Source organism: Rhinopithecus roxellana, chromosome 13 (genome assembly GCF_007565055.1).
Source record: "Rhinopithecus roxellana isolate Shanxi Qingling chromosome 13, ASM756505v1, whole genome shotgun sequence".
NCBI classification, from domain to species: domain Eukaryota; kingdom Metazoa; phylum Chordata; class Mammalia; order Primates; family Cercopithecidae; genus Rhinopithecus; species Rhinopithecus roxellana.
The window spans coordinates 48,602,555-48,674,338 of NC_044561.1; the positions used below are offsets into that span (position 1 = coordinate 48,602,555).

The following is a 71,784-nucleotide window of genomic DNA, read 5'->3' on the forward strand; positions in this document are numbered from 1 at the left end:
CTATTACTGAGTAATTTAATTAAATAATCATTCGAACGGTGGGCTCGAATTGTTTACGGATAAAGCTCGACGACCAAAGCCTAGCGACCGCTGTTCTGGAGCCCCTCAGCCTAGGGCCCGTGGCAGTTCTCTCCAAGGGACCATCTCGCCCCTCAGCCAAGTCGCCGCGAAAACGAGTGCCTCTGTCCCGCTCTCGCTCTGCACACAGGAACAGTCTGGTCGCTCAGCCACTTCCTCCTTCCAGCCTCATCTGGTTCCCAGGCCGCTGGGGACTCCCAACGCCACTATCCAAGGCTCTAGGGTCAGCAAGCGCCCTGGGCGGAGAAGGGCAAGGACGAAGAGCGCACGGCCACGACCCGGACCCCACCCACGCCCTCCGACTGCAGACATGGGGAAGACACGCAGGAACTCCAAGGTCGCTGGGTCTGCGCACGTGTGTGCCGCGATCCTGTGAAAGTCAAGGCCTCCCGTGAGGCGGGGTCTTCCTGGAATGCGATGGTGAACTGCGCCAGAGCGGCCACTGACCGGAAAGAGTTTGGAAGAAGACAAGGCAGGAGGCCTACCATTTCTAAGGCGCTCGAGCACAGGCGTGGTGCAACTAGAGGGGGCAATGGGAGCTTGGAGAGGAGATGCTAGCTACGAGGAAAGGCGCGTGCGCGGCGGAATAGGGCGTGCGCGGCGGAATAGGGCGTGCGCGGCGGAATAGGGCGTGCGCGGAGGAATAGCGCGTGCGCGGAGGAATAGCGCGTGCGCGGAGGAATAGCGCGTGCGCGGAGGAATAGCGCGTGCGCGGAGGAATAGCGCGTGCGCGGAGGAATAGCGCGTGCGCGGAGGAATAGCGCGTGCGCGGAGGAATAGCGCGTGCGCGGAGAGGCGGTGCGAGCCAAGGGAAAGGCGCGTGCGCAGAGGGGCGATGAGAGCTAGGAGGGGCAGCGCGTGCGCAGAGGGGCGGTGTGGCTTAGGAGGGGGCAAAGGAAGCTAAGAGGAGTGGCGCTTTCGCGGAGATGTGACTGGTGGGACCTGCGGCGGCTCCCATATGATGGTCACCCTCCTGGGCGCGACGACCCTAGTGCTCGTCACCTTGGCGCCATGGGTGTTGTCCGCAGCCGCAGGTGAGAGGCGGGGAGGAGAGTCTCGGCGCAGGGCCGGGGTAGGGCGCGCAGCTGGGCTACCGGGGCGGCGATGGTGTTGGGGGAGACAGACGCCCAGCCTGGAAAACCTTCGATCCTCTTTGCCACGGCAAAGATTAAACCCGACTTGGGCTCGAAAATCAATCAGGAGAAAGTGGTGTTCTGGGTCCTCTGTCGCCGCTTGCCTGTGACGCGTGTACCGGTCCTTGGGCGCGCCCGGGTCCCCATCCCCGTGAAGTGGCAGTGCCAGAGCCTTGTTCGAGTTTGCTTCTTTCCGGGAAGGTACTGCGGCTCAGCTGGCCTGTTTGATACTAAACAAAACATTTCCCGAAATACATTTCCTCAATCTGGTAAATAGGCGCCCAGTCCCACGGGGGAGTGAGCTAAGTATGACCAGGATTTCTCTGCCCTCAGGATTCATACAGGCCAATAAGAAATGACAATCGGAGTGACTGAGGCATAATTCTCAGTCCTCAAGGTTTACTAATCCTGCTTCAGGGCGCATCCGGGGAAAAACATGAGCCACAGACACATCTGTGACTGGTTTTCCAGAGGTTTTCAGGAGGTGGGGCAGTGAGGCAGTAAGGCAAATAGTTCTGTGACACTTCAGTTAGTGCCCAAGAAATCTGTATTTTAAGATACCATGAGTGTGTTGAACAGAAAAATTTTGAGAGTAAAGGGAGTCAGTTATGCAGATGCCTCTGAGTAGGTGGAGTTTTTGACTTTGTTTTGCACCTGAGAAGATAAGCTTGTAATTGACATTGTCAGTGTGGAAGGCCTGAATTAGTTTTTCAGGTTAACTTTGGAATGCCATTTGTTGAGAGGAGGGGTCCATTCAGTTGGTTGGGGGGCTTAGAATTTTATTTTTGGTTTACATAACTACCTACTTTTTCCCCAAAGAGATAATCATGTTCAAAACTCAATGAAACGTTTTCTCAATGAGATAGTAATGTTGCTCAGTCTTTCAGAAGTCATAAAAATATTCACACTTTTTAAACTAGTAAATGCAATTCTAGGACCCAGGACTAAGAAAACTATCCAAAATATGGGAAGACGTTTTTATTTATACTTTTTTTTTTTTTTTTTTTGAGAAGACAGCCTGTTGCCCAGGCTGGTATACAGAGGTGTGATCTCAGCTCACTGCAACCTCTGCCTCCCGGGTTCAGGTGATTCTCCTGCCTCACTCAGCCTCTTTGAGTAGCTGGAATTACAGGTGCACACCACCACATCTGGCTGTTTTTTGTATTTTTAGTAGAGATGGGGTTTTGCCTTGTTGGCCGGGCTGGTTTCGAACTCCTGACCTCAAACGAACCACTTCAGCCTCCCAAAGTGCTGGGATTACAGGCGTGAACCACCGCACGCGGTCTATTTATACTTTAGACTTTAGTTTTAGGAACTAGACTTAGGTTGTAGACCTAAGTTACAGTTGGCATCCCCTTGTTTATGGGAAACCAGCAAATAATTGACTTAGGAATGATCTGTGGGGGTAGTCCTTCGCAGATGGCTGAGTCTTTTTATCTTTCCTTGGGGATTTGGCTGAAGCATTGTGCTAGTAACAACCATTCATTTGGAAGAGGGTGTTGCAGTCACTTGGCCTCTGGGCTTAACTACTTTCCCTTTTGTGTAAGAAAGTTGGGAGAGGTCCTGAGTTTTTCTTTTTTTTCTTTTTTTTTTTTTTTTTTTTTTTTTTTTTTTTTTTTTTTTTGAGACGGAGTCTCGCTCTGTCGCCCAGGCTGGAGCGCAGTGGCCGGATCTCGGCTCACTGCAAGCTCCGCCTCCCAGGTTTACGCCATTCTCCTGCCTCAGCCTCCCGAGTAGCTGGGACTACAGGCGCCCACCACCTCGCCCGGCTAGTTTTTTGTATGTTTTAGTAGAGACGGGGTTTCACTGTGTTAGCCAGGATGGTCTCGATCTCTTGACCTCGTGATCCGCCCGTCTCGGCCTCCCAAAGTGCTGGGATTACAGGCTTGAGCCACCGCGCCCGGCCTTCTTTTTTTTCTTTTACAAAAATAGTAAAAGAAAAATACAAAGGCAGGGCGTCACCAGGCTAATTTGCTGAAATCCTTCATACTTATCTGGGATGCATGAGGAAATCGCAACTATTATAAAGTTGATAAGAGACTGAGAGGTAATTTTGTAGTGAGGAGGGGTACCCAAAGAGAATCAGGGGTAGCATCCCAGTGCAGGAGTCCAGGTGGTCTGTGAGCCTGCGAGTGAGTTCAAAATACTTACCTGTTGTCTTAGGAAACCATATACCTGTGTGGTACATGATATACTATTTCTCAAACTTTTCCAGAAATATGTAGTATATTTTTCCTAGGATGTGGGTACTAGGGTCCCGGTGCATCCCGTAGTAATTTCTTTGAAGTCTTTTGTTTATGAAAAATTTGCATTAAACTCATGTTTCGTTTGATGTTAAAAGAGCTTTCCCAGAATTTTCATATAAAATTGACATTCCAGGAGGGTATGTGTTAAGAAATTAATTTAAAATTAGGTTAGAGGACAGGTGGCAAGATATAATTTATAGGCATTTAGCATTTCTTAAGCTCTTAACTGTGTGCCAGGCACTAATCTAAGTGTTTTAACAGTATAAACTCATTAAGCTTTCAGAGCCGTGTAGATACTGTTATCCTTATTTAACAGACAAGGAAACTGAGCAACTGAGAGATCAAGTGACTTGCCTGAGGCTGTATAGTCCAGTCCGTGGCTGAGTGGGGAAGTCAACCCTGGGTCTGGCCTAAGAGCCCTGGGGCTTAACCAGACTAGACTGTTTTCCTAAAGGCCAATTTAAATTCCTGATTGTCCACTTGTATGTTAAGGGCCTAATTATCAGTATCTTTCAGTTAACTGTGAGCCCAAAAATATCTGAGACAGGTCTCAAATCAACTTAGAAAATCTATTTTGCCAAGGTTAAGGATGCATCCATGACACAGCCTCAAGAGGTCCTGGCCACATGTGTCCAAGGCTCAGCTTGCTTTTATACATTTTAGGGAGACATAATATATCAATCAGTACATCGAAGATGCACATTTGATTGGTTCGATCTGGAAAGGCAGGACAAAAAGCAAGGCTTCCGGGTCATAGATAGCTTTAAAGATTTTCTGATTGATACTTGCTTGAAAGAGTTATTATCTAAAAACCTGGAATCAATAGAAAGGAAGGTCTGGGATGTCCCAAGGGGTTGTGGAGACCAAAATTTTATCATGCAGATCAAACTTGTCCAACCCACAGCCCACTGGCTGCATGCAGCCTGTGACAGCTTTGAATCCATCCCAACACAAATTTGTAAAACTTTCTTAAAATATGAGGGGTTTTGTTTGTTTTCTTTTCCTTTTTTTTTCTTTTCTTTTTTTCTTTTTTTAGCTCATCAGATAGTGTATTTTATGTTTGGCCCAAGACAATTGTTCTTCCAGTGTGGCCCAAGGAAGCCAAAAGAGTGAACACCCTTGATGCAGATGAGGCCTGCAGATAGCAGGCTTCAGAGAGAATAGATTGTAACTGTTTCTTGTGAAACTTAAGGTCTGTGTTGATGTGAGTGGTGGTTGGCTTTTTCTGAATTCCAGAAGAGAGGAGGGTATAATGAGGCATAGCCAAACCTGCCTTCCCATCTTGGCCTGAAGTAGTTTTTCAGGTTAATTTTGGAATGCCCTTGGTCAAGAGAAGGGATCCATTCTGATGGTTAAGGGACTTAGAATTTTATTTTTGGTTTACACAACTACCTACTTTTTCCCTAAAGAAATAATCGTGTTCAAAACGGAATGTTTAAAACACAAGACCTTAAGTTTACAGCTCAAGCTGATCCTGAAAGTTAACTCAGTGAGATTATAATGTTGCTCATTCTTTCAGAAGTTGTATAAATATACCTTTTAGCCTAGTAAATGCAATTCTAGGACCCTAGATTAAGAAAACTATCAAAAATATGGGAAGACATTTACTTACATATTTGTACAGATACCTGTATTTGGATTTATATCAGACTTAAAAATATAGTACACCATTTTGGTCATCAAGATGAATGTGAAAAGTTGAAAGCAACCAAAATTATAAATACATTTATATATTAGATTAAATGTCCATTTATACATTTACATGTGGGGTAATAATTGTTAATATGCTAATATAAAACACATTAATATACTAGTAAATTAATATATTGTATGTTAATATTCCATAACAATAATTTTATGAAAAAATTATTAAAAGGAGATTGCCAGTACTAACAGAGCAAAATCTGTGAAAACTAAAATCCTGTTTAATAACTTTATTTCCAAGCCCCTGTCCATTTATCAGTCAGTTATTTGTTGGTCTTCCAAGTGCCAACATGCCTTCATGAAGTTACCCATGTAACTTCAGGGTCTCCTTCCTTTAGCAGTAAAGGATTTTTTTTTTCTCCCTGAGGAAATCGCTAGCTGTACCCTATAACATTTTTTATTCTTGTCTCAAGGCCCGAAACTACTAGAATTATAATATTCTGCACAAGATATTGTAAATACTACAGATGCCATCAGATCTTTTGTTAAAGTCTGTAAACCCAGTTGCTACCCTTTGGCTGAATAGAATCTATAAATTCTAACAAATGAATGAGAAGCAAGTTAAGAATTCTAGAGTGGGATAAGGGGATGTGATGTATTCTATTCAGGGATGGAGTTTTAGAGACTCCAGGTATGAAACAGAAAATTGAGGATGGGGAGACCTGATGGGTATCACCTTAAATTAAAAAAAAAAAAAAAAAAAATCAGAAAGTGTTTTCTCAGATGTCTACCCTTTTGACCCCATACTATAAGATCTAACTGGAAAGTGCAAGAAGCTGTCTCAATTAAGAAAGTTCTGGCCGGGCGCGGTGGCTCAAGCCTGTAATCCCAGCACTTTGGGAGGCCGAGACGGGCGGATCACGAGGTCAGGAGATCGAGACCATCCTGGCTAACACGGTGAAACCCCGTCTCTACTAAAAATAAAAAAACTAGCCGGGCGAGGTGGCGGCGCCTGTAGTCCCAGCTACTCGGGAGGCTGAGGCAGGAGAATGGCGTGAACCCGGGAGGCGGAGCTTGCAGTGAGCTGAGATCTGGCCACTGCACTCCAGTCCGGGTGACAGAGCGAGACTCCGTCTCAAAAAAAAAAAAAAAAAAAAAAAAAGAAAGTTCTATACGGGAGCCCCTGTGGTAGAACAAGTCTACAATGAGATAACATGATTGCCCCAAGGCAGAAGTAAAAGAAATATTGTAGGAACCATAAATAAATTTAAAACCTGGTCTTTTAAAAAATATATAGCTTATCAAAGTGAAAGATCAGTCCTTTGTAATATTAAAGGAGTTCCTGTGAGCCCACCATTATGCTGGATACTCTGAAAAAATGCAAATCAACTTTGAAACGATATAGATTCTGCCCTTAAGGAACTTGCAATCTAGTTTGAGATTTGTGTTTAACACAAAGAAGCAGTTTTTACAAATAACTTCTTTTGAGGATTCTGGAAAGATGGCAGGGTAGAAAGCAACAGGAATCTGTCTCCTCACCTAGACAAGAACTGTACTGGCAGAATCTGATGTAACTATTTTGGAACTCTGGAGTCTATTGAAGGCTTGCAACTTCCAAGGGGCAGGGCAGGCTTAGATGGTAAGTTGCAGTTAATTTTGGTCTATTTGAGCTCTTAGTACAGTAGCAGCTACCCATCTTCCACCTCTCAACCCTTGGCAGACAGCTATGCATGTTATTAGAGCAACCTGCACACAACTTACAGGAATCAGGTGAGCAAAAAGAAACCCACCATCCAGATCTGTGGGATCTGTGCTCTGATTACTCATTGCTCCTTCTCATCACAAAAGTGCAAAGAGATGGGCGGTTGTTGTTGTTGCACCTTACTCATTGTTACATCCCCCTCCCCACTCACTCCCCTGCCCCATGGATTTAAAGGGCCAGAAATCTCCCTCTGCTTCATTTTTCTCTTTCACTTTTGGGAGTCAGATACTAAAGACTAGAACATATAAAAATAACTGCACTTATGGGGAAAATTAGAAATTCACTGTACATACCTAGGGAAAGGCTCAGGAGAGACCTTAAGTTTATAGTTCAAGCTGATCCTTGGCACAGGATTAACAACAATTAAACAGCAATTAAACAAAGCAAAACACACAGACACACACACACACACACACACACACAATGTAGTCTGAGAGAGTGATGTTAGCAAGATGGCCAACTAGAAGCCTCTACTGCTCGTTGCCTTATAAGACAGCCAGAGCAACAAATAAACAACTACATTTTAGCAAACTTAACTAAGAGTGCTAGAGTACATCAAAGAAGTAACAGAAATCCTAGTGAGCAGAGAAAAGTGGGATGGCCATATGGAGAATGGGAGGAAATACCAGGATTCCTAGGATCATCTGGGAACCAGGAGGAGCTTCTTCCTATGGCAAGGAGATAAGATCCCAGTAACACCCAGCTACACCATGGGCACCAACAGATTTCACCACTGGGGTTCCTTAGAGTCTGGACAGCAACTAAGCCAAGCTGAGGAAGCTGCCTAGAGTCTGCATAGCTGCGTTCCCTCCAGAGAAGGAGCCAACACTGTGCTCTACCTGCTGTGGCCCTCACAGCTACTATGCCACTCCATCTTGGAACTGGAACTACTTCTGGAGTGTGTCTTGCTTCGGAGACTTGTAGACATGGCTTCCTTTCATCTGAACCACCCCAGGCTGATGGCTTAACATCCCTAAGCTAAACTTTAAGCAGCTATTACACCCTTCCCTGTGGGGCCAAGTAGAGGTAGAACTACTCCACCTACTTCTACCCCACCTCCCTTGGGCTAGAGCTGAAGCAGCATCCTATTTCCTGGGAACACAGTACCTTGGCCACCCAGAGCAGTCATGCACCCCTGTGCCTAACCTGAAGTGGTATACTGCATTCCAGGGAAACAGGGCCTGAACCACCCAGAACAGTCACATTCCCCGGGCCTCAGCTGAAGGAGCACATCGCTCCCTGTAGAATCAGTGTCCTGTCCAAGCCAAGCAGCTGTGCATCCCAGGGCTGAGCTGATGTAGTACGCTATGTCTCAGGGAAACAGAGCAGTGGCTCAGCTGAGACACCCTGTTCTACAGGCCAAACAACTGTAGTACCCCGCTTCCCTGGAGCTGGACTAGTCTAGAGTCTGAGCTGCTGAGTGAGAGTCATCACTGTGCTGTTCCCTAACCCCCATTCCCAGCCCAAATAATAGCTATGCCCCACCATTTTGTAGTACTTGCTGCTGCAGCTACACCTGGTCTCACAGTCTGGGGTACCACTCATCCCCAGCTAGTCCAAGATTTAAAGTCATGACTTCATGGTGCCTCATCCTTTGGGACCTGTGTTGCCACTGAGCCCTATTAGCTCATGTTCCCAAATTAAAACCATATCCTGCTCCCCAGGCCCAAACCTCCAGGGAACCCCTTCTTTATAGTCAGGCCATTGCTATGCCCTGACCTCCAGAGGGGTAGAATCAAAGCTACAACCCATTCTCTGGGCCTGAGCTGCCAGGAAGCACCTCCAGGTCACAAATCCTGGCTCTGTGAGCAACCTACCTCCAACCCCTGCCACAGAGAGCAAACGCACCTCAGGAACCAAGTGTCTCAATAGGTTTGTGAGATCCTGAGCCTAGGACCTTTGCCCAGTAGCCACTCTGAGCACCTTCACCTGGAATCAAGAGCTGCTGCAGCTGCATATATATAGCCCCTGTCAGACCTGATACCAAGAGGTATCCCCTTGGCTAAGTCTCCCCATTGTGGGGAAGACAAGAATAGGAGGATCCTAAAAGCCTTCAACACTGAGGACATTAACAACCTACACTACCACTGCCCCAAACTTCTGCAGCCTAGGCCCTTGAGGCACCCATTTACTAATGACATTGAACACAGGTACAGCAGCTGCATGCAGACCATATCACTGCATCTGTCAGGAAACAGTCACCACACCTTTCAAAACCAGCATACTGAAACCCAACTGCTAATAAAAGACTTTGTCTTTGAAAGCCATTGTTTGTAGAGTTTGGAAGAGGTAATTATCTTATCAATGCAGAGACACAAAAACATGAAAAAGCGAGGAAATACGACACCACCAAAGGAAAGTAAGAACTCTCTAATGGTGGCCCAATGAAAAGAAGATCAACAGATTGCTGGAAAAGGAATTAAAACTAATGATCTTAAGGAAACTCAACAAGATACAAGAAAATACAGGCCGAGCGCAGTGGCTCAAGCCTGTAATCCCAGCACTTTGGGAGGCTGAGACAGGCGGATCACGAGGTCAGGAGATTGAGACCATCCTGGCTAACACGGTGAAATCCCATCTCTATTAAAAAATACGAAAAAACTAGCCAGGCGAGGTGGCGGGTGCCTGTAGTCCCAGCTACTCGGGAGGCTGAGGCAGGAGAATGGTGTAAACCCGGGAGGCGGAGCTTGCAGTGAGCTGAGATCCGGCCACTGCACTCCAGCCTGGGTGACAGAGTGAGACATCTCAAAAAAAAAAAAAAGAAAAAGAAAAAGAAAATACAGATAGTTCAACAAATCAGGAAAACTATTCACAATAGAAAAAATTCAACAAAAAAATCAAAACATGGTGAAGAAGAACCAAACAAATCCTGCAGTTGAACAATTCAATGAATTACATTTTAAAAATACAATAAAGTGCTTCAACAACAGACTTGGTAAAGCAGAAGAAAGAATCTCTGAACTTGAAGATATATCATTTGATACTACTCAGTTATAGAAAAAACAAGTGAAACCCTACGAGACTTATGGGATATCATTAAAGGAACAAATGTTCATACTATGTAAGTTACAGAAAGAGGAGAAAAGGTAAAAGACATATACAAAGTATTTAATGAAATAATAGCTGAAAACTTCCCAAGTCTGGAGAGACAGACATCCAGATCCAGAAAGCTCAATGATTCCCAAATAGATTTAACCCAAAAAGGTTCTCTCCAAAGTACATTATTGTCTATTGTCAAAAGTCAAAGACAAAGAGAATTCTAAAACTAGCGAGAGAAAGGCATCAAGTCATATTTAAGAAAATCCCTATTCAACTAACAGCAGATTTTTTCACAGAAACCTTACAGTACAGGAGAGGATGGGATGATATACTCAAACAGCCAAGAATGCTATTCCCAGCAAAACTATCCTTCAGAAATGAGGGAGAAATAGAGTTTTTCCCAGACAAGCAAAAACTGAGGGAATTCATCACTGCTACCAGCCTTATGAGAAATGCTCCAGGGAGTCCTACATCTGGAAGTGAAAAGAGAGTAGTCAGTATAATTAAAACATGGAAAAGTATAAAACTCACTGATAGAGCAGATACACAAAGGAGAAAGAGAAAAGAATTAAACCTTATCACTAGAGAAAACCATCAAACCAAATGATAATAGGAGAGGAAGAAAGGAGCAAAGGATATTATTAGAACACTATTAACAAAATGACAAAAGTAAGTGCTCAAATATCAATAATAATCTTGAATGTAAATAGATTAAATTCTGTACTTAAAGAGACTGGCTAAATGAATATTTTTTAAATGACTCAATTATATGCTTTCTATAAGAAACCCACTTCACCTATAAAGACACATATAAACTGAAGTTGAAGGGATGGAAAAAGTTATTCCAAGAAAATAGAAACCAAAAGCTGTCAGGAATTGCTATACTTATGTCAGATTAAAAAGACATTTAAGTTAAAAACTGTAAAAACAGATGAAGAAGGTTATTATATAATGATAAAGGGACCAATTCAGCAAGAGGATATAACAATTCTAAACATACATGTACCCAACACCAAAGCACCCAGATATATAAAGTAAATATTACTCTACGTAAAAGGAAAGATAGACTCCAATATGATAGTAGTTGGTGACTTGAGCACCCCACTCTCAGCATTGGACAGATCAGCAAACTCCAAGTACAGTGATCTCAAAGAGACCACACCAAGAAACATAGTCAAACTTTTGAAAGCCAAAGACAGAGAAGTGATTTGTCATACACAAGGGATCTTTGATAACATTATCAGCAGATTTCTTATCTGATACTTTGGAGGCCAGTGTATTCAAAGTGCTAAGAAAAACAAAACAAAACTCAAAACCCTGTATACGACAAAATTGCCCTCCAAAAGCATAAGGAAATTAAGATGTTCCTAGATAGACAAAAGCTGAAGGAGTTCATTACCACTAGACCTCCCCTGCAAGAAATGCTTAAGGAAGTCCTGAAAGGTGAAATGAAAGGGCACTAGACAGAGGGGACAGTGCAGATTCAGGCACGTGCAATGGCTACTGGGAAAGACCCAGCCAGTGGGGCTATTGCCAGCATCCAGTCAGCTGCCGCCTTCCCTGACCCCAGCGTCAAGTGATGCGCAGGGTGATCCAGGTGTGAGGGGCAGCTGGATGTCCAGACTGAGGGCACTGGTGCCATCAGTGGCTATCCTGCCACTCAGTCCATGACCCAGGTGGTGATCCAGGGTGCTTACACCAGTTATGATGCAGTTAACACAGAGGTGACAGCTGCTGAGATACACTATACTTTCCCACCCCTGCAGTGGGAGATGGGGCAGAGGGTACCATATCAGGGAGTACAGCTGCTGTTGGTACTACCCAGGGCTCAGAGGCACTGCTTGGGCAGGTGACTCCTCCTGATACTGGTCAATTATTTGTGACGATGTTACCACAAGGTGTACTGCAGGGAGGAAGCCAGCACTTGATTGCCCCTAGGACTCACCCTTATTTTTCAGGACGTAACACCATTGTAAATCAAGAAGCATCTCTATCTATCTCTGAACATACAATGTGAAATCAAACTGAGGCCATAAAACAGTTGAACCTCATCGTAAGAGTGACTCATCAGTGTCACTTCTAAGGCCAAAAAAAATTCTATTTTTATGCAGAGACCATTCGTTTTTTAATTAAAAGACAACTCTTTTTCAAAAAGGAAAAAAAGTCAACTTTTTTTTCAGCTCTCTCAGATGCAGAAATGTAATTACCAGCATCCCTGTGCTGGGAGCAGTCATTAGATTTTTTTAGATTTTAAAAATATACTTCATTATATTTTACTGTATTCATTCTTTAATCAGGGATGCGAGGGATAGAATAACATTTAGAATATCTATACAGTTTATATATAATGTTCTTATTTCTTGTTGCCTTTATAGGTGGAAAAAATCTAAAATCTCCTCAAAAAGTAGAGGTTGACATCATAGATGACACGTTTATCCTGAGGTGGAACAGGAGTGATGAATCTGTCGGGAATGTGACTTTTTCGTTCGATTATCAAAAGTATGTGACTCTACTTACTGATTTGTCAGAATGACCTGAATAATTTTTACAAGTTTAACACCATAATTTTCAGATTTGGAAAGTATTTAGTTTTTCTATTTTTTAGAAATGTTATGCCTATTTTACATAATATTTTTAACTTTGTTTCTGTAGAGACTTAGTCAAATACATCTTTGGGTGTTGAAGCAAAAAATTGGGGATGGGGGTGGTAGACAGCATCTCTAACCCATAGCCATTCCTTCTTTCTTCTGGGTGTTCCAACTTCTTTCAATATAAGTTGGGATCTGAACTAGGGTGTATCTTGAGGATATGGCATAGTACTCCAAAAGGCCCATCCAAGACCTTGGAATAGGCTACAAGGTTTCCTGTGATCAGGCTTTCCTATTATCTCCATGATATACTATATTTTAATTTTAGATACCCTTTGTTTTTTTTGAGATGGAGTCTTGCTGTGTCACCCAGGCTGGAGTGCAGTGGCACAATCTTGGCTCACTGCAACCTCTACTTCCTGGGTTCAAGCGATCCTCCTGCCTCAGCCTCTCAAGTAGCTGGGACTGCAATCACGTGCCACCATGTCTGGCTAATTTTTTTTATTTTTTAGTAGAGATGGGGTTTCACCATATTGGCCAGGCTGATCTCAAACTTCTTACCTCAGGTGATCTGCCCACCTCAGCCTCCCAAAGTGCTGGGATTACAGGTGTGAGCCACTGCCCTGGCCTAGATACACTTTATAAGTATATTGTTAACTGGGCATGGTGGCGCGTGTCTGTAATCCCACCTACTTGGGAAGCTGAGGCAGAAGAATTGCTTGAACCCAGGAGACAGGTTGCCGTGAGCCAAGTTTGCACCACTGTACTCCAGCCTGGGAGACAGAGCAAGACTGCATCTCAAAGATAAAAAAATAAAAAAATAAAAATCAACATATTGGACCTTGCATTTCTAAAGACTCAGGTTTTCTGGAGTGTTGATGTCTCTTCCTTAGTACTTTCTACTTAATTATTCAAGAGGAGAGGCAGGCAGAAGGAGGAATATAGAAGGAAACACGGATCAGGAAGTACAATACTCTGCCTTCTGGTTATGTGTTGGGGCCCCACCTGCTAACCATGTTCCCCTGTCCAAGAAAAAGCAGGCAGTGAAGAAATAAGGCATTAGGCCCTCCGTAATCAGGATCCCACCACTTCAGCCACAGCTGTGACACTATTGTTCTCGAGTTGTAACTAAAACTGGGATATGTATCTCACAGCTTCAGTAATTGTGTATGCATATGTATACACACACACTGTATATATAATATATACACTATATATACACATACTGTATATATACATATGCACACATTGTGTATACATACACATACACACTATATATATACACACACACATTCATCTATGACTTTTCTCAGAATTGATCATTTAAAATTTTTTATCTCGAGATTTTCATTAAATTGAACTTTGATTTTGGTTACCAGTTTTGTTTTTTCCCTTAGTTTGGAATTTCCTTATGAACAACTATTTTAGGTAGAGAAGGAATTATTTCAGATACCCTTATTTAATGTTACTTGTGTAAAGAAACTGTTTGCAAAATATGCATCCAATAAGAGCTTAATATCCAAGGACTCAATCAACAACAAAACCCAAATCCTTCAAAAGGTAGGCAACAGATAAGAATAGATATTTTTCAAAAGAAAACATACAATGGCCAACAGGTTTATGAAAAAATCGTCAACATCACTAATCATCAGAGAAATGCAAACAAAACCCACCATGAGATATTGTCTCCCCCAGGTCAGAATGGCTGTTACTAAAAAGTTAAAAAAGGCTGGGCATGGTGGCTCACGCCTGTAATCCCGGCACTTTGGGAGGCCGAGGCGGGTAGATCACCTGAGGTCAGGAGTTCGAGACCAGCCTGACCAACATGGCAAAACCCCGTCTGTACTAAAAATATAAAAATTAGCCGGATGTGGTGGTGCTTGCCTGTAATCCCAGCTACTCGGGAGGCTGAGGCAGGAGAATCGCTTGAACCCAGGAGGCAGAGGTTGCAGTGAGCTGAGATCGTGCCTCTACACTCCAGCCTGGATGACAGAGCAAGACTTCATCTCAAAAAAAAAAAAAAAAAAAAAAACCAACAAATATTGAATATATTTCATGCAAAACACTCTTCTGACTGCTTAGAATGCCTCAGTGAACAGGAGAGGCAAAGATGGCATGAAGTTATATTAAGCAACAGATTTCATGAAGTAAATATTACATTAGTTACATATTCATATTTCATATTCTGTTCTGAGCTAATTATTGCATGTGATTTTTTTTTTTTTTTGAGATGGAGTCTTGCTCTGTTGCCCAGGCTGGAGTGCAATGGTGCAATCTTGGCTCACCGCAACCTCCGCCTTCCAATTTCAAGCAATTCTCCTGTTTCAGCCTCCCAAGTACCTGGGATTACAGGCATGCACCCCCACGCCTGGCTGATTTTGTGTTTTTAGTACAGATGGGGTTTCTCCATGTTGATCAGGCTGGTCTCGAACTCCTGATCTCAAGTGATCCACCCGCCTCCACCTCCCAAAGTGCTGGGATGACAGGTGTGAGCCACTGCATCCAGCCAATAATGATTTTTTAAAGAAAATATAAAAGTAGCTTCTGCTGCAACATCTTGATTAGATGTGAAACAATTTTAATGGAGCATGCATCAGCATCTCCTGAAATAGGAAAGACAGATGTGAACAGTGAGGTTGGGTTGAAATTATATTAAGTTTCAAATTTTTGATAAGGTTTTCTGTTTAGAACAAGAGTTTCTGGATTTTTAGAAATAGTTTCTGATGTGGAACCTTTTCAAGAATGTTTAAGATATTTTTAATGCGAGCTCTAATCTCAGGCCTCAGATATGTAAAGTGGAAGTGAAAACTGGCCAAGAATGAAGTATTTCATATGCTAGTGTATATTTTTGGTAATTTCTTTAAAATGTTTCCATTTTGAAAAATAAGGTAGACTTGTATTTGGTTCAGCAGCAAAATTATTTTGGTATTATCTCTGGTTTCTAGTATCTAAATCATCTTTAAAATGGCATCTGTGATATTATTAAAAATAAATAAATCAGCTAATGAATTAGGCTTGACAAAAATGCCTTCCCAGAAGATAGTTTCCCTGCTACTTTTACAGTTGATGGGTTTAACATAGGTAAAAGCTTTGAAATCTGCTAAATTGGCCAGGCATGGTGGCCCCACGCCTGTAATCCCAGCACTTTGGGAGGCTGAAGTGGGCAGGTCACCTGAGATGAAGAGTTTGAGATCAGTCTAGCCAACATGGCAAAACCCCATCTCTACTAAAAAAAAAAAAAAAATACAAAAATTAGCCAGACGTGGTGGCACACGCCTGTAATCACAGCTACTCAAGAGGCTGAGGCAGGAGAATTGCTTGAACCTAGGAAGTGGAGGTTGCAGTGGGCCAAGATTGCTCCACTGCACTCCAGCCTGGGCAGCAGAGTGAGACTCTGTCTCAAAAAAAAAAAAAAAATGAAATCTGCTAAGTTCATTTCTATCCCTCACTTTCCCTGCAAGCTCTTCTTCCCCTTTCTGGGCAACATGCCCTTTTCTGCTTTAGGCACCCCCTGCCCACTTGATTTCTTAATGTTTGCCCCTTTTTCAAAAGGAATAATCTAATATCAATCACTCACTTCAGCTTTTTGATTGGCCAGTTCCACTTCCAAAAATTAATTTGTTTATGTAAACGTTTTAAGCGGGTTCTGATGATGTAATAGAAGAAATTACGGAGACAGGCAAGCAGAAGGGATGGTTTTTGGAGAGGGCTGTGGAAACCCTGAAACCATACTGATTCCGAGGTCTTTCTTAGGGAAGTCTATTCATAGGAGGAGGTCAGAAAGGAATCATCCAATCCAATTCTCCAATTTCTATTTAATTTTATTTTATTAGAGACAGGGTCTTGCTTGGTTGCTGAGGCTGGATTGCAGTGATATGATCATAGCCTACGGCAGCCTGCAGCCTTGAACCCCTGTGCTCAAATGACCCTCTCACCTCAGCCTGCCTAGCCGCTAGGACTATGAGCACATGCCACTATGCCCTTTTTTTTTTTTTTCTCCTCATAGAGACAGGGTGTGCTATGTTGACCAGGCTCCGAACTTTCAATAAGGAAAATAAGATCCAGAAACACAAAACAGTTTACCAAAAGTCACACAGCTATTTTTAACAGAGCCAACATACTAAATCCACTTTTACCTTATGGGTCATTTATTTCTCTGCTTCCTTGAAATCATAAAGCAACCACCCACAAAATTATATAAAGAACTGTATTTTAAAATTCAATTTTATAAGTAATAACTTGGCTTATATGCATTGAAAAAGAGTGGAAGGGTGTACCCTAAAATGTTAATAGGACATTAGCTCAAGTAGAAGAAATAACTCTTAAACTAAAAATAGAAATAACTCTTAAACGAGTTACTAAGAGTTAAGAAGTAACTCTTAAACCAGTAAATAGAAAGTATTTGACACTTATATTTATACATTTGCTCACTCATTCATTTGTGTGTTTTACTTTAAAGACCTGGGATGGATAATTGGATAAAATTGCCTGGATGTCAGAATATTACTAGTACCAAATGCAACTTTTCTTCGCTCAAGCTGAACATTTATGAAGAAATTAAATTGCGTATAAGAGCAGAAAAAGAAAACACTTCTTCATGGTATGAGGTTGACTCATTTACACCATTTCGCAAAGGTAAGAAAAAGTTGCTAGCTGAATTATATTCTTTAGTAAATATTGCCAGAGTAGTTCACTTTCCAAGCCATTCATTTGCATGATGCAAAATCTAACATCTTGTAAAAAGAACAAAAATTCCCTTAAACCTGTATCTTCTTCCTGCTATGGCTCCATTTTTCCTACTTTCCCTGTAGTAGTGGTTCTCAAAGAGTGGTCCTCAAGGCCCTTTCAGGGGGCCATAAAGACAAACCTGTATTTATGAAAAATCTAAGACTTGCCCTTTTTATTTTGGTTCTTTCTTGTATTCACAGTGGAGTTTCCAGAAGAGGCTGTTTGATGTGTGATGTGGTGGTATGGTCCTGATTAATATAGAATTCAATGTGAAATTCATCTGCCTTCTTTATTAATCCCAACATTCAAAAGATTTGGAAAAAAATGTAAAATAGTACCACTCTGAAGTTTTATGTTCCTTGTGGCAAATGTTTGTTACCATAAAATAGGTTTATCATTGTTATTTCTTTTTCCTTTTTTTTTTTTTTTGAGACAGAGTTTTGCTCTTGTTGCCCAGGCTGTAGTGCAATGGCACGATCTTGGCTCACTACAGCCTCTGCCTCCTGGGTTCAAGTGAGGCTCCCGCCTCAGCCTCCCACGTAGCTGGGATTACAAGCATGTGCCACCATGCCTGGCTAATTTTGTATTTTTAGTAGAGACAAGGTTTCTCCATGTTGGTCAGGCTGACCTCGAACTCCCAACCTCAGGCGATCTGCCCACCTCAACCTCCCAAAGTGCTGGGATTGCAGGCGTGAGAAACCACACCCAGTCCATTGTTATTTCTTAATGGATTAATTAGTTAAAATGGATTGAAAACTTTACCAGTTTTAATGTTTAATATGCTAATATAAAAAGATACAGCCCACATAAATAATGGCTGTTTTGGATTCTCGATAATTCCTTTAAGAATGTAAATGAGCTGAGTGTAGTGGCTCACACCTTTAATTCCAATACTTTGGGAGGCTGAGGTGGGAGGATCACTTGAGGCCAGAAGTTAAAGACCAACCTAGGCAACATAGTGAGACCCCATCTCTACAAAAAATATATAAAAATTAACCAGGCATGGTGGTGCACAGCTGTAGTCCCAGCTATTCAGGAAGCTGAAGAGGGAGGATCACTTGAGCCTGGGAGATCAAGGTTGCAGTGAGCTGTGTTTGTGCCACTGCACTCCAGCCTGAGCAACAGAGCTAGACCATATATCAAAAAAAGGTGGGGATCCTGAGACCAAAAGGCTTGAGAACCACTGCCCTTTACCAAGAATGATCTGTATTCCGTTTCTATACTACTTACCTTCCCATTCCCTCTCAGTCCGCTCCATTCAAATGCTGTTCCTCATCACTATTAAAACCACTCTTTTTGGCCGGGTGCGGTGGCTCACGCCTGTAATCCCAGCACTTGGGGAAGCCAAGGCGAGCGGATCACGAGGTCAGGAGATTGAGACCATCCTGGCTAACATGGTGAAACCCTGTCTCTACTAAAAATACAAAAATAAGTAAAAAAAAAAAAAAAAAAAAAAACTAACCTGGCTTGGTGGCGGACGCCTGTAGTCCCAGCTACTTTGGAGGCTGAGGCAGGAGAATGGCGTGAACCCCGGAGGCGGAGCTTGCAGTGAGCTGAGATCGTGCCACTGCATTCCAGCTTGGGCAACAGAGCGAGACTCCATCTCAAAAAAAAAAAAAAAACATTGTTCTCAAGGTCACAGCAGCCTCCACAATGCCAAGCAAATTCCCAGTCCTCTTCTGGCTTCATCCCTCAGTAGCACAGATGTGGTCATCACTCAGTTTTTCCTTTACTGGATCTCTAGGGCACTGCTCTTTCCTGGTTCTCTGCTCACTGATCGCTTCATCTTCCCGACTTTTCAGTGTTAGACTACTGCTGGGCTCAGTCATTGAACCTCTTCTCTTTCTGTATCCCTCCACTGGTGATCGTACAGCTTTCTATGCTATCTGTGTGCTCTTAACTCCCAGAAGTGGCAGGCACATAGTAAGTGCTCAGAATTATTTGTCGAATGAAGGTTTTGGCATTGTATTAATAAAGTTCCAAAGTAACTGTTTTGATTTTTTTTTTTTTTTTTTTTGCAGCTCAAATTGGTCCTCCGGAAGTACATTTAGAAGCTGAAGATAAGGCAATAGTGATACACATCTCTCCTCCTGGAACAAAAGATAGTGTCATGTGGGCTTTGGATGGTTTAAGCTTTACATATAGCTTAGTTATCTGGAAAAACTCTTCAAGTGTAGAAGTAAGCATTATTTTTACGTTTGTTTAATCAATGTGAGAGAAAAATTAGGTGAAGTAATCCTAAAATTTGACTTTATACTTTTTTAAAGAACTAACTTATATTTTTATTATAGGAAAGGATTGAAAATATTTATTCCAGACATAAAATTTATAAACTCTCACCAGAGACTACTTATTGTTTAAAAGTTAAAGCAGCACTACTTACGTCAAGGAAAATTGGTGTCTATAGTCCAGTACATTGTATAAAGACCACAGGTAAGGAAGGTGTTTTGTTTTAGTTTCAATAAGTATATATACAAATTGTCAATTTAACATGATAGGTTAATATATGTTTAAAACATTGTAACATTTACATAAGCAAAATAAATGTTATTTGGGATTTTTGTCTCAAATAGTAATGAAAATTAATTCTACTTAAAAGTTCAGGCTGGGCGTAGTGGCCCACGCCTGTAATCCCAACACTTTGGGAGACTGAGGTAGACAGATCACTTGAAGCCAGAAGTTCGAGAACAGCCTGACCAACATGGGAAAACCCCGTATCTACTAAAAATAAAAAATTAGCTGGGCATGATGGCATCCGCCTGTCGTCGTAGCTACTTGGAGGCTGAGGCACAAGAATCCCTTGAACCTGGGAGGTGGAAGTTGCAGCGAGCCAAAATCGCGCCACTGCACTCCAGTGGGGAGCAAGTCGGACAAAGAATAAGACTCCTTCTTAGAAAAAAAAAAAAAGTTCAAATATTTTGTAATGACAAAACTTTTCATTTGTTCAGAATCCACATAAAGCGGGAGGTAGCTGAACTATGAGTTCTGCAAATGGGAAGAAAAGGGGGGCAAGTAGTTGCTAGTAGACAAGTCATTCTTCCAGCAAGCATACTTCTGTACGTGGGATGTTAAAATAGGAAAGCATCCTGATGTGTTTAGTCAGTAACATCTTTCCAATAATTAAGGTCAAGGACAGGAGCTGGGATTTGTTTAATTGTAAATTTCATTTGCTTTATTTTTTTAATCAAACATTACAGAAGGGTTTAAAGTGAAGTCTTCCTCCCTTCTTATCCCCAATTCCATTCACCAGAGGTAAGCATTGCTTGGCAGTTTGTGTATATCCTTTCACAACTTTTTTCAGGGCTTATGTAAGCATATATACAGATCCACAGTTTCTTGGGTTTTGTTTTTTAAATTACAAAATAAAATCTTACTAGTTGTACTTTACAGCTTGCTTACTTAACCCAGTTTGTTGGGGATATCATTCTATATCAGGCAATACAGATCTGTTACATTCTTCATTTGATCATAGCCATCTATTGCATTCTTTTTTTTTTTCTTTTTTTTGGGGGACAGGGTCTCACTCTGTTGCCCAGACTGGAGTGCAGCGGCTCAGTCTCAGCTCACTGCAACCTCTGCCTCCCAGGTTCACGTGATTCTCCTGCCTCAGCCTCCCAAGTAGCTGGGATTACAGGTGTGTGCCATCATGCCTGGCTAATTTTTGTATTTTTAGTAGAAACGGGGTTTCACTGTGTTGGCCAGGCGGATCTTGAACTCTTGACCTCACGTGATCCATCCACCTCAGCCTCCCAAAGTGCTGGGATTACAGGTGTGAGCCACTGCACCTGGCCTGTCGTCTTTCAAATGACTGTGTAGTATTACACAGTGTGAATACAAACCGTCCTTAACTAGTACCTTATAATGATAAAATGTGAGCCTTTATCTTCTTGCCAGTTATCTCACTTGAGTAAAAATGTATGCTTTTTTTATCTGTTCTTTGGCTTCTAGTTGAAAATGAACTACCTCCACCAGAAAATATAGAAGTCATTGTTCAAAATCAGAACTATGTTCTTAAATGGGATTATACATATGCAAACATGACCTTTCAAGTTCAGTGGCTCCAGTAAGTTCTATTCTATGAATTTCCTTTTGCCCAGTTTGTTTTGATTATGCTTCTTTTCACTCTGCTTCAGTCACCAGGTCCTTGCACACAGAATGACCGACTGGGAGGTGGGTACGATATATTGGAAACATGAGAAATCTCATTTCTAACCCCAGTTCAGCCAGTAACTAACTGGATGGCATTGAGCTAATCGCTTAACCTCCATGGGCCTCAATTTCTTCACTTGTAAAATAGATGGATTCTAATATCTGGGGTTCTTACTAGCTTAAGAAAAAAAAAAAAATGTGGCTAGTTGCGTGTGTTATTTCCGCAATCTGGAACACTTACACTTGACCCTGATGTTTTCCTTCAGAACTCTCTTCTTCCATGAGTCCTTAAAATGATCTCAGTCGACTCACTTGTTCAATTCAAAAAATTAGCCTTCCTCATTTCTTTTTTACTTTAGTGGTTTTGACAAAATTTTGTAGTAGTTACTTCAGTGGGAAAGAAAGTTGGAAAGAACTGTGTTCTATGTGGTTGAGCAGAGGCTAGCTAAACACGGATGATGTCTAGGCACTGCATAAATGAAAGAGAACTAGGCTGGTGCAGTGGCTCATGCCTATAGTCCCAGCTACTCAGTGGGCTGAGGCAGGAGGATTACTTGAGGCCAGGAATTGAGGCTGCAGTGTGCTATGATCACACCTGCAAGTAGCCGCTGCACCGCAGCCTGGGCAACATAGTGAGACCCCCATCTCTAAACATTAAAATTTGTAAAAAAAAGTGATAAAAGAGAACTGCATGTAGTTTATACTGATTGGAAAATTGTAGGAGATGAATAGAGAGAAAAAAAGAAGAGGAAAATTAAGTGGAAGGAAAAATGGGTTATGGGGAGAAAAGAAATGGAAAGAAAGATAGACATTGGTGGCAGAGGAGTAGAGAGCAAAGGCAAGTATAGCTAAGACAGGAAACGAAAAGTCAGAAGAAACTGGAAAGAAGCAGAAAAAATGAGGGAGAAGGGAAGCGTGAGTACTGCTATGATCAATTTCTCTCTATCTTTTAGTGTTCATTTTGAACCAAGGTGACCAGTAGAATGGAAATGCATTTATGTGCATATGTGCCCCACAGTGCATATATAACCTCACAAACCAGTCAGGAGACTGTTCAGTAACCTTTTGTGTATACCTCACTTTCAGAAGTGAGTAAATAATAGGGTCACCAAATAGATAATGAGCGGTGTTTCTGATGGCTGATCTCTAAGCTGCTTTGGGGCACTTAGCATATTGTACAAAGCACTGAAGAAACGGAAAGAGTCAACAGAATCACACATGGTTCTAGAAATCGAAAGCAGTTAGCGGACATTGCAAAGTGTTGTATGGTTTCAGACTAAAGAGTGGTATACAAATTATAAGGGTTGCAGAAATTGAAAATGTAAAGGTGAATAGGGGCTGAAGAGACCAAAGAAGCCATAAGAAAAGAGATGAGGTAGGAACAAGGCCTTGATTGTTAATTCCGATTTTTTTCGAATAGACAAGTATTAGATGTTTTCTGTTTCTGTAACAAATTACCACAGACTTAGCAACTTAAACAGCTATTTATTGTCTCAAAGTTTCTGTGAGTCAGGAGTCCAAGCGTGGCTTAGCTGGGTCTTCTGCCAAGCAGTCAAGGAGTCAATCAGTCATACAAGACTGGGGGGCCGCTCCCAAGCTCACATGTTGTTGGCAGAATTTATTTCTAGAACTCATGGTGGCTCACTTCTTAGAGACCATCAGGAAGGGAGAGTCTGACCTCTAGATCCTTTTTTTGTTTGAGAGGGAGTCTCACCCTGTCGCCTAGACTGGAATGCAGGGGCACGATCTCGGCTCCCTGCAACCTCCCCCTCCCGAGTTCAAGTTATTCTTCTGCCTCAGCCTCCCGAGTAACTGGGACTACAGGTGTGCACCACCACACCCAGCTAATTTTTGTAGTTTTAGTAGAAATGGCGTTTTACCATGTTGGCCAGGCTGGTCTCGAACTCCTGACTTCAGGTGATCCACCCGCCTCAGCCTCCCAAAGTTCTTGGATTACAGGCATGAGGCACTGCGCTCAGCCAGTTTTTTTGTATCTTTAGTAGTGACAGGGTTTCTCCTTGTTGGCCAGGCTGTTCGAAAACTCCTGGCCTCGAGTGATCCGCCCACCTCAGCCTCCCAAAGTGCTGGGATCAGAGGTGTGAGCCACCGCGCCCGGTGAAATCCTCTTTGAAGTGCCAGGATCAGAGGTGTGAGCCACCGCCCCCGGCAAAACCCTCTTTGAAGGGGCTCGTCTGATCAGGTCAGGCCCACCCAGAATAGTCTCTCATTTGATTCAACTGATTTGGGACCTGAATTACATCTGTGAAATGGCTTTTCTTCTGCCACTCAATGTAACCTCATTATGAGAGGAGGACCTCCAACGTATTTACAGGTCCTGCCCATACTCAAGAGGAGGGGATCATACAGGATGTGTGCACCAGGGGGCAGGAATCTTGGGGGCCATCTCAGAATTTTGCCTTCTTCAGTGGGAAGGATGTCCTTCTAGAGTAGCAGAACATGTGGACACCAGGTTGAAATGGGAAGAAAGCTGAATAAGTAGAATGGGACAAGATTAGGGTCAACCTCAGGCTATCCTGTAGGCTTTTGGGGACTTTGTGTTGGGGTGATGGGTAACCTGCGCTCTGGATTTGAGGAAGGTGTGCACAGCAATGTGGTATGTGGGAGAGTGGACTAAGGAGACACTAGAGAGAGACAAGGAAACCAGTCAGGAGGCTATTAGAGTTCTGGGCTTGAACTGAGATGCTTTTGGCTCCTGGTTCCTGGGCAAGTTATTTAACCTCTTTAGTCTCGTACTTATACTTGCTCTCATAACCCTGCAGTGTGTCTCTATTTTAGTACTTATCCATTGGTATGCTGGCGCATGTTTAGCAACTGGCTTTCCAGAATGAAAAAGTCCTATTTTGTAGTGTTTGCTGACTTTCGTAATATAAATATTCCCACCATGGCCACTTTCAAGCCACCAGCCTGATGTCCCTGAACGTGGAGTTGGGAAGATATGCACAGTAGCACACCACTGTCATATAGCTACAATAGATAAAGATAGCCCCAAGAGCTTAGACAATAAAATGTAGTAAAATAGTTAGGACAAGATGAATTTATTTATCACCTCTGTCTTTAAAACAATTTTTATTTGCAAATATTTATAACTTAATTTTTAATAATGGTTTTTGTTGAAAAACCAGTTTGCACTTTGGGAGGCCGAGGTAGGTGGATCACCTGAGGTCAGGAGTTCGAGACCACCCTGGCCAACATGGCGAAACCCCGTCTCTACTAAAAATACAAAAATTAGGCAGACCTGGTGGTGTGCGCCTGTAATCCCAGCTACTCAGGGGGACAGAGGCAGGAGAATTGCTTGAACCCAGGAGGCAGAGGTTGCAGTAAGCCAAGATCCTACCACTCCACTCCAGCCTGGGTGACAGAGCGAGACTCGGTCTCAAAAAAAAAAAAAAACAAAAAACCAGCTTGCAGCATTCCTGGAAATTCTAACTGATAGATGTTCTTGCACATTGACATAAGCCACCTGCAGCAGAGCACAGCATGATCACAGTGTGGAACAATGTTTGGCTTTCTTTTATGTTAGATGCATATCTCTTCCATTGTTTGTGAGTTTCCTGAGGGTGGCTTCTATTTATTTCTGTAACCTTAGCCCCTATCAGTGTCTGGCATATTGTACATCCTTAATAAATATCTATTGAATTCATGTGTGGTTGAGTTTAAAAATTGTTTGTCTTAAAAGTGCCTTTTTAAAAAGGAACCCTGGAAACCATTTGTATAAATGGAAACAAATACGTGAGTGTGAAAATGTCAAAGCGACCCAGTGTGTCTTTCCTCAAAACATTTTCCAAAAAGGAATTTACCTTCTCCGTGTACAAGCATCTGATGGAAAGAACACGTCTTTTTGGTCTGAAGAGATAAAGTTTGATACTGAAATACAAGGTAAAGCAGTAGTTTTTACTGGAGATTGTAATTCTCTTGATTTGGTACAAGTTCTTAAAATTGTTTTTCTAATTGAACATTATTTCTTTACACATTTTTTCTAGCTTCCCTACTCCCGCCAGTCTTTAACGTTAGATCCCTTAGTGATTCATTATGTATCTCCATCGGTGCTCCACAACGGTCTGAAAACAAACCTGTGATCCAGGATTATCCACTGATTTATGAAATTCTTTTTTGGGAAAACACTTCAAAGGCTGAGGTAAAAAGACTGTATAGTATAATTTTGTAACTTAGAGTTATAACGGTGATTTAGGTAAATAAAGCTTGAATTTAAAATTGGGGGAAATTTTTAAACTTTTATGTGGGCTGGGTGTAGTGGCCTGTAATCCCAGCACTTCAGGAGGCCAGGCGAGAGGATCACTTGAGCCCAAGGGTTTGAGACCAGCCTGGGCAAAATAGGGAGACCCTGTCTCAAATAAAAATTTTTAAAAACTTACCTGGCAGGGGAGATACCATGATCACGAAGGGGTTTTCCCAGGGCGAGGCTTATCTATTGTACTCCGGATGTGCTGACCCCTGCGATTTCCCCAAATGTGGGAAACTCGACTGCATAATTTGTGGTAGTGGGGGACTGCGTTCGCGCTTTCTCCTGTAAAAAAAAAAAAAAAAAAAAAAAAAAAAATTAGCCTGGTGTGGTGGCGTGCATCTAATATTCCCAGCTACTTGGGGTGGGAGGATCGCTTGAGCTTCAGAGGTCAAGCTTGCAGTGTGCCATGATCATGCCACTGCACTCCAGCCTGGGTGACAGAGTGACTGACAGCCTGTCTTAAAAAAAAAAAAAGGCCGGGCACAGTGGCTCACGCCTGTAATCCCAGCACTTTGGAGGCTGAGGTGGGTGGATCATGAGGTCAGGGGATCGAGACCATCCTGGCTAACACATGAAATCCCATCTCTTCTAAAAATGCAAAAAATTAGCTGGGTGTGGCAGCAGGCCCCTGTAGTCCCAGCTGCTTGGGAGGCTGAGGCAGAGCTTGCAGTGAGCCGAGATCGTGCCACTGCACTCCAGCCTGGGCAACTGAGCAAGACTCCATCTCAAAAAAAAAAAAAGAGTGATTAACTCAGATATTTACAGAATGAAGAACATGAGCATTTTTCATGTTTTGTACTATAGAGTTATGGGTGAGCTACATCTGGGCCCCAGTTTGCTTTTAAAATGCAGATTCCTGAGCCTGTTGTTGCTGAATCATTATCTCTGGGAATGGAGCTCAGGAATTTGCATTTTTTTAACATGATTCCCATGTATTCATCTAAATCCGGGTTTCTCAGCACTACTGACGTTTGGGCTGGTTAGTTAGTTCCTGGGCGGGGGGGGGGGGCGCTGACCTGTGCAGTGCAAAATGCCTGGCAGCATTCTGGTTTCTGCCTACTAGATGCCAGTAGTGTTCCTTCCTAGTTGTGACAACCAAAAATATCTCCAAATATTGTCAAATGTCCTCTGGTGGCTCCTCCAAGGGGACAAAAATTGATTCTTATGGGACAAAAGAATCTAGATAATACAGTTGTTTTTATTCCTCCAAAACCATTGGAAAGCATTCTTCCAAAGTTCAGCTTTGCCCAACAAAATCTTATTCCTTAGTCTTTAATTTTATGATGGGGGAAGGATTAGAAAAAAATTGCCCAGAAAGTAATGAAAAAAGGGTTGACAAACACTGGTCTAAACCCTAAAATTCAGGTACCACTGACAAAGATAATATACACCATCAGATAATATACAGCATCAGATAATATACGTGTTTCCCAGATCACTTCTCCCTTGTGGAGTGTTAGTCAAGGATCTACCTTTAAAACTCCTGTCCAGGCAGGCTGGTAAATTCTTTCACTTCGCTTCATTTTCTATTGGAAATCTAAGCAAATTCCATTGATTTGGCTGCTTCCCTTTTTCACTGTCTAACAACACTGTAACCATAGCATAATGTAGCCCATTGAGAATTATGGTCAGTTTTCAGATGTCTGTAGATCAGACAAACCTAAATTTCTATCTCACACTACTAAATTGTGTAACATTACTCAAGGTGCTTTATCTCTTGGAGTAATCATAACAACTAAATTTTTCAAAAGGATGTTTATAAGGTTTAAAAGGAAGTAACAGATATGAAAATGCCTAGCACATTGCTGGACAAGTAGTAGAGATTCAATAGATTGTAGTTGCCATCTTATCCTATACTGAATCATATATCAATAATTATTATTATAGAAACTCTTATTGAATAATTATATGTAAGGTACTGTGCTAAGTATTGTACATGAATTGTCTGAATCATTCTTCAAAACAACGCTGCCAAATGATGTGATTGGTTAAATTGCTGTTTGGCAAATACTTGGGATGGTGCCTTCATCCCGGCATCACCAGACTGTAGATGCTGGAGCCCGAGTAGATGTGCTGAGAGCAGAGGCCTTAAGTGTGCTTGCAGGGTTTGGCTTGGCTCTTGCGCTGCTCCTGTTTGCCACAGAGAAAGCACATTCCACATAGTCTCAGGTCCAAGGAGGATTAGAGGCTGTTGGAGCTGACCTAAACCCGATGCGATGCGCGGCCTGCATGGGAGCTCCCCAGCCAGTCTGTAGACTTGCAAGTGAGAAACTACATAATCATGTTGTGAGCCACTGAATGTTAAGGCAGTTTTGTTATATGTTTTGTTTTGTTTTGTTTGGTTTTGTTTGTTTTGAGACAGGTTCTCATTTTGTCACCCAGGCTGGAGTGCACTCATGTGATGTCAGCTCACTGCAGCCTCGACTTCCTGGGCTTAAGCGATCCTCCCACCTCAGCTTCCCAAGTAGCTGGGACTACAGGCACATGCAACCATGCCGAGCTAATTTTTTTGTATTTTTGCTAGAGATGGGATTTTACCATGTTGCCCAGGCTTTGTTTGTTTGTTTGGGAAATAGGGATTTCCTCAGCCTCCCAAGTAACAGAGACTACAGGCTCACACCACCATGCCTGGCTAATTTTTTTGAAATTTCTTGTAGAAACAGAGTCTTGCTATGTTGTCCAGGCTAGTCTTGAACTCCTGGGCTCCAATGATCCTCCTGCTTGGCCTCCCAGAGTGCTGGGATTACAGGTGTAAGCCACCGGCTTGTTAGACATTATTCTGGCAATAGCTGACTAATACAGATAGGAGCAATAACTGTCCCAATTTTACAGGTCAGGGAATCAGGCAGAGAGAAATTAAATAACGATTGCAGGACCACACAGCTGTAAGTGATACCTCTTCATAAGGCAGTTTGAGGCCCAAACCCGTACTCTTAACCATTCTGTCACTAATCAGAGGTAATACAATGGCAATTACTCCAGACTTGGCATGTACTCATAAATCAATTAGAATTCTCTTAGGAATAGATCATATGCTTTTTGGCAGCAGCATTTTTAACTTTCTGATTTGGATATAGTGGTTTGTCTAAAACAAATTTATATTTCTTACACATATACCCTGTAATCCCAGCGCTTTCAGAGGCCGAGGTGGGTGGATCATTTGAGGCCAGGAGTTCAAGACCAGCCTAAACAACATGGTGAAACCCCATCTCTACCAAAAAAAAAAAAAAAAAAAAAAAAAATAGGCGTGGTGGCATCTACACCTGTAATCCCAACTACTCAGTATGGTGAGGCAGGAGAATCACTTGAACCCAGGAGGCGGAGGTTGCAGTGAGCCCACTGCGCTCTCGCCTGGGTGACAGAGCGAGACTGTCTAGAAAAAAAAACAAACACGTACCAACTACGTGGGAGAGGCCAATGTTAGACTGAACATAAAAGAACTGAGAAAGTACATATTCCCCGATTTCATGAGGTGACTAAATTTTATCAATGATTTAATTATATTTTCTAGAGAAAAATTATCGAGAAAAAAACTGATGTTACTATTCCTAATTTGAAACCACTGACTGTATATTGTGTGAAAGCCAGAGCACACAGCATGGATGAAAAGCTGAATAAAAGCAGTGTTTTTAGTGATGTTGTGTGTGAGGAAACAAAATCAGGTCAGAATCTTTTATTGTCTTTTTAAAAAATGTGACTAGGCAGAATAAAAGTAATTCTATACTGAACACTGAAAATTGTAAATTTTCTCTTTACTGCAAAAAATATATAGAAAGAATATTTTCTTCTTGAACTACATAAATCAAAAGTAGACTTTTTAGAAAATATTTGTAATGCTTAACTCTCAAGTCGATGTTGTTGGATGCTTTATATTTCATCCAGTATCCCTATAATTAATTTCCTTAATTTATTGCTCTTTAACATTTAATAAGACTATTAGTTTTAAATTTTTAAAATATCCTTAACATAATTATCATGTAGAAATCACTTAGTTCCATTGTGAATTTTTTTAATGTGGGAACTGGTTTAGTCTCATTTTCTATTTTACAGTTTCTAGTGTTGACCAGTAGAGGCTTAATCACAGAATATCTATTAAATTTTGCTAGTTGTATGACGTATAAGTGCTGAAGGATACTTGCATGTTTGGCCTGTATGTCAATATTGTATTTCTCCCTGAGGATCTCTTACTTCAGTTCCCACGCCAATCTTTAAATGTAAATGTCATTGCCTATGGTTGCTGTGGACTCAGTGCTACCAGAAATATTTTTAAGAGTATTATTTAATAGATTTTATATTTCCTTTCATATGGCTTGTCTTTCACACAGCTGTCAGCACTGTTAGGGCATTTGTATGTCAAAACATATAAATATGTATATCTTTTTAGGAAATACATCTAAAATTTGGCTTATAATTGGAATTTTTACTGTATTACTTGCTCTCCCATTTGTCATTTATGCTGTGAAAGTCCTCTTGAGATGCATCAATTATGTCTTCTTTCCATCACTTAAACCTTCTTCCAATATAGAGGAGGTATGTTACTTTTTTTATATTTTTTTTGTCAACAGCTGGGAAATGAACAGGAAATGTGTTTGATTTCAACAGGATATGTATAGGTTTTCTTGATATCCAGAAAATAATAGAGGCTGATTTGGGTATTTTCTTCAAAGTTTTAGTCAATTAACTTTAAAAACAGTAATTTAATATAATAACATAGCATGGGATAGTAATGATTGTCCTTAATTTCATATTTTTCTGGCAATTCCTAGATTCACTGTGGCATTTGTTTTGCCATTTAAAGCCTGTGATTCTTGGCCAGGCATGGTGGCTCATGCCTGTAATCCCAGCACTTTGGGAGGTTGAGGCGGGTGGGTCACTTGAGGTCAGGAGTTTGAGACCAGCCGGCCAACATGGAGAAACCTTGTCTCTACTAAAAATATAAAATTAGCTGGGCGTATTAGCACACGCTTGTAATCCCAGCTACTCGGGAGGCAGAGGCAGGAGGATCGCTTGAACCCAGGAGGTGGAGATTGCAGTGAGCCGAGGTTGTGCCACTGCACTCCAGCCTGGGCGACAGAGCAAGACTCTGTCTCTAAATAAGTAAATAAATAAAGTCTGTGATGTGATTCTTTTCAGTACAGACAGTCCCCAACTTACGCCGTTGGAATTAGGTCCTGCATTTGTCAGGACATAATTCCATTGTAAGTTGGGAGCATCTGTATATATCCAGAAGACTGAAATATTCTATCAGTGTAGAAAGTATATTATATGGGTGAAATCACACAAAATGAAATAAAACGTGAGACTTTTTTTTTATGACACATCACAGTTTTTTGTTTGGCACTTCTGTGAAGTTAGCATATTAAATGAAAGCACTAAATGGTGAAGGCCTAAGCACAGAATCTGTTCCTGGGAAATGATGCACTCATCTAGGGTGGCTTTTATGAATTTGAGTGAGTCACTAAGGGCAGGTAAGCAAGTACCCTTGGCTGTAAACTACCCCGTAGAGGTGTGACGAACAAAGGAGATAAACCTTAAGAGCCTTACCACTCTAAAAATGCTCAGTAAATATTAACAATTTTACTGTTATACCCCTGAGCACAAGAATGTCATTCTTGTGTACTCTAATATTCATAGCTATTATTTAAAATAGACTTAAAACTAGTTACAATAGCTAATAATCTCTCACTTGTGCTTCTTCTGGATATCTATGGGTTAGATACAAACATTTTTATTATTTCAAAAAAAAATGTCATGATCCCAGAGCCCTCCCACTCCTGTCCTTCCCGTGTTCTTCCCCGCCTACCCCTGACGGCACAGTGTACCTTTCTTAGGTACTTTTCAAAGACTCACCACAAAAGATACTAAGATAAGAGTGACCTCACTAATGATTTTAAACATTATAAGGCAATTAGTATGTTCTTAGGTGACTTTTTAATATGCAGACCAGAAGAGAGGTTTTCTCAGTAATGGACATAAGAAACTAAAGCTATTAGAACTAGAAAAGGAATTTTTATTATTTTAAATAATTGATTTCTACTCTTTCCCTTTTTTTAAATTAGTATTTCTCTGAACAGCCATTGAAGAATCTTCTGCTTTTAACTTCTGAGGAGCAAATCGAAAAATGTTTTATAATTGAAAATATAAGCACAATTGCTACAGTAGAAGAAACTAATCAGACTGATGAAGATCATAAAAAATACAGTTCCCAAACCAGCCAAGATTCAGGAAATTATTCTAATGAAGATGAAAGTGAAAATAAAACAAGTGAAGAACTACAGCAGGACTTTATATGACCAGAAATGAACTCTGTCAAGTATAAGGTTTTTCTGCAGGAGTTACACTGGGATCCTGAGCTCCTTGCCTTCCTCTCAGTAACTACAAAGAGAACATTTCCCTGTTTCGGGGAAGAAAAAACATCTTTAGATCATAGGTCCTAAAAATACAGGCAAGCACTTTACTATTTAAAAATGAAATTACAGGCCCAGGCATGGTGGCTCATGCCTGTAATCCCAGCACTTTGGGAGGCCAAGGCAGGCAGATCATGAGGTCAAGAGATCGAGACCATCCTGGCCAACATGGTGAAACCCCATCTCTACTAAAAGTATAAAAATTAGCTGGGCATGGTGGCATGTGCCTGTAGTCTCAGCTACTCAGGAGACTGAGGCAGGAGAATCACTTGAACCCGGGAGGTGGAGGTTGCAGTGAGCCGAGATGGCGCCACTGCACTCCAGCATGGCAACAGAGTGAGACTCTCTTTAAAAAAAAAGAAAAGAAAAGAAAAAAGAAAGAAATTATAAGAGTTGAGACAAACGTTTCCTACATTATTTTCCACGTGTAAAATCTTGAAAAAGCCTGTCATTGGACCTGCATTGGATGAGATGAGTCAGATCAAAACGATGGCCACCCTTCTCCCTCTTGTGAGCCTAAGTGCAACTGTGCTCGCTGTGCACCGTGGCTAAGGATGATGCCTGTGTTCCTGTCCGTCACTGATGCTGCTGGTTACTGCGTGTGCCACACCTGTCTGTTCGCCATTCCTAACATTCTGTTTCATTCTTCCTCTGGAGATATTTCAAACATTTGGTCTTTTAACACTGAGGTTAGGCCCTCAGGAAATTTATTTAGGAAAGTCCGAACACATTATCACCTGGTTTTCTGGAAAGTAGCTTAGCCTAGAAAATAGCTGCAGATGCCAGAAAGATGATCCCTAAAATTGTTCAGGGACTTCTGTTCATTTATCCCAAGAACATTGGCTTCCACATCACAGTATCTACCCTTACATGGTTTAGGATTAAAGCCAGGCAATTTTTTACTACACAGTAAGACTTCTGATTGAAAACTTACTAGAACAATAGCTTCTGGCTGGAATTTGCAATCCCTGAAGTCATAGAAAATAGGTAACTATCTGATTAGAGAAATAATTGTTGTATTTTAAGATCTGAGAGTGTGTACAAGTTTTAATATACATGCCATGCCAGAAGATAGTGTATGCAAGAAGTCTTGGGACCAGAAAATGGCCATGATGGGAGACTGACACAGAAGAAGAATGCTTCCATAGGAAAGAGGTCGCTGGCCTTGGTGCAAGAGGAAGAAGAATGTTCCGCTGGGAGCCTGAGCGCCTAATCAGCTCTCAGTGATTAACCCACTCTGTTGTTATGGGTGGTCTCTGTCACTTTGAATACCAGGCTGGCTTCTCTGCACTGTCTAGCAATATTCAGATACCCCTTCTGCTCAGCCTGCTTGGCCTTAAAATACAAATCATTGAACTGAGTGGGAAAAAAATGTAACTAGGAAGAAAAACTTAATTTAAGAAATTACATAATGCTTTCCAAAGGCACCTACAACTTATTTTTAAATTACTTGCTACTGGGGATTACCCATGGATATCCTTAATAGTCAGGAATCTAGGAATTCTGGTGGCCTCTAGGGCGGAGTTCTCAGAGCAGCGTTCCGGCAAGGACCAGTGAAAGAGAAAAGAGACAAAGTTAGAGCATGCTGGGAAGCGGCCATTGCTAAGGCCAGTCTGATTTATGTAGTCATTTCTGCTGAAAAAACCAGATCATCCTGGTGGAAGAAGAGGTTGAAGGCGGCTGCCCTCAGGAGGGCTGTGGTGCTCAGCACATCCTGGGCACATAACGTGTCTGCAGGCCACACCATGCGTGTCCCCGGACCTGCCACCTGGCTTCTGGAGTGGTTCAAGCAGAGCATAGTGAGCCATTGAGGAGACCCAGGAATCTCCTCTGAGACCCAGCTCTCTGCCGGAGAACCCTACACTGACACATTGTCATCTTTCAGACCAGAGGCTGTTTTTTTGAGACTGTCTCACTCTGTTGCCCAGGCTGGAGTGCAGTGGCTTGATCTCGGCTCACTGCAACCTCTGCCTCCCGGGTTCAAGTGATTCTCCTGCCTCAGCCTCCCGAGTAGCGGGGATTACAGGTATCCGCCAACACATCCCATTAGTTTTTGTATTTTAGTAGAGACGGGGTTTCACCATGTTGGCCAGGCTGGTCTTGGACTCCTGACCTCGTGCTCCACCCACCTTGGTCCTCCCAAAGTGCTGAGATTACAGGTGTGAGTCACCATGCATGGCTGGCCTGACCTTTGGAAAAGCCCTGTCACTTTGGAAGTTTGCGTCTTTGAAGAGGTGATTGGAAACATATCCTGACTGCCTGCCACCATTGCTTATCAGACTACTGCAATTCAATGATCCTGCCCAGGACTTCTGGCGCTGGGTTCACCACTGGGAAAACGTGCTTCAGACTGGATAGCCTAAAAAGGAGTAATAATGCCCTTGTAGGACGTGGAGAAGGGAAAATACAGACATGAACATTAAAAGACACCAGTGAAATCGTTAGATCTCTAGGAAGTTGGAGCACAAGACTTCACGTTTTGAGACCATCTGTGGTTCTCAGTGAACAAGCACTGAGCACTAGCAGCAAAAAACAACAACAACAAAAACCTCGTTTTTACCTGATCTTCGAGACATTGAAAGGCAGTTGCATTCCACTCTTCATTATGTTCTACATGTTGCTTCATCAGCATATGCTTAGCTGTAAGTGACAAGTATATTTTCTGAACAGAAATTTACTTAGAAATACCACGTACTTGGGGGTACCAATTAACTCCCTTAAAATTAGCATATTGCTAGTTCTTGGAGAGACCAAGTGTAATCTAAGAATTTATATGAAAGATTTGTATCATTAGAGCCAGAAATAATTTTGTATTAATATATAATATAGATTAACATATATGTACATATGTAACTTTTGACATGAGCCTGTCAACATACTCATATATGTACCTGCACGTGTACCCACGTGGTGTGGGTGTTATTCCTTTGGTATGGAAGACTTAAAGTACTTATTCGTATAGCTTATAACTAAAAATTAGAACAGCTCCCTAGAATGACGAACTTTAAGAGTCTGACCAGAAATGTGCAACTTACAAAAAAGTTACTTTTTAAAATATAAGTTAGGACTAGGCACTGTGGCTCATGCCTATAATCTCAGCCCTTTTGGGAGGCAAAGACAGGAGGATCACCTCGGGCCAGGAGTTCAAGACCAACCAACCTGGGTAACATGGCCAGACCATCTCTGAAATACATATATATATATATTAGCGTTATATAGAGAGAGTTATATATACATGATATATTGTATATATCATATATGTATATATATAACTTAGAGTTTCTATCTTCCCTCAAAAGAGGCTGTAATATTTACAGCCGCCTCAAATTGCTCTTAAGGGGTTTGGGTGTGCAGAAGCTTTCCTTTCCCTACCCAGGGCCCTGTGACTACCTAACATGTTGTGTACTGATTTGTTCTGTTTGCTGTCTGTCTCCCCTGCCCCACTGCTACAACAGAGGCTCCAAGAGAGCAGGGACTTTATTATTCACGACTGCATCCCCAGTAATGAAGGTACTTAGAAAATAATTATTGAATGAATGAAATCTAAACTGAATCTGAGGGTATTTGTGGCAGTGTTTGTTTTATTGAATTGTAGACGGACATAACCATGTTTTCAGTGTTTCTGTACAACAAACTTGTACGTTTCATTTCACTTGTGTTTTGTCTTAAACCCTACTGCTGGAAACAATTTTATATAATAAGCAATGGGCCCAAAAGTCTGGGGTTTTTTTTTGTACTTAGTGCGTTTGTATGCAACAGAAATGCTGCAGCTGATGCCTTTAAACGATACTCATCATGGAAGGGCTGAGGCCTGTGCTTGGTGTTCCACAGCCCAGGGTTGAGCATCCTGAAGGAGCCAGTGCAGCTGTCACTGTCCCCAGAGCCTGTGGAGATAGAGCCCGTTTGCTGCTTTGTCTTCCCACTCTCGAGACATGGCTGGAGCACAGTCTTCATTGAATGAAAGTCTGCTGTGGTATTGCATAGCCTTGCTTTCTTGAACTAATCTGCCCTTCACAAGTATTTCTTCTGTCAGGATTAGTTCGTTCCAAGGAGGCTCGTCAGTCTCACGGGTAAGTAGATCTCTCCTGCCGTCTGGACACATTTCACTCGGAAGTTGAATACAATTTGTATTCAGGCTGGGAACCGGAACACACATTTGTGTTTTTAAGCTTCCCTTTTTTACAGTGGACAAGGACACAAATAATAAATAAATCATCCCTAATGCCCAAGAAATACCCTGTTACTTATAATGACAAAATACCAGTAACTTCCAGTTGTTTCTCACTACCTTTTTTCTTGAGTAGGATGATAACAGAATTACAACTCTTGAGGGCAACATAAATACAGGTGGGTATTTGTGGTGTGATATTGATGGAAAAATAGCGATCTTTTTCTTTACCTGAGGGAAACAAAGGCAAGAGGGGAATTCGATAGTGTCTCGTAACGAAGGATTTCTGAGTTTTCCTCCCCTTTCTGTGATCTGTCTCCACCTGGAACTCATGTTCTAGCAAAAGACATTTTGTGGGTGAAGAAGTGATTGATGATGAGGATGAAGAAAATGTTGGCAGTTCCAGCCTGGCCAACATGGTGAAATCCCATCTCTACTGAAAATACAAAATCTAGCTAGGTATGGTGGCACGTGCCTATAATCCCAGCTGCTGGGGAGGCTGAAGCAGGAAAATCGCTTGAACCCAGGAGGAGGTTTCAGTGAACTGAGATCGCGCCACTGCACTCCAGGCTGGGCGACAGAGGGAGACTGCATCTCAAAAGAAAAAAACAATGTTGGCAAAGAAGATATTCTGTTGGGTTTTTTTTTTTTTTTTTTTAAGGTCTTAGGAAAAGGGAGGAAGTTGAAAAAGGAAACCACTCAATAGCTGGATTAAATTAAACATTGCCGAGACAGGCGGATCACGAGGTCAGGAGATCGAGACCATCCTGGCTAACACAGTGAAACCCTGTCTCTACTAAAAAAAAAAAAAAAAAAAAAAAAAAAGCTAGCCGGGTGTGGTGGCTGGGCGCCTGTAGTCCCAGCTGCTCGGGAGGCTGAGGCAGGAGAATGGCATGAACCCGGGAGGCGGAGCTTGCAGTGAGCTGAGATCCTGGCCACTGCACTCCAGCCTGGGCGACAGAGCAAGACTCCGTCTCAAAAAAAAAAAAAAAAATTAAACATTACTTCTCACAGTGACTCACCACCCTTGGGCCTCCTGCCCAGATTTACTGGATCCATAAAGTTAAGAAGAAAAACCTATTTTCCTATCTTTCCAGTAAAAGGACCCTTTTTTCTAAGCATAGTCCTTAAATATACAATAGGCTTTTTGTGTACTTGACTCTGTCTATTCCCAAATTTTATAATATTTTTAATATTCTGGAATTGTACTTAGAGGAAGAGATGATTCTGAATGTTGTAGTATAAAAGTACATCATCCACTCTGGAATCTCCCTAAAAGACCTCCCCTGCATACCTGTGTAGAAGTCATGCCCCGTCTGTGCCTGCACCTGCGGGTGTGTCTAGCGTGCTCCCTAGGGGAGGGATTTTTATACCATTTGCCTATATTTGGCAAGCTCCATGAAAGCAAGGGCTGTTTTTTAACTTTGTGACTGACAACTTGGTTACCTAAGTGTTTAACAGTGATTGAGCCGGGCGCGGTGGGTCAAACCTGTAATCCCAGCACTTTGGGAGGCCGAGACGGGCGGATCACAAGGTCAGGAGATCAAGACCATCCTGGCTAGCACGGTGAAACTCCGTCTCTACTAAAAAATACAAAAAACTAGCCGGGCGACGCAGCAGGCGCCTGTATTCCCAGCTGCTCGGGAGGCTGAGGCAGGAGAATGGCATGAACCCGGGAGGTGGAGCTTGCAGTGAGCTGAGATCCAGCCACTGCACTCCAGCCTGGGCGGCCGAGCGAGACTCCGCCTCAAAAAGAAAAAAAAAAAAGAGAAAACAGTGATTGAGTGGGGATGTTGACGGTACAGACACTGATTACCACTAGGGGGCAACAAGTCACCCTGTTGAGGCTGACAATCGGTTACTATTCAATAGTTCGATTCCCGGAAGATATTTACTCCAAGTATGTTTATACAGGTGGTTTCTTAAAGTTATTTTTGTGATTATCTCGAGCAAATGAGGAAAGGAAGCTAGATGTGAAGAATCTTGTGTCCCCATGATCTCACCCAGAAATGGTTTGGTAGTTACAAAGCAAGATAGAGCAGTTGAGCAAATAGCCCACCAGGTCCTCTGCTACTACCACCTTCGCCTTTTAATGAGCAGGACTTTGTAGTAAGCGAGTTGTTGAAAAGGAGCTCCACATCCTTAGTACCAGCCTTGGAGCGGGTGGGAAGAAATAGGCATTGCTGCAGAACTGAGATGAACCTGCAAGGAGATTATTTCCCCCAGGAATGATCACTGCACTGCGCCTGGCTGAGATGACTCATTAGCTGTGATTCCCTTCCTTAGTCTCACCTGTTGAAGATGGCGCAGAACAGTTAGAGCCATGATCAAAAAAGATAATACTTTAGGGTCTCCTGCCCTGTGCGCCTCCAGGGAGAGGCCAGACCAGGGTACCAGCTGGAGGTTATAACTAGGGTGGAGTGTGGAGACTTGTATCACTACTACTTTTTTTTTTTTTTAGGCAGTTTCGCTCTTGTCACCCAGGCTGGAGTGCAGTGGGGCGATCTCGGCTCACTGGCTCACTCCAACTTTCACCTCCCAGGTTCAAGCAATTCTCCGGCCTCGGCCTGCTGAGTAGCTGGGATTACAGGCGCCTGCCACCACGCCCAATTAATTTTTCTATTTTTGGTAGAGGGCGTTTCACCAGTTTGGCTAGGCTGGTCTCCTAACCTCAGGTGGGTCTCCTAACCTCAGGTGATCCACCCTCCTCAGCCTCCCAAAGTGCTGGGATTACAGGCATGAGCCACTGCGCGCCCGGCCGCTACTTCCTTCTTTGTCTACTGTACCCAAGAAACAGCCTATTATAAATGGCCTATGCATTTTCCTCTTTTTACAGGGCATTGTGTAAAATGTTTAATTAACTCACATGGGAAGGACGGACTAGAATGCTTTCCTTTCGTCTTAATTCAACTAGTTAGCCCAGGGCCATATAAAATGTTAATCCCTTTTAGAAAATGCAAGGGAGCAAATATAACTTTTCCCAAAATGATAGGCAAATTAGTTTGTTAGGTATACTCTAAAATTCTCTCCCAAATTTCTCTACAACCCATGAAACAGTATCTTCATACATTTTACTCAGAGGGTTCATCTTTTTTTTTTTTTTTTATTATACTTTAAGTTCTAGGGTACATGTGCATAACGTGCAGGTTTGTTACATATGTATACTTATGCCATGTTGGTGTGCTGCACCCATCAACTCGTCAGCACCCATCAATTCATCATTTATATCATGTATAACTCCCCAATGCAATCCCTCCCTCCTCCCCCCTCCCCCCTCCCCATGATAGACCCCAGTGTGTGATGTTCCCCTTCCCGAGTCCAAGTGATCTCATTGTTCAGTTCCCACCTATGAGTGAGAACATGCGGTGTTTGGTTTTCTCTTCTTGTGATAGTTTGCTAAGAATGATGGTTTCCAGCTGCATCCATGTCCCTACAAAGGACGCAAACTCATCCTTTTTTATGGCTGCATAGTATTCCATGGTGTATATGTGCCACATTTTCTTAATCCAGTCTGTCACAGATGGACATTTGGGTTGATTCCAAGTCTTTGCTATTGTGAATAGTGCCGCAATAAACATACGTGTGCATGTGTCTTTGTAGTAGACTAATTTATAATCCTTTGGGTATATACCCAGTAGTGGGATGGCTGGGTCATATGGTACATCTAGTTCTAGATCCTTGAGGAATTGCCATACTGTTTTCCATAATGGTTGAACTAGTTTACAATCCCACCAACAGTGTAAAAGTGTTCCTATTTCTCCACATCCTCTCCAACACCTGTTGTTTCCTGACTTCTTAATGATTGCCATTCTAACTGGTGTGAGATGGTATCTCATTGTGGTTTTGATTTGCATTTCTCTGATGGCCAGTGATGATGAGCATTTTTTCATGTGTCTGTTGGCTGTATGAATATCTTCTTTTGAGAAATGTCTGTTCATATCCTTTCCCCACTTTTTGATGGGGTTGTTTTTTTTTTCTCGTATATTTGTTTGAGTTCTTTGTAGATTCTGGATATTAGCCCTTTGTCAGATGAGTAGGTTGCAAAAATTTTCTCCCATTCTGTAGGTTGCCTGTTCACTCTGATGGTAGTTTCTTTTGCTGTGCAAAAGCTCTTTAGTTTAATTAGATCCCATTTGTCAATTTTGGCTTTTGCTGCCGTTGCTTTTGGTGTTTTAGACATGAAGTCCTTGCCCATGCCTATGTCCTGAATGGTACTACCTAGATTTTCTTCTAGGGTTTTTATGGTATTAGGTCTAACATTTAAATCTCTAATCCATCTTGAATTAATCTTCGTATAAGGGGTAAGGAAAGGATCCAGTTTCAGCTTTCTACTTATGGCTAGCCAATTTTCCCAGCACCATTTATTAAATAGGGAATCCTTTCCCCATTTCTTGTTTCTCTCAGGTTTGTCAAAGATCAGATGGCTGTAGATGTGCGGTATTATTTCTGAGGACTCTGTTCTGTTCCATTGGTCTATATCTCTGTTTTGGTACCAGTACCATGCTGTTTTGGTTACTGTAGCCTTGTAGTATAGTTTGAAGTCAGGTAGCGTGACGCCTCCAGCTTTGTCCTTTTGACTTAGGATTGTCTTGGCAATGCGGGCTCAGAGGGTTCATCTTAAGTGCAACTTTTGTATTACTGAAAAGTACTTGCATCTCACTGAAAATCTGTTCCGAGTTATATTGACTTTTTGCAATATTTACAATCTTTTTGACTGCATGCATGATAGGAGGAACATGGAATGGCTTTCTAATAAAGGAAGAACAGGTGTCAGGTCCTTAATTTCACCATCTGGCACTTCTTCCTCCCAGTCACACATCTGTAGTTCAGACACTCCCCACAGGGCTCCGCTGAAAAGAACTGCTCTCCATCTTGTCTAAGTATGGTTGAGAAAGTATGGCAGAGTTGGAGAGCGCTCACTTAACTTGCCGCTTCTCTGAATGTAGAAAGTAGCACAGCATGGGGGGCCGGGCGCGGTGGCTCAAGCCTGTAATCCCAGCACTTTGGGAGGCCATAGACGGGCGGATCACGAGGTCAGGAGATCGAGACCATCCTGGCTAACACGGTGAAACCCTGTCTCTACTAAAAATACAAAAAACTAGCCAGGCGAGGTGGCGGGCGCCTGTAATCCCAGCTACTCGGGAGGCTGAGGCAGGAGAATGGCGTGAACCCGGGAGGCGGAGCTTGCAGTGAGCTGAGATCTGGCCACTGCACTCCAGCCCCGGCGACAGAGCGAGACTCCGTCTCAAAAAAAAAAAAAGAAAGTAGCACAGCACACTAGCCTCGATATGCCCGATGACTATTCTTTTGGTAAACTGTTAGGGGTGGAAGGTATTCCTAGATACCTTCTAGGTAAGTAGAAGGGTTAGAAGAGTTACCGGCAGCAAATCTGTATGAGCCTGCAGCAACCTCAATTCTTGCCTCTTCAGAAGAAATAATTTGAGGGGCTTAAGGTAGAAAAAGAGACTGAGGCAAGTTTCAGAGCAGGAGTGGAAGTTTATTTAAAAAGGCTTTAGAACAGGAAAGAAAGGAAAGTACACTTGGAAGAGACTCAAGCTGGCGACTTGAAGGACAAGCTCAGTGTTTAACCTTGGACTAAACCTAGGGCTTCATAGGGTGGCCCACCTCCGGCATCTTCCACCCTTTTCCCCTCATTCCTCCCTTAGGGTGGGCTGCCCGCATGCACAGTGCCCTCCTTAGGCTTGGGAGGCGAGTAGGTGCAGTGTGATTAGGAAGTTGTGCGCAGGCCCATCTGAGACTGTCTTCGTTTTCCAGTGGAGTGCCCCCAAGAAGGTCATACTCCGCCATTTAGTCTCTTACTGCACATGCCCCGGGCTCACTCACCCAATTTCTTGAGGTTTTATTAGAAGTCGATTACCAATCTCAGGGGTTTTTGTCTGTTTGGGGAGTTGCCTCTCCCTGGCGCCTGCATTCAATGAACACTTCAGTGCGACAGCTGTGGATCATCAGGAGATTGTTTCTTTCTGGGACCAAATTTGCCGTTGCCAAATTATCATTTTTAGAGAGGCAATGTGATAACTGCACACACATCACCTGATGATCGCCTGACATTCCTGGTGGGGCTCAGGGAGAGCCCTCTCCTGCCCGGCTCATGCGTGTCTAACTACCTGTGACAAAACTGCAATTCAATATGATTCCACAGGCTGCCCACGTGGCGTGGCCTGACCTCTACCTGCCTCTCCCACCTTCACCTCTTGCCTTTTGCCTCCTTACATATTACACGTGAGCTATATTGGCCTCTTTTTTGTTTATTGAAACTGTTTCCCACCTCAAGGCCTTCGCAGACAGGGGCCTCTCCCTCAGTGGTGGCCCCACTGCCCCTCCCCGTTCATTCTCACCTGGCTTTTTTGAAGTCCCAGCTTTCATGTCACCTTCCCAACGAGATCTTTCTGTTAATCCTCGATCCCACTCCTAGACCATTTTCTTCACAGTCCTTACCACAATTTGTCATTGTTTTTCTTTGTTTGGTTACTAGTTTATTTTCTATTTCCCCCACTAGAATCTAGACTCAAAGAGACAGAGATCAAGGATGCTTTATCCACTAATATATACCCAGATCCAAGCATGGTTCCTGGAACATGTGGGTGCTTAATTCATGTCTGTTAACAAAAGAATAAGTAAAATAAATGACAACCAAAAAAGTTTCTATATTTTCTGCAGAATCGTGGCCAAGCATGTCATCTCTCATATTACCCAATGATGTTCTAGCAAAGATTAATAAAATAAAATTATTTATGAAAAAAAAGTTTGTATTTCCAGAGTGCTAAATTGAAGACAAACTAACAAGTTCAGCAAAGTTAGTATCAACACACAAAAATCAGTTGCATTTCTATGTACTAACAATGAACAATTTCAAAAGGAAATGTTTAAAGCAATCCCATTTATAATAGCATCGAAAAGAATAAAATGGAAATAAGCTTAACCAAGGAGATGAAGAACTTGTATGCTGAAAAGTGTAAGACATTGATGAAAGAAATTAAAGAGAAGTAAAGAAGACCCAAATAAATGGAAATATATCCCATGTTCATGCATTGGAAGACAAAATATTGGTAAAATGTCCATACTACCCAAAGGAACCTACAGATTTAATGCAATCCTATTAAATTCCTAGTGACATTTTTTGCAGGAATAGAAAACTATTCTAAAATCCATGTGGAATTTGAAGGGGCCCTAAATAACCAAAACAATTTTGAAAAAGAACAAAGTTGGAGGCCTCACATTTCCTGATTTTAAAACATATTATAAAGCTATAGTAATCAAAAAGGTGTCTTACTGACATAATAATAGTCATACAGTTCAATGGTACAAATTAGCCCAAAAGTAAATCTTCACCTATGTGGTCAAATGATCTTTGACAAGGCTGCCAAGACCACACGATGGGTAGAGAATACCCTCTTGAACAAATGGTGTTGGAAAAAACTGGGTATCCACATGCAAAAAATGAATTGGATTCTTATATTACAATATATTAAAAAATTAAACTCAAAATGTATTAAAGGCTTAAATATAGGAACTAAAACTATAAAACTCTCAGAAGAAAATTGAGATATTGTAAAAATATATATTTGATCTTCAACCTGTTTCCTAACATACAACTCCTAAAATCTTTAAAATCTCCAAAGTGATTTTTTTTGTACACTAATGAGTTTATTGGTTGTTGGCAGCCCCTGCATAGCTTCAGGGTGGGAGCTGGTCACTGGAAAGACCAAGGCATGATTAGAGGGTTGGGACTTTCAGCCCACCCCTCAACCTTGAGAGATGGGAGGGGGGCTGAAGGTTAAGTTGATCACCAATGGCTAACGGTGTAGTCAATCATGCCCACACAGTGAAACTCCCATAATAACCCAAAGGCTTAGGTTTGGAGAGCTTCCTGATAGTTGAACATGCAGAGGCTGCTGGAGAGGGCATAGAATCTCTGCAGTCCTTCTCACATACCTTACCCTACATATCTCTTCATCTGTATCCTTTGTAATAGTCTTCATAATAAACCAGTAAATGGAAGTTAGTCTTTCCTCTAGTTCTGTTAGGCAATCTAGCAAATCAGTTGAACACAAGGAGGGGGCCATGGGACCCTCAGTTTATAGTCATTCAGTCAGCACAGGTAAAACCTGGGGCTTGCAATTGGCATTGGAAGTAAGGGAGCAGTCTTGTGGGAATGAGCTCTCAACCTGTGGGATGGAAGTGGCATGGTTTGTCTGGGGTAATACCTGAGGTTCGTTGCCCCACGCCAAGGAAATCGAGAATGGGGACACACAAGGAATGGATTTAAGAGCGGAAGTTTAGCAGGCAAAAGAAAGAAGAGAGAGCTTCCCCGTGCAGAGGAAGGGGTGCCGAGCAGGTTTCCAGGTTTATGGCGAGATGCGGTTGCTTTTATAGATGAGTTTGAGGAAGTGGTGTTTGATTTATGTAGGGCACAGAGTATTGGTTGGACCAGGTGTCCCATTTACACAGCACAGGAAGATGCTGGCCATCCCACCCTCATCTGTTATGGCACATGGCATCTCTACCTATCCAAGGCCATGTTGCCTGCTTTTTTACTGCACACGTGGCAACAAAGAAAAGGGAAAAGGGAACTTACATGTTGAATATACCTGACTTCCGGGTATCGCTTTTCTATTGGCACAGCTGCTGGCATTTGCCTATGCACGCTTCCAGTTTGCATATCTATGTTTGCAGCTTGATTTTTCAGGCTCTTTTTGTTAGAAAAGAAATGATTTGGGGCTTCTTTTTATTTAAAGGGAAATCTTACTGAGGACTCTCTTATCCTCACTAAATGCCTCAGTAAATTTTGTTTAGGTCTTGTATCAGGATCTGATGCTATCTCCAGGTAGACAGTGTCAGAATTAAATAGGAGTGTCTGCTGCGGAACTGATTGCCTTCTTGTTAGTCGGGATAAATCGCTACACATTTGGTCACAGAAGTCTTCTGTGTCGATTGTTATGGCATGAGAGCAGAGGAAAAACAGTTTGAATTTTTTCCCCTCAAAAACATAGGGGAAATCTTCATGATATTGGACTTGGCAATGATTTATTGGCTGTTAGACCAAAGGCACAAACAACAAAAGCAAAAGTAGACAAATGGGACTACATCAAACTTAAAAACGTCTACATATAAAAGGAAATAATCAATGGAAAAGACAACCTTTGGAATTGGGAAAAGTATTTGCAAAATATTTGCTTTCATAGATTAGCAGATAAAATGTGGTATTTGCATGCTGTGGAATATTATTTAGCCTTTAAAAAGAAGGAAATTCTGTCATGTGCTACAACATAGGTGAAGCTTGAGGACATCATGCTATGTGAAATAGGCCAGCAACAACAATATAAATGCCACGTGATTCTACTTATATGAGGTATCTAAAGCAATCAAATTTATAGAGACAGAAATTAGACCAGTGATTGCCAGAGGCTCAAGGAAGGGGAAAATGGAGAGTTGTTCAATGGCTATAAAGTTTCAGTTTTGCAAGATGAAAAAGTTCTGTAAATAGGTAACACTACTGCATTGTACATGTAAAATGGTTAAGATAGTAATTTTTTTTTTTTTTTTAAAGACACAGGGTTTCACTCTGTTGTCCAGACTGGCCTCAAACTTCTAGGCTCAAGCGATCCTTCCACCTCAGCATCTGGAGTAGCTGGGACTATAGGTGTGCACCACCACACCCAGCTTTAAAAAGGTCACTATTTTATTTATGTATTTTTAATTAGGGCAGACTTAACAGTAAGTGATTCATTCTTGGTTTCTGATACATTATTTCCTCCTTTCTCTAAAGGAAGTCTGCTCTCTGCCATTATTTTATCTGCCCAGAATATAAGTATAGTAATGTCTTGTTACAAGCTACACAAATCCTTTTCCAAAGTGAGTGTGCAGACTGGACGTGGCAGCTCACACTTGTAATCCCAGCAATTTAGGAGGCTGAGGTGGGCTAATCACTTGAGGCCAGGAGTTTGAGATCAGCCTGGCCAGCATGATGAAACTCTATCTCTACTAAAACTACAAAAAGTAGTGGGGCATGGTGGCACACACCTATAATCCTAGTTACTCAGGAGGCTGAGGCAGGAGATTCAGTTGAACCCGGGAGGCAGAGGTTGCAGTGAGCCGGGATTGCACCACTGCACTCCAGCCTGGGCAACAGCGTGAGACTCTGTCGTGAGTGTGCAGTTAATCACATAGGCTTGTGTTGATGTCAATGTAAGGCAAGTACTTCCTCATTGCTCTACATCAGTGAAGAAATGTGAACGCCAAGGTTTAGACTGAGAAGTAGGGCTGGGAGATTGGATGGAGGCAAACTTTAAATATTTCATATCAATTTCTGCTGGTTTACCCCCAAGAGAATTTTATAAATCAGTGTACTTCTTTATGTTTTAATCGACATCTAAAATATTTCCTGACACATTTAAATAGTTGCAAAGGATATACTGTACAGTAGGTTGTAAATATTCACATTTTAAAATAAACTTGCTTTATAACTCTTATAAATGCGTTCAATGGAATCTAATATCAAAGCAATTTGATATCCATCATTGTCTACTTCGAAATTACAGAAACTCGGCCATACCTGGTTGCTCACTCCTGTAATCCCAGCACTTTGGGAGGCCGAGGCGAGAGGATCACTTGAGTCCAAGAGTTCAAAACCATCCTGGGCAACATAGTGAGATGACCTTGTCTCTACGAAAAAATGAACAGAATTAGCCAGGTGTGGTGGCACACCAGTGGTCCCAGCTACTTGGGAATCTGAGTTAGGAGGATCTCTTGAGCCCTAGAAGTCAAGGCTATAGTGAGCCAAGATTGTGCCATGGCACACTAGCCTGGGCAACAGAATGAGACCGCCTCAGAAAAAAATTTTTTAAAATTTTTTTACAAAGAAACTCCAGAAACTCTTCTTTATGGGTTCTGTAACTTTACATCATTTCCTTTTCTCCTTGAATTCATATTCTTATTCCCACAAAAGTTTATCTTCATGCAGTAGATTTATTGATCATCTGTCGTATATCTCATGCCTATAATCCCAGCACTTTGGGAGGCTGAGGCAGGCAGATCACTTGAGGCCAGGAGTTTAAGACCAGCCTGGACAACATGGTGAAACCCCGTCTCTACTGAAAATACAAAAATTAGCTGGGCACGGTGGCAGGAGCCTGTAATCCCAGCTACTCGGGAGGCTGAGGCAGAAGAATCGCTTGAACCCTGGTGACAGAGGTTGCAGTGAGCCGAGATCGAGTCACTGCACTCTAGCCTGGGGGACAGAGTGAGACTCCATCTCAAAAAAAAAAAAAAAAGAAAAGAAAAATAGCTTTTCTGGATTATTATTGCAATTACTAGTACACAATTGATCAAAACAAATATTTCATAACCTTTGATAAATAATTTTTCAGCATAAAAAGTCCAGTTTCACTGGAAATGTGTAGCAGGACGAGCCACAGATAAAACTCTTTAGACACTGGATTAAAGAAAGAAGAGGTTTTTATTCGGCTGGGAGCGTCAGCAGACTTGTGTCTTAAGAGCCGAGCTTCTTGAAAAAGAAATTCTTGGCCTTTTTAAAGGCTTACAACTTTAAGGGATCCACCTGAAAGGGTCATGATAAATCCAACAAGCGTGGAAAACGTGACTGGGGGCTGCATGCCTCAGCTAACAGAACACAAAGTTTTACAATGCTTTTTTTCATACAGTGTCTGGAATTTACATATAACACAAGTAGTTTAGGTCAGGGATTGATGTTATTATTATTACTTTTTTTAACTCTTAGGGCCGGGTGGTGGTGCCAAAGTTATCTGGCTATTTATCTTACTTTTGTTTCTTTCTAACTTTTTGCTTTCTCTTTTTCTTCCTGTCTTGTGAACTAGGCAAGGTGGGGGAAGGAAGGCAGCAGGAATAGTAGTGATCTCCTTCCTTAAATGCATCTCTTTGATTTATTTATTATTTATTTATTTTGAGACAGAGTCTCACTCTGTCACCCAGGGCTGGAGTGCAGTGGTGCTATCTCAGTCCACTGCAACCTCCACCTCCTGGGTTCATGCGATTCTCCTATCTCAGCCTCTCAAACAGGTGGGATTACAAGTGCACGCCACCATGCCCAGCTAATTTTTTTGATTTTTAGTAGAGACAGGGTTTCACCATATTGGCCAGGCTGGTCTCAAACTCCTGGCCTCAAGTGATCCATCTGCCTCAGCCTCCCAAAGTGCTGGGATTACAGGCGTGAGCCACCACGCCCAGCCTGGAAATGCATCTAGATGGAGCTTCTTCCCTCTTCCTTCAATGACTGCAGGTGTCTGCAGATGAATATGGCTTCTTGCCACGTGGAGATAGGACCTAGTGCCTCTGCTGCTCCTGTTTTCCATGTTTTGGGGTGAGGCTTTGTAATGGACCTAGAAGGAATCCCAAAGTGTCACCTCCACTCGAGTCTTTGGATTCTTTCTGATTTATAGGTCAAAAACTATTTAGTGAATGTTTATCAAAAATTATCTCTATCTAGTTACTGAGCATGATGTGAAAGGAAAATAAAAACTCGGGACTCCAAGTCACTTTGCCAAAAGAAAAAAATTAAGCTGAAAGCTGAGTCGTGCAAGAAGCTGCCTTTCCTTTTGTTCCTAAGCAGAGAGCTACAGGTAAAAGTAAGTATCCTGGGGGTATATTTAACCTACTCTATGTTCACCTTATCTTCTGTAAAGTGCTGATTTTCTGAACATCCAAGGAAAACATAATTGACTATTGCCCTACCTGCTCCTTTTCTCTTGCACAACTTGTGGATTCAATAATGTGACCATACCCTCCTTCTTTCTGCTCCAGCCTGTTTTTTTCTCTTATATTGAAGCCCTCAAAATCATCTTTGGAGAAAGGCACAGACCTGTTTCCTGGGCATTGTCCTTAACCTTGGCGAAATAAACTTCCCAATTGAGACCTGTCTCAGATACTTTTCAGTTTACAATCAACAGTAGCTAACATTGACTGGGCATGGTGGCTCACTCCTGTAATCTCAACACTTTGGGAGGCCAAGGCAGGTGGATCGCTTGAGCCCAGGAGTTTGATACCAGACTGGGCAACATGGTAAAAAAAAAACCCTCTCTACAAAAAATAGAAAAAAGTAGCTGGGCGTGGTGGTACACACCTGAGTCCCAGCTACTCAGGAGGCTGAGGTGGGAGGATCACTTGAGCTCACAAGGTGCAGGACGCAATGAGCCAAGATTGAGCCACTGCATTCCAGCCTGAGTGACAGATTGAGACCCCCATCTCAAAAAAGAGAAAAGAAAAGAAAAAACCCAGCCGCTAACATTATAAAAATAGAAACTGCCAAACATTATACATCTCCTGATGGACAGATCAGGAATAGTCTTGAAAAAATCCATTGTTAGGAATGATAAATTCCTCTTCAAAGGGTTTAATTGTGTAAAGTTCTTGTTCTTTGTTCAGAAGCCCAACCTCCTTGTACTCTCTTGTTTCTAGGCTGCAAACAACTCTCCCAGTCTGGTTGCACCCTGACATGCCCAGACATGTCCAGACATGCCTTGTACTCTAACAGACAAACTATCCCTACCCCCTCCTTCTCTTAGCTGCACGTTTACCATATTTAGAGAAAGTTTAAGTCTTATCCAATCGGGTTAGTTTAGATTGTGCAGTCCAACTCTAACCAATGGGGAAAGGACACAGGAACAGAAGCTGCATGAGGGGTAAAAACCCTTCTCTCATTTGTTCGCTGTGCTCTTGTGAGTGGGGGGACACAGGCAGCACCCTTCTGCAGAAGTAAATGTGCCTTGCTGAGAAATTTTCTAAGTGCTGGTTTTTCTTTGCGGCACTGAGCACTTGTTTCTAACACCATACTGACCTGGCCTTAGATTGAATTGCCAACTTATAGAAAATACAGGGGACAAAGAAACAGGTGACATGACACTGTACCGATGCTAACTCCAGACTCTGAGCAAGTCTCTATGACAAAAGATCCAGTTTCATTGACAAATAAATTGCAAGGAAAAAGAGGGAGAGCTTCTCTCTTTTCTTTTCTTTTCTTTTTTCTCTTCTCTTCTCTTCTTTTCTCTTCTTTTTTGGGACAGAGTTTCACTCTGTCACCCAGGCTGGAATGCAGTGGCACAGTCTCAGCTCACTGCAATCTCTGCCTCTCAGGTTCAAGCGATTCTCCTGCCTCAGCCTCCCGAGTAGCTGGGATTACAGGTGCCTGCCACCACACCTGACTAATTGTTGTATTTTAGTAGAGACTGGGTTTGCCATGTTGGCCAGGCTAGTCTTGAACTCAGCCTCCCAAAGTGTTTGGATTACAGGCATGAGCCACTGCACCCAGCCGAGCTTATCTATGTTAAATTGTGTGTGTGTGTGTGTGTGTGTGTGCACATGACAGAGAAAGAGAGAGGAAATTACATTTATGAGATGGATAGTGGCAAGAGGCAGGCAAATGCCTAGGGGGATAGCAGTAGGTCCCTGGTGAAACCCCACTGCCAAGCCGAAGACAGTTTAAAGCCTGACAGTCAAGCTACAAGTCAAATCCACGGACTGGATTGAGAACCTGTCTTCCCATTTGGTGCACTTTCCTCTAATTGATCCCCACCCTTCACCTGTTTTATATGTACCTCCTAATTGGTTTTCTACACTATCATGCCTTCCTTTGAGTGGTGTCTTTGCTTTAGCCTTTTTTGCATACTCACAAACCAATCAGCATGCACTCCCCTATTCTGAGCCCATAAAGGTCCCAGGACTCAGCCACACTGGGAGAGAGAAACCACCTGACTGTGGGGGTCAGGGACCACCCCCACATCCACTCTCCACTGAGAGCTGTTCTGCTCAATAAAATTCTTCTTTGCCCATCTTCCCCCTTCGAATTGTCAGCATATCCTCATTCTTCTTGGACAAGAGCTTGGGAACTGGGTACAAGCCATAACACAGGTGGGGCCGAGTGGTCAGGATGTCTCCAGGAGCAGGCCTGGGGCTGAGCAAAGCCCAGGCAAGGTAGGGGGTGGGGGGTGTGCGTCCCCAGCCATGGAGTTCCCTGGTTGGAAAAGTGATAGAGAAAAATCCTGTGTCAAGACAATTAAAACTTTTAACACCAACAATTTTTTTTTTTTTTTTTTTTGATATGGAGTCTGACTCTGTTGCCCAGGCTGGAGAGCAAGGGTGCAATTTTAGCCCACTACAACCTTCACCTCCCGGGCTCAAGGGATTCTCCTGCCTCAGCCTCCAGAGTAGCTGGGACTACAGGTGCACACCACCACACCTGGCTAATTTTGTATTTTTAGTAGAGATGGGGTTTTGTCATGCTGGCCTGGCTGGTCTTGAACTCCTGACCTCAGGTAATTCACCCACCTCAGTCTCCCAGAGTGCTGGGATTACAGGCATGAGCCACCACACCCAGCTAAATTTTTTTGTTTTCTTTTGTTACATAGATGAGGGCTTCCTATGTTGCCCAGGCTAGTCTCGAACACCTGACCTCGCCTCATTATGTGATTATGTGCTAGGACAACAGTCCTGAGCCACGGCACATCCACAATTTTTGTAACATGAATTGCTAACTTATTTTGTGCCAGGTAATAATATTATGGTATCTTGTGCTTTAAATAAGATGCATCTGAAATGTTTATAAATGAAGTAAGATGATATTTGAAATTTACTTCAAAGGAACACTGGAGGAAGGGTACAGAAATTCAGGGCAGTGCAATGGCTGTAATGCACCATGCACAAGGGAAGGCCTTATTCCTCCATCTGCTGAAGCATTGCCAAGAGACAGCCTGACTCTGTCAGTATCTTCAAGAAGCACCTCACTGAGGAGTACCAGCCTATGCTGAGCCCTTGTCTGTGAGATTCCACATCCAGTGTCTTCTCCATCAGGGCTTGCCCCACTGGGTCAACTCCCAGGGCCATCCCCTAGAGCTTGCTCTTCCCAGCCCTGCTTCCTTCTCTCCCTTGCATAGATTTGATCCTGGGAGCACTCCCTATTCAACCTCCTGCAAGCTAACCTGGATCTCAGAGCCTGCTCCCAGGGAACTCATCCTGTACAAGTTGAAACAAAACTGGCCGTGAATGGATAATTCTTAAAGTTGAGTGTGGTAGGTAGAATTCAAAGATGGTCCCCAAGGTCCCTGCCTCTGGTGTAAACACGCTGTATCATCCCCAGTACTGTCTGGCAATAGATTTTACACCGGTAACTAGGTTCTATGGCACAGTTGACCTCTAGCCAGGGAGAGTATTCTGGTGGGCCTGACTCAAATCACATGAGCTCTCCAAAAGCAGTGTTTTCTCTGGCTCCTCCCAGATAGCAATTCAAAGCACAGGGATTCAACAGGCCTCTGATGGCTTTAGGATGGAGGGAGCCACAGTGCATGGGATGCAAGTGGCTGGTAGCAGCTGGGGCATACACTGTGGGCAGTCAGCATGGAAACAGGGTCCTAGGTCCTACAGCTGCAAGGAATGGAATTCTGCCAACAGGAGCAGACTTCAAGGAGAATTCTCCCCGCCAGAGCCTCCGAATGAGAACACAGCCCAGCTAACACCTTGACTTCAACTTTACAATATGCTGAGCAGAGAGCCTAGCCATGCTGGACTTCTGACTGCAGGGTGTGAGTTAATCCATGGATATTGTTCTAAGCTGCTAAGTTTGCAGGAATTTGTTGCACAGCAACAGAAACCTAATATACTAGGCGACAGGCACAGGGAGGTTCATAACCCTAGTCTCTCTACTTTTTTTTTTTTTTTTGAGATGGAGTCTCGCTCTGCCACCCAGGCTGGAGTACAGTGGCCGGATCTCAGCTCACTGCAAGCTCCGCCTCCCGGGTTCATGCCATTCTCCTGCCTCAGCCTCCCGAGTAGCTGGGACTACAGGCGCCCGCCTCGTCGCCCGGCTAGTTTTTTATATTTTTTAGTAGAGACGAGGTTTCACCGTATTAGCCAGGATGGTCTCGATCTCCTGACCTCGTGATCCGCCCGTCTTGGCCTCCCAAAGTGCTGGGATTACAGGCTTGAGCCACCACGCCCGGCTAGTCTCTCTATTTTTGTACAAGTTTGAAATTTTCCATAGTGAAGGAAACCAAAATATTTCACCCCTAAATATATTTCCTTGACATAGTTCAAGATGGCGATTCAGAAGTGCTAGAAATACAAGAGTAACCAAAACGCTTTCTTTCGTCAGGGAGATTTGCATCTCTCGAGAAAATCTGCACTGATGCATCCAGGCTTCCTCTCAGGCCCTCCCTTGTCCTATCCAGGAAAGATTAACTGAGAGTCAGATGTCTTTAAAGGTCCAAAAAGCATTCATCATCTATTGTCTCTGAGTGCTGCTATCTGTGAAGTTTCATCTGTCTAACAAGACCACCTTTGCTAACCAGACCTCATCTTCTCCCCCTCTCATACCTATTTTGCCATGATTCAAGTCCCCATTCTGTCTGTACACTCAGGAAGGCGTGGAAGCTACTGAGCCCCACCGGGGAGTTGGGGTCTTCACTCTGGGGTTCTCCTGTGTGCACGTTAATACATTTGAATGCCTTCTATCCTTTTAATATGCCCCCCCCCCTTTTTTTTTTTCTGAGATGGAGTCTCACTCTGTTGCCCAGGCTGGAGTGCAGTGGCATGATCTCGGCTCACTGCAGCCTCCATTTCCTGGGTTCAAGTGATTCTCCTGCCTCAGCCTCCCAAATAGCTGGGATTATAGGCATGCCCCACCACACCTGGCTAACTTTTGTATTTTTAGTAGAGACAGGGTTTCGCCACATTGGTCAGGTTGGTCTCAAACTTCTGGGCTCAAGCGATCCACCCACCTCGGCCTCCCAAAGTGCTGGGATTATAAGTGTGAGCCACCAGGCCCAGCCTTAATCAGCCTTTTGTCCATTGATTTTTCAGCAAAACTTCAGAGGGTGAAGAGGAAGTTTTCCCTTGGTCCCCATAACAGTCATCATAAATGTTTAACATTCTGATTTTCATGTTGCTAATCAATGCTGAGTGATGGGAACTCAGCTGAGTGGCTCATTATACTTCTCTGTAATTTCAGGAACATATAAAATTTCCCATAATAAAACCTACAAAAATTTGTTTAATGATTGATTGGTCAGCAGGCAATTTGAGTAGTTCCTACTTACATTATTTTTGTAAGCAAATATTAATGAGTGCCAGCCTTCTTAAAGGGCTTGTCACCCAGTCACTGGAATCATTCTGTTTCTCAACTGAGTTGTCTCTTAGCTTGTGCCCCAGAGATTTTCACACCCAGGTCATCCTAGTGAGAGTCCAGGGGTGGGAGAGAAGAGCATGCTTTTCTTTATGAAGTGAAGGAAGGGTGATTGTGGAAGGGAAGGTGGAGAAGAATCTCAGAACATGGGCCCTGAAGATGAATTGTAGGCAAAAGCACTTATGGAAGTTGAGAGATTGCAAATTAATTACATGAAAGCAGTGGTGGCAGTTTTACCCTCAGAGGAATTTCACATTGTCTGGAGACATTTTTGGTTGTCACAACTGGAGGGTGAGGGTAGGTGCTACCAGCATCTGGTGGGTACATGCACAGAGCAGTCCCATTTTCCCCACCCAAGTATCATCTAGCCCAAAACGTCAACAGTGACCAGGTGGAGAGACTATGCCTTAAACACGTCTGTGTCTGCACTTCTGGGAAATCACCAGGAACCCATAGAATTGTGCATACTCTTTTTCTTTTCTTTTCTTTTCTTTTCTTTTCTTTACTTTACTTTTCTTTTTTGAGGCAGAGTCTCACTCTGTCGCCCAGGCTGGAATGCATGGCACAATCTCAGCTCACTGCAAGCTCCGCCTCCCGGGTTCACACCATTCTCCTGTGTCAGCCTCCCAAGTAGCTGGGACCACAGGTGCCCACCACCACACCTGGCTAATTTTTATTTTTTTATTTTTTTAGTAGAGATGGGGTTTCAGTGTATTAGCCAGGATGGTCTCAATCTCCTGAGCTTGTGATCCTCCCAAAGGGCTGGAATTGCAGTCGGGAGCCACCACACCCGGCCGAAGTGTGCATACTCTTGACTTTGTTGCTTTGAGAGACATATTTCGATTTTTCTGCTACTAAAAATGATTGCTTCTTCTTGGGGAGGTATGAATATGTGATGTTGCATTTGTTACTGTACAGAGGCCAGCAGCCCCCAGGTCTGTAGCAAGACACTCGTGCCCTCACTTAATGCTAAAGGAGACCATTTGACTGGCTCCAGAGGGCACCGCCCAGGTGCTGTGGGTGTGGTAGGATTGTTTTTGGGGAACCCTGGTCCCAAGCCTCACCTTGTGGGTGGAGTAGAGATGTTGCTCCTAAAAGAAATGAGAATGGGCTGGGCGTAGTGGCTCACACCTGTAATCCCAGCACTTTGGGAGGCCAAGATGGGCAGATCACGAGGTCAAGAGATCGAGACCATCCTGGCCAACATGGTGAAACCCCGTCTCTACTAAAAATACAAAAATCAGCTGGACGTGGTGGCACGCACCTGTAGTCCCAGCTACTCGGGAGCCTGACGCAGGAGAATTGCTTGAATCTGGGAGGCGGAGGTTGCAATAAGCCGAGATCACACCACTGCACTCCAGCCTGCCAATAGAGTGAGACTCCATTTAAAAAAAAAAAAAAAAAGTCCTCCTGGGAAGCAATGAACTTCAGGTGGGGAAATGAAGACTTGAAGGAATCCATAGCCCCTGATTCAGGGAGGCGCCTCTCCCTCCCTCTGATCTCAAGGCGCATGGGCACCTACCAGGGTGAGAGATTTGCCTGAGGGCACTGTGATTCTGAAGAGGTTGGCCTGGCTCCTTAGCAGACAGGAGGCCCTTCAAGGCTCTGAGTTCATTCCTGTGGGTTCCAAGCATGGCCCCAGCATGGCAGCGTTAACAAGTGACTGCCTGGGTAGTAATTCTGTTTCTTTACCCGTAAACCTTCAGGGAAGTCACATTAAAGCTGTAATCTTGTCACCACTATCTCTTTGGAAAATGAAGGGAGGACGTGACCAGAGTTGACTGAACCAGTAGAGAGAAAAGCAAAAGGCAGGAGGTGCCAGTATGGTGAGCAGAGCCCTTGGGGAGTAGCCAGTAGGCTCTGCTGCCAGGTGACCAGTTGCTTCAAAACTGGGAAAATTCATCTGAAATGATTATTTATGAAGTTCAAGTATATATTTACCCTGAGCAATAAGAGTTTATCTGATTTCATTAAAATCATAACTGGCCAGGCACGGTGGCTCAAGCCTGTAATCCCAGCACTTTGGGAGGCCGAGACGGGCGGATCACGAGGTCAGGAGATTGAGACCATCCTGGCTAACACGGTGAAACCCCGTCTCTACTAAAAATACAAAAACTAGCCGGGCGAGGTGGCGGGCGCCTGTAGTCCCAGCTACTTGGGAGGCTGAGGCAGGAGAATGGTGTGAACCCGGGAGGCGGAGCTTGCAGTGAGCTGAGATCTGGCCACTGCACTCCAGTCCGGGCGACAGAGCGAGACTCCGCCTCAAAAAAAAAAAAAAAAAATCATAACTGCATGGAAAACAGTATGTGACTTTGTTTTTCTTTTTAAAGAGATAAGTTGGTAAAATAAAGCATTTCTGTTGCACGTATGTGTTTTCCCCTGAAATTAAACTGGAGTTGTACCCAAAAGCTTCCTTCTGAAACCAGCCCTGTACCAGCTTTGGCTGGTATCTACTTCCTGTGACTCACATCTTTATGACAATAATCATCAAGAATAAATACATGGGCTGGGCACAGTGGCTCAAGCCTGTAATCCCAGCACTTTGGGAGGCGGAGATGGGTGGATCACGAGGTCAGGAGATCAAGACCATCCTGGCTAACACGGTAAAACCCCGTCTCTACTAAAAAAAAATACAAAAAACTAGCCAGGCGAGGTGGCAGGCGCCTGTAGTCCCAGCTACTCGGGAGGCTGAGGCAGGAGAATGGTGTGAACCCGGGAGGCGGAGCTTGCAGTGAGCCGAGATCACGCCACTGCACTCCAGTCTGGGCAACAGAGCAAGACTCCGTCTCAAAGAAAAAAAAAAAGAATAAATACATGAACCAAAGCTGGGTCTTCTAGTTCTGTTGCTGTTTGTCACTTCAGGGAAAGGAAGCTGAAAGAAAGAAGACCGAGTGCATTTGTTCATCCTACAAACTGTGCACGTGTATTGTATACCCTATATGGTGCACATCTACTCATTGCCAGGTTCAAGGATCTTTGACTTGGACAAAGTAGAAATTTAGAATGTGTACTGCTTTGGGGACTTTCCTTCATTTGTAAACAATTATTATGGAGAAGCATACATTTCTCTGATTCTTTGTTGGCCTTTTGGCTTCTTGACCAACTTCCTCAAATGTATAGTGGTTTTTATATTAAATTTTCCCCTTGACTAAGCAAAGCATGTAGTGTCTAGTTACACTTCCTCTTCAATAGGGAAATGCTTAGTTTTTCTATTTGTAGAACTTAAAAGCAAACAGTTCCCATAGGAAAAAAATTACTTAGTTCACCCTCCTAGAGTGTGGAAATAGATGACTCCAAATTATTATCAGGTATTTCTTTTGGAGGTTGTACAAAGTTCAGATTCGCAATTAGGCACAAAACAATATCTTGAGGGGTAGGGACTCCAGGGTACAGTAACCCAATTTGAATCCCAACCCTGCCACCTACTGACCGTGTGACTTTGGGCAAATAACTGTATGTCTCTGTACCTAAAACCCCAAGAAGTGCTTGGTGAGTATTATATAATAATTATAGTAACAAACATAAAATTGCCATGCTCATGCTCACATCGGTGTCACGGGGACATTGTAAAGAGAAGTGATGACGAGCATACAGCTTCTAGCAAGTTCATAGTTGCAGTATTATCTAGATAATAGGTTGTGTGCTTCAGTCACTTTTTTTTTTTCCAATAGAGACAGGGTCTTGCTATGTTGCCCAGATTGGTCTTGAACTCCCAGGCTCAAGCGATCCTCCTGTCTCAGCTTCCCAAAGTGCTGGGTTTACAGGCATGAGCCACTGCACTCAACCAAGACACATTTTCTTTCACACATACACAAAAGTCTCCCATTATGAAATGGGAGGTACTGATGCTGATTTGAAACTAAATCAAACAGTCCCACTCTTCAGTCTTTTCCCATCAACATAAGTAGCCGCTCCTTTCTTCCAGTTGCTAACGTCAAACACCTTATGCCACCCCTGACTCCTGCCTGTCTTACGCCCCGCATTCTATCTGTCAGGAAATTGCACCCATGCTACCAAAATACCTCCAATCTGACCACTTTTACCACTTCCACTGCTACTACCCTGGTCCAAGCCACCATTCAGAAAAATTAGGACACATCTAAAGAACACCTTCACAGAAACATCTAGAATAATATCTGACCGAATGCCTGGGTACCGTAACCTAGTCAAATTGACACATAACATTAACTATCACATGATGTTCAGTAAATGATCAAATAGTTGATCCATTAAAATAAGAGTTCAAATGGCTTAGTTTAAGCTAGTGTCATTGAAAGAAAAAATACACCATTTAAAAAATATATTCAGGCTGGGTGTGGTGGCTCATGCTTGTAATCCCAACACTTTGAGAGGCTGAGGTGAGTGGATCACCTGAGGTCAGGAGTTCAAAACCAGCCTGGCCAACATGGCGAAACCGTCTCTACTAAAAATACAAATTTAGGGAGGCTGAGGAAGGAGAATCGCTTAAACCCAGGAGGCAGAGGTTGCAGTGAGCTGAGATTGTGCCACTGCACTCCAGTCTGGGAAACAGAACAAGACTCCATCAAAAAAAAAAAAAGTTCAAATTTTAGAGTTTTTAAAATAGACATATTTTTTCTCTAATGCTAATTGTATTTAAGGTGTTTTTGAAAAGTTAGACAAAAATTTTTCTAAAACTAGATTGTGGTAGTATTTCTATAACTCTGTGAAGTTAATAAGAATTATTGATGTATACACTTAAGATGGATGAGTTTGTGGCAGGTAAATTATATCGAGATAAGGCCTTGTTTTTAATCAGGCAACAAATGAGCTGTTAATTATGTAAAAACATTGTATTTTAGGAAGAATATTTAAACAGAAAATTCCGGGACTGAGACAAAACTACACTTGATAGTATGCAATTATAAGTAGGATACAATCGGGAAGCACTTGAAAAATAGTATTACAGACAAAATCCTGAGTAGACACAAGAAAATAATCTTTAAAAAATAATCTTTGGCCGAGTGCGGTGGCTCACGCCTGTAATCCCAACTCTTTGGGAGGCCGAGGCGGGTGGATCACCTGAGGTCAGGAATTTGAGACCAGCCTGTCCAACGAGGTGAAATACCAGCTCTCCTAAAATTACAAAAATTAGCCAGGCATGGTGGCACGTGCTGGTAATTCCAGCTATTTGCGAGGCTGAGGCAGGAGAATGACTTGAATCCAGAAGGCAGAGGATACAGTGAACTGAGATTGTGCCACTGCAGTCCAGCCTGGGTGACAGAGAGAGACTCTGTCTCAAAACAATAATAATAATTAGTGATGTTTTTAAAGGGTAATAAGTTTTTTTCTTATAAATTTGAATGACACTGAAAATATTAACTGCTTTTGAAAAGAAAGGGCTAAAATGCACCCTTTGGATTTAGCCACAAAGAAGCCACTGGTGCTATGACAGTGACACTCTCCCATGTTCAGCGGCATCAGCACTGGGCTTCCGGAGACAGCTGGAGGAGGTAGCTTCCTTCCCGCCTTGTCTTCCTCCAGCCCCACTCATCCCGCGTAGGGGACAAACAAAACCTTCCAGAGGTGGCCATTGCTCACCTCTGGGTCCCTCATTTTCTCCCACCAAACACACTGTGCTCAGCCTGCCCTTTTCTTTCTTTACCCTCCCTTTTTTTTTTTTTTTTTTGAGATGGAGTCTCGCACTCTCACCCAGGCTGGAGTGCAGTGGTGCGATCTCGGCTCACTGCAACCTCCACTCCTGGGTTCACGCCATTCTCCTGCCTCAGCCTCCCGAGTAGCTGGGACTACAGGCGCCCGCCACCACGCCCAGCTAATTTTTTGTATTTTTAGTAGAGACGGGGTTTCACCTTGTTAGCCAGGATGTTCTCGAACTCCCGGACTCAGGTGATCTGCCCGCCTCGGCCTCCCAAAGTGCTGGGATTACAGGTGTGAGCCACCGCACCCGGCCTTTTTTTAAATATATACTTTAAGTTCTAGGGTACATGTGCACAACGTGAAGGTTTGTTACATATGTATACATGTGCCATGTTGGTGTGCTGCACCCATTAACTCGTCATTTACATTAGGTATATCTCCTAATGCTATCCCTCCCCCATCCCCCTGTACTCTCCTTCTTTCTATCTAGCACAGCCACCTTCTTTACTTTCTCCAATCTGCCAGTTTTTCTGGGATTTTTTTTTCCATGCTCTTAAAAATTTCCCATCCTCATGGCAGTGACAACAGTCACCGCAGCATTTTGACAGGTATTAAATGAGACTCATAGTTAGCCACTATGTGCTCACCTGACCTGAATGTGGTGCCCTTCTGAAAGTCCCTGGACTGTGTGAGTTCACAGACACAGATGACGGGTCACCTCCTGATTCCCATGAGGTCCAGAAACCCATCCGTATAGCTCCCTTCTGGCAAGGGAGCTTAACTGGAGGAAGAGAAAACACAGCCCCTTTTAATAATGTCTCCTGAATGCAGAGGCTGGCTGGTGATAGAAAGGGTGGCAGAATTTGAAGACATACCCCACCTAATTACCCCTTGGCCCAACCTCTATCAATCACTTGCTTCTCCAGTGCCCAGGAGCGATGAGACTATCCAGGCAGTGCTGAAAGAACTGTGGGGACTGTGTCTGAAAGGCCTGGCAAGAGAGCCGGAGCAGTCAGCAGCAGTGTCAGCAGCACAGAGAAGGCATAGCCAGCAGCATCATAGCAGAGAAGGCATGGCACAGCCAACAGTAGGGCTGCTTGCAGCAGGTGCCATCTCGGAGAATACGTAGGAGCCCTTCTTCTCTGCCTAGGCTTCCCGTCTGCTCTTCTCTCCCCACCCAGGAGCGCTTTGACGAAATGGCTGAAGAGAAGGAGCCCTTCAAAAGCCTGGACTCCCAGCAACATATGCTAAGAGACATCTGTATTGTTGAGATTTGAGATTCTCTATAAAGGCGATACAGTATACACACACACTGAGTGGAGCCTGGGACATTCCAGAAATGTTGGTATATGGTAAAGCAATTCATTTGCATACATTTGACATGTATCCAGTCACTTTCCCAAGCTCATGGATACTGGCAAAGTTGTCTTGTTTGTTTGCTTTGAGACAGAGTCTTGCTCTGTTGCCCAGGCTGGAGTGCAGTGACACCATTCTGGCTCACTGCAACCTGTGCCTCCCAGATTCAAGCGATTTAGAGCCTCAGCCTCTTGAATAGCTGTAATTACAGGTGCGCCACCACACCTGGCTAGTTTTTGTACTTTTAATACAGACGGAGCGCCGCCATGTTGGCCAGGCTGGTCTTGAACTCCTGGCCTCAGGTGACCCGCCCACCTCGGCCTCCCAAAGTGCTGGGATTACAGGCGTGAGCCACCACGCCTGGCCATAGCGAAGCTTTTGATTGCATCTAAGTGTTTCAGAACAGTAGTTCTCAAAGTCTCTGGAACTCCTTTCAGGGAGTATGCAAGGTCAAAACTGTTTTCATAACCAACCGAGAGATGAATTGTCTTTTTCACTCTCATTCTTTCAGTGGGATATGCGATGAGATTTTCTAGAGGCTGCATATGTGATATTGCACCTGTGCAGGGCAGAGCAGATGTAAGAACCCAACTTCCTTCTGTTAGGACAGAAACTAAAGAGCTTTTTAAAAGTCTCTTTTTAAAGAATAGCAATTTTGGCCAGGCACATTTGCTCACTCCTGTATTCCCAGCACTTTGGGAGGCCAAGGTGGGTGGATCACTTAAGGTCAGGAGGTTGTGACCAGCCTGACCAACATGGAGAAACCCTATCTATACTAAAAATACAAAAAATTTAGCCGGGCATAGTGGCATATGCTTGTAATCCCAGCTACTTGGGAGGCTGAGGCAGGAGAATCGCTTGAACCCCGGAGGCAGAAGTTGTACTGAGCCGAGATCGCACCACTGCACTCCAGCCCGGGTGACAAGAGCGAAACTCTGTCTCAAAATAAATAAATAAAAGAATAGCAATTTTATCAAAGAGTAATTTTTTGTTTTGAAAAATATATTTTTCATGAGAAATATGTGGTTTGTTTTAATGTGTAATTGGTATGTTACTTTTTTTTTTTTGAGATGGAGTCTTACTCTGTTGCCCAGGCTAGAGTGCAATGGTGCAATCTCGGCTCACTGCAACGTCAGCCTCCTGGGTTCAAGCGATTCTCCTGTCTCCCGGGTTCAAGCGATTCTCCTGCCTCAGCCTCCTGAGTAGGTGGAATTACAAGCAGGAGCAACCACATCCAGCTAATTTTTTGTATTTTTAGTAGAAACGGGGTTTCTCCATGTTGACCAGGTTGCTGTCAAACTCCTGACCTCAGGTGATCCACCTGCCTCGGCTCAGGACAAACCACCCAAAATATGGCCATAGGAGATCAGAACATGCCAAAATATACTTCCTTGGCATATTTTGAGCTGGTTATTTTGAGAAACTGCAGGCACAGGAGCAGCTGAAAAGCTGTCCTTTTGTAAAGAACATTTACATCTACAAAGGAAATCTACATCAGTAAATTGTATCAGGCAGAGTCTCTGGGATACCTCTTTTTTTTTTTTTTTTTTTAATACCTCTATTAGCTGAGAGACTGTTTCTCTGCAGAGCAAGACAGGGTTCGCTCACCAAGCACTTACTCCCCTTTCCCTGCCATGACTTGCTGTTGCTTAATCCCTGGAAGCCTCAAGCCTCTACTCCTTTCTGTAGAGCAGAATTCTGTATAAGGCCTGACATGGTGGCTCACACCTGCAATCCTAGCACTTTGGGGGGGCAGAGGCGGCTGGATCACTTGAGGTCAGGAGTTTGGGACCAGCCTGGCAAATATGGTGCAACCCTGTCTCCACTAAAAATGCAAAACAAATTTGCCAGGTGTGGGGGCACATGCCTGTAATCCCAGCTACTCAGGAGGCTGAGACAGGAGAATCACTTGAACCTGGGAGGCACAGGTTGCAGTGAGCCGAGATCGCACCACTGCCATCCACCCTGGGCGATAGAGCAAGATTCCATCTCAAACAAACAAACAAGCAACAACAACAACAAAAAAAACCCAAACAGAAGACTGCATAAACTTCAATCATCTGGACTTTCCGAGCCTCATATTTGGTGGGGCTTCCATGCATACGCACATAACTAAAATGGTTTTTCTCCTGTCATCTGTCCACTGTCCGTTTACTTCATAGGCTCAATTATTAAACCTTCAGAGAGTAGAAAGTTTTATTCTCCACCACACTCGTGTTTAAACATGCCAGGTGTCTCTAACACGCAGCCGAGCTGAGAACACTGGCTGGGCTATCTTCAGGCCTCCCACGGCCTCCTCTGTGACTTGCTCTGACTCACACAACAGGATGGCAGAGGTTTGGCAAGACAGGAAGCCAACGCCCGGGGCAGCAGCCACATCTGTGCTCCCGGAAATCCACATTTGGTCAAAGGGGACACTTCCGGGTGCTGACACTTTGGGGTGCTGGGAGCATTTGGGCTGCTTGGTCCTCCCTCTGGCTGGGTTGGCCCAGTTGCTTGCCCGCTTGGCCCCATGCTTCAGAGACTCTTCCACACAGAGCTGGTCTTACAGCATAAACAAAACCCACGGATGATGGGGCCACATTAAATGGCAAGACTCCAGAGGATGCTGGAGGAATGTGTGACCTCAAAATTAAGCAGAGCATCTGTGAGCCAGATGTCCCATACCCGTTAGCAGTCACGCCCCATCTCCCCTCCTGCCAGCCCCTGGCATCTATTAATGTACTTTTTGTCTCTATGAATGTGCCCATTTTGGAAATTTTATATAAAGAGGATCATACAATACATGACCTTTGTGACTGACTTCTTTCACTCAGCATCACATTTTTGAGGTTGGTCCACATCGTAGCGTGTATCAGTGCTTCTTTTTTTTTTTTTTTTTTTTTTTTTTGAGACGGAGTCTCGCTCTGTCGCCCAGGCTGGGGTGCAGTGGCCGGATCTCAGCTCACTACAAGCTCCGCCTCCCGGGTTCCCGCCATTCTCCTGCCTCAGCCTCCGGAGTAGCTGGGACTATAGGCACCCGCCACCTCGCCCGGCTAGTTTTTTGTATTTTTTAGTAGAGACGGGGTTTCACTGTGTTAGCCAGGATAGTCTCGATCTCCTGACCTCGTGATCCACCCATCTCGGCCTCCCAAAGTGCTGGGATTACAGGCTTGAGCCACTGCGCCCGGCCATCAGTGCTTCTTTATTGCCAAATAATTTCCACCACTTGGATACGTCGCATGCTATGTATCTAATTATAAGTTGATGGACATTTGGCTTATTGCCAGTTTTGGGGGCCATTATGAGCAGAGTTTTGGGGACCCACTTTCTTTTTCTTTTTTCTTTTTTTAACAGGGTCTCACTCTGTCGCCCAGGCTAGAGTGCAGTGGCACAATCACAGCTCACTGCAGCCTCACCCTCCTGGGCTCAAGCGGTCCTCCCACCTTAGCCTCCTGAGTAGCTGGGACTCCAGGCATGAGCCGCCACATCTGGCTAATTTTTTTTCTTTTTTTTTTTTTTTTTTTGTAAAGACGAGGTTTCGCCACATTGCCCGGGCTGATCTCAAACTCCTCGGCTCAAGTGGATCCATCGGCCTCAACCTCGCAAAGTGCTGGGTGCTGGGATTACAGGCGTGAGCCACCATTCCCAGTCTCCCAGTCTCCCAGTCTAGGGACCCACTTTCGAATCACAAGCAGCTGCTTTCTGGAAGGCACCTCATCATGTATTGGCAGGGCTACGTCCTTCACAAGTTGACCCAGACGACGCTCTTCCCAAGTGACTTCTGCTGCAGGTCCACTGTTCAGGCTCCCCTTGGTCCTAACCCCTTCAGACATCCAGCCTTGGGGGGTACCTGGGCCCCTACTGTTCTTTCCTATATCAGCCTCAGCCAAGCTCTTCCCACCCCTCAACCCATCAGACATCCTCCAGTCACACTGAACTTCAAAGAAAGAGCAGAGGCCGGGTGCGGTGGCTCATGTCTAATCCCAGCACTTTGGGAGGCTGAGGTGAGTGAATCACTTGAGGTCAGGAGTTCGAGACCAGCCTGCCCAACATGGTGAAACCCCCATCTCTACTAAAAATACAAAAAAAAAAAAAAAAAATTAGCCGAACGCGGTGGTGGGCACCTGTCATCCCAGCTACTCAGGAGGCTGAGGCAGGAGAATTGCTTGAACCTGGGAGGTGGAGGTTGCAGTGAGCCGAGATTGTGCTACTACACTCCTGCCTGGGCAACAGGGTGAGACCCTGTCTTGAGAGGGAGAGAGAGAGAGAAAGAGAGAGAGAGAAAGAAAGAAAGAGACAAAGAGAGAGGAAGGAAGAAAGAGAGGGAGGGAGAGAGGGAGGAAGGAAAGAAAAGAAAGAGGAGACGAGACGAGAAGAGAAGAGAAGAGAGAGAAGAAAAGAGAGAGAATAGAAGAGAAAAGAAGGAAAGAAAGAAAGAGCAGAGAGGCCCAGTCACTCTTCTGAGAGTCTCGTGGCATCTCGGTAGATTTGCTGGTCCCTTTACATAACCCAGGGTGAGGCATCCCCTAATTTCACCCACAGATGCAGCTAAGCCCAGGCCCTTGTCCAGCCAAAACCATCCTGCCAAGCTCCCACCACCCCATCAACATCATTTTCAGGTTGTTGGTCATCACTGATTTTTGGTCACCTAAGAGGCCACTCATGACGTTAGCCCTTGACCTCAAAAAGAACCTCAAAGAAAATTCCAGTTTTCACTCCAACAGGAGAAATTGGGCCATGCTGTGATGGCTCATGCCTGTAATCCCAGCATGATGCCTCCCCTGGCATATGGGAGGCTGAGGCAGGTGGCTCTCTTGAGCCCAGGAGTTTGAGACCATCCTGGGCAACGATGTCTTTCCAAAAAAACAAAAAAGAATTAGCTGGGCATGGTGGTGCGTGCCTGTAGTCTCAGCTACTCAGGAGGCTGAGGTGGGAGGATCACGTAAACCTGGGAGGTTGAGGCTGCAGTCAGCCGGGATGGTGCCATTGCACTCCAGCCTGGATGACAGAGCAAGACGCTGTCTCAAAAACTAACAAAACAAACAAAAGGAGAAACTGCTGGCAGCCCCTAATCTAGTATTGTCCCAGCTCCACCCACCTTCAGATCCAACGTCCCCCCTGGCACATGGGAGCTCGCTTCTCTGACTGTGCTGACAGTGAGGGAAGATCCCCTCCGAGGAGAACTGTAGCCTTGACCTCTGCAGGCTTTACTTGTCCAGAGCACAAGGCAGGGCCGCTGACTCATCCTGGTTTACCCTGGACTTCCCCAGGTTCAGCACTGAAAGTCCCGCATCTGGAAAAGCCCCTGAGTTGCTGACAAACCAGACAGTCGGGGCCATGCAAAGCACAGTGCATGGTGCTTTAGCCACGAAGTCGATTAAAGAGTCAGAGGCAGTGAGCCACAGGAAGCGCCACGTGACCCAGACTGTGAGGAGGACACAGGAAACCAACCCTCACTGTGTCCTGCCTAGGGGGTTAACCTATCAACAAGCATCAGCGTTGCCAGCGTTGCTGGTCTAGCAAACTGAAGAGCAGTCATGACTTGTCCTCACTTGCAAGACAAGAGAGTAACAAATCCATGAAGGGAAGGATGCGGACCTGAGCAAAGGGGGCAGGGCCTGATGTCATTTTGGCATTTTTTTTCTTTTAATGACTCAAGTAAAATTCACATAATGTAAATTAACCATTTTAAAGTGTACAATTCAGAAGCATTTGGTACATTCACACTGTTGTGCAAGCACCACTTGTATCTAGTCCCCAAATATTTTCACTTCCCCAAAAGGAAACTCTGTCCCCATCAAGCAGTCACACCCTACTCCCTCGCCCCTGTTCCCAGCCTCTGACAACCACCGATGTACCTTTTGTCTCTATGGATTTGCCTTTACTGAACAATTCATATTAATGGAACAATATGCGGTCCTTTGCAACTGGCTCTTTTTAATAAGCATCATTTTTTTTTCTTTGAGACAGGGTCTTGCTCTGTCGCCCAGGCTGGAGTGCAGTGGCATGATCTCAGCTCATTGCAACCTCCGCTTCCTGGGCTCAAGTAATTCACATGCCTCAGCCTCCTGGGTAGCTGAGACTGCAGGTGTGCACTACCACGCTTGGCTAATTTTTTTTTTTTTTTTCGTAGAGACAAGGGGTCTCACTACATTGCCCAGACTGGTGTCAAACTCGTGGCCTCAAGCAATCCTCCTGCCTCGGTTTCCCAATGTGCTGGGATTACAGGCGTGAGCCACTGCACCCAGCCTATCATCCTAGTTTTGTTTTTTTGGGTTTTTTGTTTGTTTGTTTTTGAGACCGAGTTTCACTCTTGTCACCCAGGCTGGAGTGCAATGGTGCAATCTTGGCTCACTGTAACCTCTGCCTTCTGGGTTCAAGCGATTCTCCTGCCTCAACCTCTCAAGTAGTTCTGACTACAGGTGTAAGCCACCACTCCTGGCTAATTTTTGTATTTTTAGTAGCGACAGGATTTCACCATGTTGGCCAGCCGGATCTCAAACCCCTGACCTCAAGTGATCTGCCCACTTTGGCATCCCAAAATGCTGGGATTTCAAGTGTGAAGCACCGTGCCCGGCTGCCTCATCAATTCTCTGTAAACATTTATTATTGAGAAGTCAGTTGAGCTGTTTCTATGTACTTGTTTCCAGAAAGAAACAGGGTGCACCTAGACCACCCTGGATCTCAGTGAAAGGCTGTCTTCCCTTTCAATAACTGATCAAGAACTTCTAATTATTCTTCTACGAACCTTAGAATGTACCAAGAAAATCCATTCCACAGAGTCTTATTTCTGGGCATCCTGTGCATATGAGCTGAGAGGAATCTGATTTTTATGCAGCGCTGAATGTCATCAAAAGGCTTCGAGGAAGAGTTTCCTGAGTTTCCTTGATGTTTGCGGCGCTTGCTGTTACTTTCACACTTAGCTAAGTAACCTTTGATACTGTGTGGTTATAACATAATAACCACAGGTCCTTTGTCTTCTCTGTCAAGAGTGAAGAATTCGAAGGACTTTAACCACTGGTAAAAGTGTCTTCTCACATAAACCGCATAGCAGCAAGCTTTATATGAACCAGCTGGTTATTCTCACTAAATGGGTCAGATACAAGTTACAAGCCAATCGCAAAGCTGCCTAGACTGGATTGAGTGTAGGTTGGCCAAAAGGCATGACTGAGAAGATAAATCTCGTCTGTCCACGCTTTTCCCATTAGTTCCAAGCCAGCCTCGTGGCTGAGCCCAGCTTCCCAAGCCTCTCTGATGATGGCCTCAGTCAGTCCAAGCCAGGTTTAGCTAAGAGTGCTTCTGGCCATCCCAGGGTGCAATCATGCCTTCCTTTGCCATCTGGGCTTTCCCCAGGTTAGTGGAACTGCTTCCAGGAGGGTGGGTCCTGCCCTGTGGAGTGCCTGGAGCAGGGACTGGTCACCAGCATTAAGTGTCCAGAGAGGGAGCGTGTATACATGAATCAATTTTTAGAAGAGACAATGACCCATTCAAAAAAGGGCAACAGCCAGATCAGTAGCTCATGCCTGTAATTCCAGCATTTGGGAGGCTGAGGCGAGAGGATGGCTTTAGCCCAGGAGTTTGAGACCAGCCGGGGTAACTTAGTGAGACCCTCGTCTGTATAATTTTTTTTTTTTTTAATTAGCTGGGCATGGTGACCCCTACCTATAGTCTCAGCTACTTGGGAGGCTGAGGTGGGAGGATGGCTTGAGTCTAGGAAGTTGAGGCTGCAGTGAGCTATGATCATGCCACTGCACCTCAAACTGGGCAACAGAGCAAGACAAAAAAAAGAGGGGATCATATAAAAAGAGGTTCAAGTGTTGTTAAACAATGGGTGGCCAACCTCATTCAGTCAAAAAGTACAAATCAAACAACAATGAGATATCCTGGGCGGGGCAAGCGGGGGTGCAGTTTCATGGGCAAATATTACCCCATTTAATATCCTTGGTACCAGTGAGATTGCGGGGAAAGGATGTGCTCACTAGCGCCCCCTGAAGGAGACCTGAGCACCTTTCCTGGCCTTGGGGCCTCCAAGCCAGCTTCCTGCATCTTCCGAGGATTCTGCTACCAGTGACCCTCCATAAATTTGTTTTCTGCTTAAACTAGCTAGGGTGGGTTCTGTTGTTTCCAACTTGGCCTCTAACACAAGGCCTCTGAGCTTCAGTTTTCCTCCCAGGTGAGAAGGGGATACTGCTCTCTTCTTTACTCGTGGATTGAGAGCGTTTCCGAGATAACATCTCAAGTACGGTTGTTCACTAGATGGGTGTGTTATCAGCCCCTGTCCACAACCCCTTATCTGGGAACCTCAGGGGCCAGAAATGTTTCATGATTTGGGTTTTTTGGTTTGTTTTTAAGACAGGAGGGGGTCTCACTATATTGCCCAGGCTGGTCTCAAACCGCTGGCCTCAATAAATCCTCCCACCTTGGCCTCCCAAAGTGCTGGGATTACAGGCGTGAGCACCCAGCCTAATTTGGCGTTTTAGAAGGCGATATGGTGCAGGTAATATTAGGGAGCACTCTCAGCATGTTGTGGGCAGCACTCTGTAATCAAACCATTTCTCATTTTCTAGGGAAACTGTATCCATTTCACATTTAATGGAAGAATTAAGGATTATATCTAGCTTGATATTAATTCAAGTCAGGAATTAAGAAGATGTTTGTGATTTTCACTCTTTGGATTTTGGAGCTGTAAGTTGGAATTTATTTTCCCATGACCTAAATATTTTATTCCGTGATACTTGATTTTGTTTTTGTTTTTGTTTTGTTTTTGAAATGGAGTCTCACTCTGCTATCCAGGCTGGAGTACAGTGGTGTAATCTTGGCTCACTGCAACCTGAGCCTCCTGGATTCAAGTGATTTTACAGCCTCAGCCTCCCGAGTAGCTGGGATTACAGGTGCCCGCCACCGTGACTGGCTAATTTCTGTATTTTTAGTAGGGACAGGGTTTCACCATGTTGGCCAGACTGGTTTCAAACTCCTGACCTCAAGTGATCCTCCCACCTCGGCCTCCCAAAATGCTGGGATTACAGGTGTGAGCCACCGTGCCCAGCCTGATACTTGGTTTTTAAAAATCCTTCGACACAGGACTGGAGTATGACCTCTGCAGCGCTCCGTGGGAAGAGCTGTGGCCCCTTGGCTTATTCTTGCTTCTTAGCAGTCCCAGTGACCTTCGGCCTGAGGCAGGTGAGCCCCAGGTGGTTTATGACATCGCTGGGTTGTTGGCCTTTCCAAGCCCAAAGTGACACTAGCATTTCTCTAGGCCTTGAACTACCTGGGGAGTAAGAGCCACCAGCATTGAATGGACATCAGGTTTTAGTTTTTGTTTGTTTGGTTTTTGAGACGGAGTCTCGCTCTGTTGCCCAGGCTGGAGTGCAGTGGCCGGATCTCAGCTCACTGCAAGCTCCGCCTCCCGGGTTCACGCCATTCTCCTGCCTCAGCCTCTCAAGTAGCTGGGACTACAGGTGCACACCACCACGCCCAGCTAATTTTTTGTATTTTTAGTAGAGACGCGGTTTCACCATGTTAGCCAGTATGGTCTTGATCTCCTGACCTTGTGATCTGCCTGCCTCGGCCTCCCAAAGTGCTAGGATTACAGGCGTGAGCCAGCACACCCTGCCGAAAGGGCATCAGTTTTACATATGGGTCCTAAACTGATTTCCGTGGGAGGAAATTCCAGAATTCCCAATTCAGATTAAGGGTGGGGCATCCCGAGGTTAAAATTCTCTCATTAAGGTTCTCTAAGAAGTCACATTTGAGCATACAGATGGACTACTATACAGCAATCACTAACTGAGCATTTTGCAACCCTATTTTTAAGGTGTCTATGTATAGTTTTTCCCCCTTTTCACAGCTTAATTGAGGTATAACTGGCATATATTATGCCGTGCATGTTTTAAATACACATTTTGATAAGTTTTGAACATATGTGAAATCTTCCCCACAATCAAAATAATAAATATCCATTACCCCCAAAATGTCCTTGTTGAACACAATTTCAAAACTTTCTTGGGCTTTGTCCAACCCTAGAACCCTGGAAAGTTGGGCATGGATACTTGAGTAGCCATAGGTGAGAGGGACCCAGATGCCTGGGACCTCAAAAGGTTCCAGGAGTGGGGGGCCTCAAACAGCAACTCCACCCCCTTTGAATAAACTGCTGAGCTGTGCTCATAGCAGACGTCACGCGCGTCCGTGTAAAGAGACCACCAAACAGGTTTTGTGTGAGCAACAAGGCTGTTTATTTCAGCTGGGTGCAGGCAGGCTGAATCCAAAAAATGAGTCAGCGAAGGGAAATAGGGGTGCGGTCGTTTTATAGGATTTGGGTAGGTAGTGAAAAATTACAGTCAAAGGGGTTGTTCTCTGGCAGGCAGGGGCGGGGGTTACAAGGTGCTCAGTGGGGGAGCTTCCGAGCTAGGAGAAGGAATTTCACAAGGTAATGTCATCGGTTAAGGCAGGAACCGG

The 71,784-nt window shown here is 43.7% G+C and overlaps 1 protein-coding gene, 1 non-coding gene and 1 pseudogene across 4 annotated transcripts; all 3 read left to right on the forward strand.

Moving 5' to 3' along the window:
• Positions 1–893: 893 nt before the first annotated feature.
• IFNAR1 (interferon alpha and beta receptor subunit 1) lies at positions 894–36,267 on the forward strand. Of its 3 annotated transcripts, none has more exons than XM_010358834.2 (11): positions 894–1,112; positions 12,278–12,401; positions 16,950–17,125; positions 19,240–19,397; positions 19,510–19,651; positions 21,167–21,281; positions 25,065–25,264; positions 25,369–25,523; positions 29,143–29,293; positions 30,016–30,161; positions 31,691–36,267. In XM_010358834.2, exons 1-11 carry the CDS (start codon positions 1,037–1,039, stop codon positions 31,922–31,924), a joined length of 1,677 nt encoding a protein of 558 aa, XP_010357136.1. In that variant the 5' UTR covers positions 894–1,036; the 3' UTR covers positions 31,925–36,267. The 3 variants fall into 3 exon arrangements, with proteins under 3 accessions (XP_010357136.1, XP_010357138.1, XP_010357137.1); XM_010358836.2 differs by having other exon boundaries at positions 30,097–30,161; XM_010358835.2 differs by having other exon boundaries at positions 25,080–25,264.
• On the forward strand, positions 10,924–12,055 carry LOC115892701 (annotated as a pseudogene).
• On the forward strand, positions 25,754–25,916 carry LOC115893104. The gene has a single exon (XR_004053055.1). It is a non-coding gene; the product is annotated as a U1 spliceosomal RNA (small nuclear RNA).
• Positions 36,268–71,784: the final 35,517 nt, after the last annotated feature.

Excerpts from the sequence above, each read along its gene's own strand:
- IFNAR1 (XM_010358834.2), top strand. The coding sequence starts at position 1,037 with ATGATGGTCACCCTCCTGGGCGCGACGACCCTAGTGCTCGTCACCTTG. Across the intron at positions 19,398-19,509 it reads AAAACTCTTCAAGTGTAGAA|GAAAGGATTGAAAATATTTA; the intron begins GTAAGCATTATT and ends TTTTTATTATAG. Across the intron at positions 29,294-30,015 it reads GTGTGAGGAAACAAAATCAG|GAAATACATCTAAAATTTGG; the intron begins GTCAGAATCTTT and ends ATATCTTTTTAG.